This window comes from Notamacropus eugenii, chromosome 2, assembly GCF_028372415.1.
Source record: "Notamacropus eugenii isolate mMacEug1 chromosome 2, mMacEug1.pri_v2, whole genome shotgun sequence".
NCBI lineage: Eukaryota > Metazoa > Chordata > Mammalia > Diprotodontia > Macropodidae > Notamacropus > Notamacropus eugenii.
Genome location: NC_092873.1, coordinates 22408052 through 22480140, shown reverse-complemented (window position 1 = coordinate 22480140; position 72089 = coordinate 22408052). Strand labels below are relative to the sequence as shown.

General features: G+C 42.4%; 2 protein-coding genes across 13 annotated transcripts in view; both read right to left on the bottom strand.

The window, feature by feature from the left end:
- Nucleotides 1-25533: 25533 nt before the first annotated feature.
- On the bottom strand, nucleotides 25534-50578 carry FADD (Fas associated via death domain). Of its 5 annotated transcripts, XM_072639409.1 has the most exons (5): nucleotides 50437-50578; nucleotides 36374-36707; nucleotides 35068-35349; nucleotides 33829-33867; nucleotides 25534-30572 (listed from the first exon to the last, which is right to left on the bottom strand). In XM_072639409.1, exons 2-3 carry the CDS (start codon nucleotides 36675-36677, stop codon nucleotides 35072-35074), a joined length of 582 nt encoding a protein of 193 aa, XP_072495510.1. In that variant the 5' UTR covers nucleotides 36678-36707; nucleotides 50437-50578; the 3' UTR covers nucleotides 25534-30572; nucleotides 33829-33867; nucleotides 35068-35071. The 5 variants fall into 5 exon arrangements, with proteins under 5 accessions (XP_072495510.1, XP_072495508.1, XP_072495509.1 ...); XM_072639407.1 differs by adding an exon at nucleotides 41235-41322 and having other exon boundaries at nucleotides 25534-35349; XM_072639408.1 differs by having other exon boundaries at nucleotides 25534-33867.
- Nucleotides 50579-70114: 19536 nt separating this feature from the next.
- The window catches only part of ANO1 (anoctamin 1), a 187579-nt gene continuing 185604 nt past the window's right edge, over nucleotides 70115-72089 (bottom strand). For all 8 annotated transcript variants that reach the window (XM_072639405.1, XM_072639403.1, XM_072639404.1 and 5 more), the window contains one exon: nucleotides 70115-71470. In XM_072639405.1, the coding sequence (XP_072495506.1) occupies nucleotides 71210-71470 (261 nt within the window). In that variant the 3' untranslated portion in view covers nucleotides 70115-71209. The remainder of the gene's footprint in view (nucleotides 71471-72089) is intronic.

Here is a 72089-nt window from a genome sequence, read left to right as displayed (position 1 = left end):
TAGCTCTACCCCATTGGAAGGGCCATCGTTGAATCTCATAGACCCAGCATTGAGATTAAGTGAGACTGAACATAGTGGAATGTGATAAAGACATGAGCCAAATCTAAACTAAGTAATTTTTAATTTAAACAACTACTTAAATAAATCAATTTTAACTCTAGAAGTTGACTGAATATAATGAGAAATAGAAAATACAGGATATAATCTAACAACAATTGGGTCCAAAGGACTAGCATACTGTGTCCTCTCCCTCTGCACTAAGAGGTCTCTCTGCTCTGGACCACGAAGAGACCAGGTTCAGTCTCGGCGGCCCTTGACCACTGAAAAGAAAACTCAATATATCTGATTAATCCACTAGGGGACAGATATTTTTTTTCTTGTACAGAAAAGAAATGCTTGATATAAAAAGTTCTCACTAGCTGATATGGACAAGATTTCAGCAGTTAGCAATTTAAAATTTATAACTAGTGTTAAATTTTACTTTGAGGCTCAGTCTTAAAACCATAAAAACATCAAACATTTGCCGTTATTGCTGAATCAATGCCTGACCTTTCACTGTTTCCCGGTTAAGTCTGTGTTCTCTAGCCAGCCAGGTCAAGCTCATTCTCGTTCAATGTTGGGGGCCATTTTCCCTTGCCACCACTGGTCATCACCAGCTGATGGACCCAAGATCTCCCTCTTCTCAATTTTTTAATGCCTAAAAAAGACACATAATGATCTCTATTCACTGAAATACAGAGCAAAAGAGGCAGAGAGGCTGAGCCTCAGGCCATATTAGTTGGGTCCTCTACTCTAGCAGTCATGTGGCACTGGTTGCCATGTGTCCAGGACAGGTGGAAGGACCAGACTAGAGCCTTCTCTTCAGGGATAGACTCAAGCAATCCTGAGAATCCACAGCTGGGAAGAGGGTTGAGATCAAAGGCAGGTCATTTTCTTTGAAAGATCCATTGCACCAGTGATCCATCAGAGATTGCTTCTTCCTCTCTAAAGTCCCAGAGTCCTTCAGTGCTGGCCAGAAGCATTGTCAGTATTCTATATCCATGTTCTCCCACCTCTGCCAAGAAGGTACATTGTCTCCTCTCTTTTACAGAGCTCACACAGCACTCAGTTTGAGTTTTGATGTGTGGTGATCCTTTCCATCTACATTATTGCAGTCAATGTATATTGTTTTCCTGGCTCTGCTCCCTTCACTCTACATTATTTGACATTGACTATTTCCATCTTTTACCAATTTTCTAGGTAGGAGGTGAAACCTCCAAATTATTTGATTTACATTTTTCTTCTGATTAATGATTTGGAAAAATCTTTCATATGGTTGATAAAGGTTTATAATTCTTCTCAGAACAGTTTGTATCCCTTATCTATGAGGAATGGCTCTTGATCTTATCTATTTGTGTTAGTTTTCAGTATCTCTTGTATATCATAGATAATGGATGCAAATATTTTATTTCCCCCCCAAATGGTAGTAGTCTTGTGGCTACATTGTTCTCAATCATGTAAACACTTCTCAGTTTCACGTACTCAAAATTTTCTATTTTATTTTTTGTAATCTTCTCTATCCCTTGTTAAGAATCCTTCTCCTAACCCTAGTCATGATAAGTACCTGATCTGTTCTGTTGTGATTTTTTATATTCAGGTTCCATATCCATTTCAAGCCTATTGGGGTGGTATTAACACCCTTCATTATAGCTTGAATTGCTTCCTAACTTTACAATCCTATGTAAATGTAAGCTAGTATTATTGTTATTATTTTCCAAATTCTTCCTTTGGGATAAGTACAATTGTGCAGGTCCTATTTCCCATCCTTGAGAACTTGAGATGAAATACAGATGGAGCTCTCTTCTCTCCCCTGAATCAAATCCTATTACAGTAACCACATGGCTGGGAATGTTAGGACTGCCCAGATTTCAGGAGAAGCCTGTCTGTTTTTAGAGAGTCTTTGCAGCAAAGATGTCTTTGGTCAGTCCAATATTCCCTGATCTCGGCCTCGGAGAATATGGTTTAATGAATTGACTCTCTCTTTCCAGCCATATTTTCCAGGGCAGTCAGATGATATTTTGGTCCCACGCATACCAAGTACCTTCAATTCAATCCAATAAGCTTATTAATAATGGCCCACTTTATGCCAAGTGCTATGTTGTAGGTATATGAAATACAAAGACAGTGGTCAAACAATTCCAGCTTTCTAGAGTCCTACCTTTGGAGGCAGGTATCGTGCTAGAACATTAGGTTTGGGATGAAGGGACCTGAGTTCAAACCCTAGCACTGCCTTTGGTGAAGCTGCTTGCCTTTCCTGGGCTTGTTTCTGCATGGATAAAATTAGGGGTTGCACTAATTGGCCATCCCAGCATGGTGCCTCCCTGCTCTAGATCAGGGATCCTTTATACCTTGACTGCCCTCTTGTTTAACCCATCCTACTGGGAGGCATGTAATGTGGAAACAGAGAAGCCAGTTGGTGATCATTCGAGGAGGTAGGAGACTGCATGGATAACACTGGGCATCCAGAGAGCCTACCTATAGGAGGTGGCCCTCAGGCTGTGCTTGGAAGGGTTCTGTGAGATGGAGGAGAGCAAGGAGGGCATTGAGGCATGCGCAGAGACAAAGACTTGGCAGGTGGCAAGTGACGAGTGGGGCAGCTAGACTGGACAAAAAAACTTGTGAAAGTGTAGGCAGAAATCAAAGTATGGAGGGTTTTATTTTAAATGCCTCACTAAGGATATTATGTATTTTTTACTTGAGACAATAGGAAGAGGAGTGAAACGGTCACAGTTGTGCCTGGAGAAGGTTCTTTTGGCAGCTGCATAAAGGACAGTTTGGAAAAGAAAGACTGGAAGCCAAGAGTCCACTGAGGAGTCTATGCCTCTAGCAGTGCGATAGTGAGAAAGTTTAATGAAACTAGGGAGGTGGCTCTATAGGTAAAGGGAGGGGAGAAGTTATGGAGGAAGAATTGATGGGACTTTCCCACCTCAGTGTCTTTGCTTCTATCCGCAGTTCCTAATATGTTGGTCATAAGAACAACAAGACAAGGGATCCTTGAAGCTACAGAGGAAACAAGTATTGTCATTTGCCCTTTATTTAGCTCCAACTCAATGCACAGCTCTCCACCGAGAGCTTGAACTGCTAGTTTATATGACTGTTGTTTCATCTGTGCCTAGGTCAGCTGGGTGGTACAGTGGACAGAATGGAGTCAGAAAGATCTGATTTCAAATCCAGTCTCAGACACTTACAAGCTGGGTGACCCTGGGTATGTTACTTCATCTCCCTCCACGTCAGTCTCCTCATCTGTGAAATGGGAGTCATGGCAGCATCAGCCTCCCAAGGTTGTCATAAGGCTCAAATGTGATAACATACATACGGCACTTTGCAAATCTTGCACAGTATAAAAATGCTAGCTTTTCTCAGTCTGAAAAATACAGGTGTAGGAGATGTCACTGAGGTCATCAAACCTTGTCAGTAATGTGTGTTTCCTCCTTGTGGGAGTATGATGAATATATTCAGTGGGTCCTTCTTTTCACAAAGGGTTGGGGTCCCCTTGTTCTCAGCATTTACCCTCCCTGGGAGCTTTCTCCTCTCCTTTCTGCCTGTGAAAATCCAACTCATCCTTCCAGAGCTAGGCCTGGACTTACCTCCTGCTGTTTGAAATCTGCCTTGGCCAAGCCAGGCTACACTGAGTTCTCCATCCTACCTCTTGTCTGAACCTCATCTTTGGTACCTCATTAATGATACAAGACAGGCATTGATATCATTCTCTAGGCACATGGGCATCTCCATAGCTAGCTGATAAGCCCCATGAGAGTTTCATCTTGATTCCAGAATATCAGATTTCTAAGAGATCTCAGAGGTCACCTTGCCTAACTCCTCTCCCCACCATACCTCATTGACAAGTGGACACACCAGCTGTCTGAGGAGGAGAGTCTCTGTATCCCAAGACAGGTTCCTGCTACTTTTCATACTGTTCAGTAGTTAGCAAAGTCCTTATTCTGATTTAAAATCAGTCTTCCTGAATTTTCCATGAGGAGTAGTATGGAGGCCTGTCCAGTGAATATTTTTGCCCAAAGGCCCCTTTTTAATTAATCAAAGTGCTGAACATGGAATGAGCTGCATCAAAATGCTGAAAGTTGAGGACTACATCCTGTCACAGTGTCTCTGAGAGCCACTGAGGCTTGTCTGGGGGCGGTTTCCAACCAATCCAGATAAGCCAACTCAGTTCTCTAGTTTTGACTCCTTCTGGCTCCTGCGCCATGCAAGGAAGAGCTGGTCCTGTGCTCTAGAACATGCAGATTCTCAGCTTCTACTTTGCTCCAAGACCAATGACATTCTTACCCATCTGAGTCAAGGCCTACAGGAGTCTGTGACAGAAGAACTTCCCTTCTAGAAAAAGAACCTCAAGGTACAAGATGGATATTGGCTAGAGAACAGCTGCATATTTCTTCTGCCTCAGGAAATACCTAAGACAAAAAAAGATTCAGAGGCACATATGAGGAAACACAGAAGGCATGAAATGCTCAATCAGCCCATTGTATCTACTGTGTTCCTCCTGGAAGGCAAAGGCCCTTTGGGGGACCAGCTGAGCAGGTATTTGGATTTCCTCTTCTGCTTTGCACCACCTGCCTAACTCACAAGTCCCAACTATTGGGCAGCCAGGACATGCCATGGGCTTTGTCTACTGTGGCATCCTCCGGACAGTGTGGTTCTCAGAAAGTCCCCTCCTCTGGGCAGCTAGGAGGGAGCTGACATTATGGAAATATCTGTTCCTCAGGATCACTGATCATTTGCTTATGCTCTGGGGGAAAAAAATGAGAGAGTAGCCCTTGTCAAGTCAAGGCAACAAGTATTCACTAAGCACCTACTGTGTGCCAAGTACTCAGACTCATCAAGGCAAGAATATGCACAATGCCCCTGGCCTCCTCACTGCCAGTGGCATAGGGGAGAGAGGTCCTTCCCCTCTCTTGCTAGAATTCCAAGGGGGAGAAAAAGCTAGAAAAGAGTTCCTGCACAGAAGGGCCTCCAAAGGGGAGTTGACAAAGAAGGTCTAGCGGCCATTGACTTGCATCCTGCTTGTTACTCATGGGCTCATAGGATTAGCATTGGCAGAAACCTGAGTAGTTGTCCACATTTTATAGATGGGGATATGGGAATCCAGAGAGACTTGGTGATTTGTGGGGATTCAAACCTAGATCAGAGATCATTAAGGCCAATACTGCATTTCACAGATGCAGACTAGAAAATTAACTTGCCTGGAGTCAACCAGCCGTTAAGCTTCTAAGGCAGGATCCATGTTCTCCAGAGCCTTACCCATTGGGCCATACTGGCTCTCAACTTTGACTCCAGAGCTAGGTTCACAGAGTTTTTTTTTTAATTATGATTTTGTGAAGTACAATTTTGCATGTGTCTTTCCGTGAATGCTGCAGTTGTGAGACCACTCAAAGGAAGCAAGCTTGGGGTCCCAGGGTGCTCCTCCTGGCACAAAGCAGGTGATTAAGCTTGTTCACAGAGAAGGGAAAGGAGGGAAGGGTTTCAGGAGGGAGACCCAGGAATTCTGATCTTGCAAACTTTCTGTTTCAACAGGGAAAGGCTTTCAGAGGGTCAGAGATTTAGAGCTGGAGAGACCCTTGAGGCCAACTCATTCCATAGCCTTATTTTACACAGGGAGAACCAAGGCCCACTGAGTGGAAGGAACTAGCCCAGGAGCGCATAGTGACAGACACAGGATTTGAACTCAGCTCCTCTAATTCCAATTCTTTCCACTGTCCTACCATTCTTCCTGGTGGTATTTATAAAGAAAACAACTTCCAAATGGCTTGGCCTGCTAGAACTAAAAGCTTCATAAATGCTCCCAGTGAGAAAAGAGACAGTTGAGAAGGTTAGCATTGAGTGGATTCTGTGCCGAGAGCAATAGACTGGCTCTAGTCTCCTTCTTTTTGTCTAGCTTGGTTTGGCACCACAGCTCATCCCCCAAGGCCTCATTTGGATTCTTAGCAACAGCAGCTCAGTCTTCTCTGATGTGCACTGGGCATCCCCTCAGGGCCCCAGGCTGCCTCCCCTTCTGTTCTGGGTGCATAGGGCCTGCTCAGAGCAGTCATTCCTCAGCAGGGCCCTCTTCTTTGCCCTTAGGAACCAACTGCCTGGCACTGAGCTCCCCCAATTGTGCTACTCAGAGAAGTGGACACAAGGGCTTTCTCGGAAGCTAATCTTGGCAAGGGATGAATTCATCTTGACCTATGGCAACCATTTGCCCATTAACACTTTGTGGGTGATTCATTTCAGGAGAAACATTTAGGTCCTTTTGACCCCTGACATCTGTTTCTGACTGACTGTCAGTGATGGCCTTGATCTTGTCTGGGGGCAGTGTGAAACACTGGAAAGAACCTGAGATCTGGTAGCTGAGGACTTGAGTTAGAATGCTGCCTCTTCCATCAGTGTGGCCTTGCCGTCCCCCTTTCTAAGTTTCAGTTTCCTTAGCTGAAAAATGAGAGCATCAGCTTGGCTGAGTTCTAAGGTCCCTATGAGTTCCAAATCTATGATCTGATGACCTGTGGAGCCTTGGTGCTGTCCTGGTAAACGATCTATACTGGCTACTGCAGCAGATATGTTTTCCTTACCCTAAACTGAGCTATAAAGAGATTTCACGTTGCACCTGCTCTCAGTCTCCAAGGGGCAATCTCGAATCCAATATAATCCAATCCAACAAACATTTATTAAACATTTGTTGGTGCCAGGCACAACACTGGGGATCCACAGGCACAAATTCCAAAGGCCCCGCCCTGCAGGAGCTCTGGGGGCGGGGAGCAACATGTATACAAGGAAGTAGATACGAAGTGGACAGGAGGAGATATATAGTCATTTCTTTGTCTTTTTTAATTTTGTTTTTTCCTTAATAGTATTTTTTCCAATTACATGTAAAGATAGTTTTCAGCATTCATTTTTGTAAGATTTTGAATTTCAAATTTTTTCTCCCTCCCTCCCTTCCTTCTCCCCTCCCCAGGACAGCAAGCAATCTGATATAGCTTATCGTACAATCAGATACACAGTCATTTCGAGAGGGAAATAGTGCCAATCACCAAGGGAATGGGAAAGGGTTGGAGTAGGAGGCAGCAGCATCTAAGCTGCCACTCCCAGGAAACCGGGAATGCTCCGAATTAAAAATCAGCAGAGTCTCTTCCAGTATGAGGAGGGTTGATCAGATCCTTAGAGCATACTCACACTGGCCATTCCTGGCAGGTTATACTGGCCATATTTGCTCATTCACCTATAGGGAGCTGAAGCTCGATGAGTCTGCTCCTGGCCGTGAGGGATTATGGGGCTGGTGCTATGTAGTGGCCCAGGAGGACTCTTCTGGTTGACTGGGGACCTGGAACACAGTTGGAACATTTCTAGCCTCAGAATCCCTCAGCTCCTCTTGAACTTTTTCTTCCCTTTAAAGATGGGGTGACCACTGGTGGGAGCTGCTGGGTGGGGGGTAGAGGCAGTGCTGACCTATGCCACCCCACCCTAGTCCTCAGGTATCCATGAGCATGGTGCCTCCCCCCCTCCCCCTTTATGGTTCCCTGATGTTAGGTATCTAATATCCTGGGTGGGGGGGGGTCATATCCAGTGGACCAGTGCAATTGGGAACTCTACCAAAGCCATCAGAGAGCCAAAAGCCATCAGAGAACCAATAGAGAAGCAAAGCAACCAAGTCTGATAGGGAACCAGCATAGCATTCATCCATACGCTTGATGTAGGCCAGTCATAGATTGACCTTCCATTGAGACATCCTGGCAAAGAATCAGCCCTGCTGAGCAGGGGGAGTGACTTGTCCATTACCCAGAAGCAAATTTGGTGGGGACTCTGTGAGGGGGAGAGGGACTCCCAGAGCCAGGAGTTATAAGAGTCTCTGGAGCCCATGTTTGCCTCACTTTATCCTCCAAGTTGAAGCCTACTTGCCCCCAGACAGATTGTGTGTGTGTGTGTGTGTGTGTGTGTGTGTGTGTGTGTGTGTGTGTGTGTAGAGAGAGTGGTGACCAGTTTAGGGGAATGTTTGGTACCAAACACTTTAAGCCGGTGAATGCAAGAGAAAAGGATTCCCCTGGCAGATGGGGTGCTTTTGTACCTATGTCTCTTATTCTGTCATCTCAGAAAAGGCCTTTGGGTTAGCATGCTGGTCTCAGAGTCAGGAAGACTCCAGTACAAATCCTGTCCCAGACATTTACCAGCTGTGTGAGCCTGGGCAAGTCATTTAACCTCTCTGGGTCTCAGTTTCCTCATTTATAAAATGAGAGAATTGGATTCAGTGGATTCTAAGGTTCATTTTAATCTCTCAATTGATGATTCTAAGATCTTGTGAAAGCTCATCGCAAATGCTGGCTGCTATACATGAATGTACAAGCTAGGGACTCGTGACTGCCAGTATTATAAGCTACAACGCTTCATGGCTACATAAGGAAAATAGCTAATAGTCCTGTTTGACTAAAATGGAAAGGAATAGGAAATTAAAACTGTGTTTAAGGGAACAAGATGCTCCCCCATTCAGTGGAACCACCACTTCCCTCTTTGTTCTAAGAAGTCATTGTTGTAAAGGAGAAAAGGAAAATGTTGACCTTGAAGATAGACATCTGTGTTTCTAATCTCCCCATTTCCCAACCGCAGGTTGTAATTGAGGCCTGCTTGGTTCTTCGGAGGGGAGGAGAAACCCCACCCAGACTCCTCCCTACACACCTGCCTGTGTGGCCTGAGCTTTGATGATTTTATGGTGTTTCTTTACACAGCTGTTCTTTCTGCAGTCCCTGCTCAAAGTTTCTGCATAACCTGTCAGAACCAGGTGCTTCTGAGATCACAGAGCCTTCTTTTCTAATGCATTCGTTGTAGAGTAGACTACCAGAAACCAATAAACAATAATAACAAATAAACATTTATACAACACTTTAAGGTTTGAGAAATACTTTACAAATGTTATTTTATTTAACCCTCACAACAAGCCTGGGAGATATTATGATCCCTGTCTTACATAAGAGGAAACTGAGGCAGACAGAGGCTAAGTGACTTGACTAGATCACAAAGCTGCCGGTGCATTGGATTGGGAGTCCAAGGCACTAGGTTTAAATCTTGCCTTCACTATTGTTCTAAGCTTAAGCAAGTCTCTTCCCATTTTGGGACCTTGGTTTTTCCTCTGTAAATGAGGAAAGGTTAGAGAAAGGGGAGAAAGTACGAGATGAAGGGTGGAGAGCAATGGAGTGGGGTCTTCAAGACCTGAATACTCCAATACTTTCTCATTCTGAATCATCTGTGAAATAGGGATATTAATATCCTTGGCATTTATCTCACAGAGTTAAGCAGAGGTCAGATAAAATAACGTGTCAAGTGCCTTACAAATCTTAAACAATTGTGATCATATCTGAGGTTCCTTCCAGTTTAGAGTCCATGCACCTGTAGACCTGTCCCCCACACACATACTCCAGATGCAGAGACAAAGGAGTCCTAAGGCCTGACTTCCTGGAACCAATTTACACCCCAGTTATTGGCCACCCGAGCTGTTCTTTTCCCTCTCATTTTTTTCTGTTCCATGATTCTGAGTGAGACTGTCTAATTGTCTGAGTGATCAAGTCGACTGAGAGTCCTTTATTAAATGTCCTTTACCAATGCAGTCATGTGAAACGTGCCTGACTTGCCTGCCTAAACCTATTCTGGGTTGGGATGGCTTGTTTCTCCTAAAAGAAATGGGTGTGGGGAACCGAGAACTTGGCTCTCTCCTCCATCCCGGCTTTCTCTGGCTCAGTCAGCACATGAGTCAATTTCAGCTACTTTACTAATACTTTCAAAAGAATGTTTTTGGGTTTTTAAAACACCCAACAGGTTTGTTGTTGATTTTGTTGTGTGTGACTGTGTGAGCTGCTTCTGGACTCTACCTGCTATTTTGTGAAATCCTATAATGAGATTCTGGTGACTTGTCCCTATGTCCCTGGAAATTCCCTGAAAGCAGGGGGTCTTTATCTAGACGTGTTTCAAGGGTTTGGGGACTTGGATGGGGAAAAATGACATCTTTATTTTCACTCAACTCTAGCTGAAGTTTAGGTTTTCCTTCACGTATTTTAAAATGTAATTGTGGGGAGTCTGAAGAATTTCCCAAACTGGCAAAGGGGTCTATGATCAAAAAAAAAAAATGGTTCAAGCCCTCACCTTAGAGGAAAGGGGTTCCTGGAGATGTAGCCACTCAATGCAATGGAAGCCTGAGATGGCCGAGAATCTGAATGTGAAGGAGCCAGAGGGGACGTCAGGGGTTGCCTCTTACTAATATTGGACACCTTCCTAAAGCCTTCCTGGGAGGTCCCCTGACCCCCAGGAATGGGCAAGTCACCATCTTTTGAGGCAGCCCTTTCCATAGTGGGATCGGTTCTTATGTTCAGGGATTTCTTACTTTTAGCTAAAATCTTCCTCTCTCTAATAGCTCCTTACAGTCTTTTAATTCTCCACTCTTGGGAGCAACCAGAATCCTTCTAATTCCTTCTTCACATTAGAATTTTTTGACTCTCTGACGTTGGTGATCATTTTTTTCCCTTCCATTTTTGCTTTTCTAAGCTAACCAGTTCTAGTTCCTTCAAATAATGCATGTGTGGTATAGTTTCAAAGCTTCTCGCTCTCCTGATTGCTCTGCCTGGGCATGGTCTAGTCTGTTTGTCCTTTCATGCTTAGATGCTTCCATGGCTCTATGCTCTGACTGATGACGCTGCCCTACTGCTCCAAGCTCATTCATGTCCTGCAGAATTTTGTCCAGGACCTTTTATCTGGCCTCCAAGGAGGGTCAGCCCAATCCTCTCATGTTCATCTCTAAGTTCTAAATATGTTGATTTTGGGACACCAACTGAGTCACCCAAAATTGCTATCTTTCTCTCTTGCTCCACAAATTGCACACTTTCTCTGCTGGCCCAATGCACCCCTGAAGGCATTGCTTAGTTTAGAACACCTGTTATAGGCAGGTTATTGTTGATGGTGTGCTATAACCTGGTTTTCCCTATCATTGCCCTTTAGTCTCTTACTTCAAAGAGCATGGTGTTTTATGATTCAAGGCAATATAGCATGCCTGGGACATACTGGTATTACAAAAGGAGGCTTTTTGCATTGAGGTGTAGCCTGCAGTTATTAAAAGAACTACACAATTTCCCAGGCACAACTTGACCTATTCTCCACCAACTTTGGTTTCAGGTCATTGTCCAAAAATCACTATACTAAAGGACTTACTCACTGGGCCACCCTGCCAATGGCTTCTCATCTCACTAATATTCACTCTTCATCTACTCAGATCTTCCTTTGAGGGTTGCAAAATTCCGGAGACAGTGCAGTGTAATGGTTACAGGGTTGAATTGTCTTTGGAATCTGAGAGCTTCCTTTGTCACATACTAGCTGTGTGGCCAAATAAGCCATTTTCAGTGACCCAAAAGATTACACAGAACTATAAAATAGGGATCAGTTTCTAATCTGTACCAGTGGAGAAAATGTCTGACTTTGGAGAAATCACAGGCCAAGACCAAAACAAAACAAAAAAAGGAACATTTATATATCACCTTAAGGTTTGCAAAAGCATTTTGCAATTCTTGTCTTATTTGATCCTTACAACAAGTATGGGAGATAAGCATTATTTTTATCCTCCTTGTTTTACATATGAGGAAACTGAGGCAGATAATCAGATTATTCATGTTTTCAAAACAATATTTTTTAAAAAATACTCAAAAGATTTTTTATTTTGGTTGTTCTGTTTTGTTTCATGTGGCCATGTGAGCTGATTCTGGACTTCCATGATACTATTTTGTAAAGTGAGGTTCTAGGTGATTGGTCCTGTGTTCCTGAAAATTTCCCTTAAAGTAGGGGGTTTTCACCTGGGACTCAGGTTCATGGACATGACCTGGAGTAATTAAGTGACTTTCACAGAGCTAGAGTAAGTGTACTAGGTAGAATTTGAACTCAAATCTTCCTGACTACTTCTGCCAAGATACTGCAGAGTTCTGAGGCATGATGCAATTACAGCTAGGTCCAGATTAGTGCCGATAATGAATCCTTTGAAGTGGTTGAATGTCTTTGAATCACAACTCTTGGAAGATGTAATTATGTAAAATATGGCTTTTGGTTCCAGCCCAACCGGACCAGATCAGGGGAAATTCATCACTTGCATTAATCGCAGTCTGGCTGTAGTGCAGTATTAGCTGCAAACAGCCATTTCCGGGAGGTTCTTATCATCTCGGAAGAATTCTTCTTGCACTTGGATTCTGTCTTAGACATCCTTCAGGACAGTTGAATGAACACATTGCAGCTCCCCACATTCCTGTGATCACTGGGGGAAGACTGAACAAAGTTATTTTATAGTAGCATCTATCAAAGAATCTTGCATGATTTTAACCTCTGTAGCAAAGACAACTTGCTGAAAGAGAAAGCCAAAGACTATTTTGCTCAACTAAGTGAAGTGCTTTTTAAAAAATAATAATAAATGAAAAAAGTCTAGTGGAAACTTGTATTTTCGGCCTCTGCCAGTGCTGAACTGGGTAAATCCTTTCTGCCAGTCTCTTTTCATATTTTCATCAAAGGCACTTCAATGTGTCTTTAATTTTCTTCTCATGAGAATTTCATGGAAGAGAAGTCAGCATAAATATTAAGAGCAGTCAATGTGTTCTTGGTTGCGTTATCTGGATTGTAGTGTTTGGAGGATTTCTTTTTCTATCCTTTGGAAATCTTGGTTTCTTTACCATACCATGAGAACTGGCTTCTGAGTGTTTTCAAAGGTACTCAACCTCTAGAACAAATGTCTCTAAGTATTTATTTGGTATGGTCCAGAAACTCTTCCCAATGGCATCTTCTGTAAAATGTGGGGTTGGACCAGATGTTTTGCCAATGAGTTTACTGTGTAAACTTCTGTAACCCTAGACTGAGTTGTGTCTCTGCTCAGCAAGGAAATCAAATGTTTGTTGGCTGAGGTGATTTCTGGTTCTTTTGGCCTCTTCATCATGGCTACCACCTCACATTTGATTACATTTCTTTAAGAAGTGATGAGACCCCGATTGTAGAATTGAGAGCTGGATGAGACCTTGGAGATTATCTAGTTTAACCCTTTGATTTTACAGATGAGGAAATTGAGGTCCAGCTAAGCTAAGTGATAAAGTCTGTGTCTTTGCTTTTATCCACTTCACATTTTTCAGAGTCAACAATTTGTTTAGAGAAGTTGGGGTGTGGCAGCCATAATTATACACAGTGTTTTTTCATCTTCAGTCTTTCTTTTGATTTCATGTTGATTTGGATCTTTGTCCTTGCTGTTTAATGTATCTGATTGCACAAGGGGAGCTGCTTCTGAAATGACTCTCATGTCTGTAACCCGTCATTTCCCGTCTATTAAGATAGAGTTAGTTTCTTTTCCTTTTGTTGCTGCATTTTGGGCTTGGCTGTGTCCACAGCCTCCCACTTCTCTTCTTAAGGAATGTGCTTGTCCTACCCAGGTAGGAGGCATGCAAGTAACCTATAAGTCATTGACTTCCTCTGTTTCTAAATCCTTCACTGTATTTTCCATCCTATTTTTCATAAGTCATCAAGTATCACAGAACATGCTGACTCAATCTGATAGATCCTAGAAAGTTTTTCTGGAAAAAAAAAAAGGTCTTATTAGTGTTTTTTGCTGTTGTTTTAAAAATCACTTTCACTTCCCATGATCTCTCTCTTGCCCCACAGAGAACCCTCCCTTTCAGGAAAGAAAAGTGGTTAGCCAACACAAAGTCTGTGGCTGGCAGGGTACACCACATTCAGCCCCTGTTGTCCTCTACCTCTCTACCAAAGGGAGGGAAGTGTGTTTTGTTATCAGTTCTCTGGGATCCAGATTGGTCATTACATTGATCTGAATTTTGACATCTTTAAGAAGTCCTTTTTTTACATTATTGTGGCCGCTGTGTAATATGGTTTTTCACTATGTTTTCGTCTCTTTGATTAGCTTAAGGAAGTCTTTATAAATTTTTTTTAATTACTTATATTCATCATTCTCTAGAGATAATTTTGTTCATCAGTCTTCTGATGACTCCTACCAAGCATAGGGATGAGAAAGAAGAGGACAGGAGTAAGCATTTATATAGTACCTACTGTGTACCATGCTATGCTCTTTACAAACATTTTTTGGGAGGTAGGTGCTACTATTAGCACCATTTTGCAGATAAGGAAACTGAGCAAACAGCAGTTAAGTGACTTGCCCAAGGTGACAAAGCTAGTAAGTGTCTCTGACAGAATTTGAACTCGGTCTTCCTGCCTCCAGACCCAGCACTCTATCTCTTGTACCATTTAGCTGTATGGGAGATGTCTGCTCACCAAACGTGTGCTCCCATTGCCATGGAGGATGTTCGGCATACATTCAGTTAGAAGAGAGATTCCCTGCAGCTGGCCAGGTCCTCCAGATGCTTCTGATGACAGAAGACCTTGTGCTGGTTGGGCCCTTCAGCTGTATGACTACAGAGACGCATACATGTATCTCTACATGTGCTTCTCTAGAGAGATATGCCAGGAATGGGTACTATGGCGGGAAGATGAGCTGGCTGGGACTGACCAAGAAGAAAAGGGACTGGACTTCTTTTCAGAAACTGCCTTTACTTTCCGTTACCTCTCAGTTTCTTTCTAAGAGTCTATATTTTGCTAGTGGTCCCATATAGCAGTGAATGACGAAACACCACAATTTCCAAAGCATTAAAATTCCAGGGGACCCCAAGGCCAATGGAGAATCATGTGGTGGGGTGTGTGCAGACTACAGTATATTACTAAGGAGGACCTGCACGTGTAAGAGGCCTCTTCAAACGCATAGCTCATTGCATCAGGTGATGGGCCAGTCATTTAAGAGCAAGGGATGAGAGATGAACAGGCTGGATGACTCAGGAAGTGTTCAAAGACCCAGAGAGGTGCTTTCTCACTTATTTTCGACTATAGTGTCTGGAGAAGCCTATGGACTCCTTCTCAGAGTCATGTTTTTAAATAATTGGAGGAATTCCAAATTTCAGTTAGAGGTCAGCAAAAAATATATGTATTTTTCCCATCTACCTTCATGGACCCCTTAACATTGCTTCATAGACCCCCTTGGGGGTTCATAGACCCTAGTTAAGAGCCCTTGACTTAGGAGAGAAGGCCTCTAGCATATTGACTAGATCTTTTGTGAAGTAGGACATAGCACCTTCAAGGGCAGGGGCCTTTTTTCGTATTGGCCCATTTTCATTTTACCCTTCTATTCATATACGTGAACAAATTAGGAGTTTGAAATGAATGCTTGTTGAATTAAAATGTTAGTTTGTAACTTACAGTATACTAATAGAATCACAGTGTTGAGCTAGGAAAGCAGCATTTGTGGTCTTCATTTGGCTCAGTGACCAATATTTTACCCCCACAATGAATATTTCCTTTCTTCCTTTATCCTGAAGTTCTTAACTGTTCTTTTCTCTCAGATTTAGGGCATCAGGGAACGTGTGTGTTTGTCCTTCGTTGCTGAAGAAGACCATGCCATCAGAGAAATGATGACACAACTTGCACTTGACTTTGTTTTTAAGTGAGGGAGGGCTGTGCAGGTCACCAGCATCACTTCTTCTCCAGAGCCATCTGAATCCAGTGACCAGATATTCATCAGGATGACTGGAGATGACCCAGGATGAGGCAATTGGGGTTAAGTAACTTGCCCAAGGTCACACAGTTAGTGAGTGTCAAGTGTCTGAGGTGAGATTTGAACTCAGGGCCTTCTGACTCCTGCACTGGTGCTCTATCCACTTCACTACCTAGCTGCCCCAGACATTATGTAATAGAACTGTAGAGACAACCATCAGTGGCAGTAGGGAATGGCCCTGAGGCATTAGGATCGGGCATTTGCCTCTTTCCCATCCTATGTTGGTTTGTCATTACCAGCTAAAAGGAGAGAGAAGAAGACCTTCTGGACTGAGGTTTGTTAGGCAGATCCATTCTACCCTTCTTGCAAAGCTTCTGTCAAGCTGAGGAGACCTCTTGGTGGCATGACAGGATGTCTGTGGTTTGTGGGTGCTACCTAGTTCCCCTGTGTTGTGTGGGTTTCCTGAAAAGTGTGGTGAGCTACCCCACAATTGGGGGCACAGAGAACACCAGACTGTTATCAATAAGTGCATGACCAGGTCAGCACCAGCTTTGTTCCTATTCCTATTCCCTTGAGTCTGTCTCCATCAGAGGGTAGAGGAAGCCTTCTGATGTGCCTATGAACATCAGCTTATAAGTCATGGAGCCCAAACTGGGTGGGGCCTGTGTGACATGAGAGGGGCCCACACGCATCAAGGCCTGTCATCATAAGGCTAGAATGGAGGTCACATAAATAGCCTTAGACTCTTCTCCAAGGAAAACTTTCATTCCCGCCAGGAGAGGCCGGAAGTTGAGGCAAGAGACCACTCTGCTCTCCTCAGGGAGAGGGGATCCTGGGATAGAACTCTATCTATCTGGTCCATTAAATATTATTAACCTAGGCAGTATGATTGAGTTCAATTAACTTCTAATTGCTCTCATTATTGTTAGTGGGAAAGGAGAAGGCCCCAAGCTCTATATCCAGGGTTTGACCCCTTTCCCACAAAATATCAGTTTCACGATGAATACACATAGTGAAAAGCAAAGAAAACCCATTTATCCAACTCAGTAGCAAAACAGAATTCAGAGGATTCTGGAAATTATGTAGGAAAATAGGTACCAGGCTATACAGAATAAAGCAGCTCTCCCATTGTGTATGAGATAACTCAGCTCAACCAAGACAGACCTAGTGTCTGGTCTATGTTCCCATCTTTCCCTGCCCCACTTCTCATGCAGGGCAGGGCAGGGCAGGGCATTCATCTCCACCAAAGAGGAGAGAGCTCCCAGCCACAGGACTTAGGGATAGGGGTTTTACTGTTGTTTTTTGGGGTTTTTTTTGCTGTTCCTGTGCTGTCTTCTAGTAATCAAGATGGTAAGCCAGGGAGGGAGGCTTCTGTGTCTTAATAACTGTCTCATGAATCATCCAGCCTTTTCTCAGAAATGCATACAGGCGTGCCTCAATTTGTGGAATGGATGCATTCCTGAAATCTCTTCCACCTTAACAGCCTATGCCTAAAGGTGAATTTCTGAAAATAAAATCTCATTTTTTTTTCATTGACTTCTCTTATTACAAAAGACCTGTTTAATCTAATGACACAAAAAGAGGGAAGCAAATTTGGGGGGGGGCGAGAGAGTCATTATATCGAAAACATTTAAAAAATGAATAGTCTAATACGTAAGCAGATCTGAGATCTCCTCAAGGTGCATACTTCCTCTAATGATACAGACGTCAGCCCATCTATACCTGCCCAACCTTGTCCACATCTGGCCATCGGTCTTTCCTCTTATTTTTTTGATATTGAATGGATAACAATGGCGCATGCCAGCTGTCCATTGATGATCTTTGCAGTTACCAAGTGACCACTTCCTCTTTTCTGAGCTCACATGGATCTCTGATTACATCTTTTTACACCTCTTCTCCTGGATAATTAGTTCCTCATGGGTAATGCACTGCAGCCTGTTCAGGCCTATCATGCACCTTTCCATTGCCCCCTTTAAGCTTTAATCCTTTGGAGACTGGTATTCCATGACTCTTGGTAATATACCATATTGAGAAAATGTTGATATTAAAAAGATGGGCTCTTGTACTGAGGAGAAGCTTGGGAATGATGGTGATCACAATTACAGCACACCTCAACAACCGCAGGATCTCCGGAAAGATGAAGTCCATTTCTAAAGCTTAGTAAAGTGCCTTCCTCCCAATATCCTTGTGAAACCAGTTGTTTCACAACTGTTCCCATTTCACAGATGAGGAAACTGAGGCCCTGATAGGCTAGGTGAATTGTCCAAGGTTCATGTAATATTTAAGGGGTGAATCACTTCACTTCCCCTGGCCTTGATTTCCTCATCTGTAAAATGAAAGGACTGGACTTGGATGACCCCTAGCTCTAGACCTAGGATCCTAAGAGGTGAGATTTGAACTTGGGTCTCCTCCTTCAAATGCTGTTAGGCTTCCTGGACATCCAGAACAATCCTCCAACATAACCCCAGATACAAATATCTGTCCTTCTGTAGGGCTGGAATCAAGCATGAAGTAGCTTTATTTCATGCTCCTTTTTAAAACTCAGATCTCTGTAGCTAAACATGTTGGCTGGGTAATCCAGCAGATCATCTTCCTCCTGCTTTGGTGAGTAACCAATGTACTTAAATCAGAGCTGTTTAGGGCTGACAGCTCACACTAAAGAATCATTTACATAATTTGTTATTTCCATAAATGCTAATTTCTGCATAATGGGCTTCCTTTTAACTGTACAATATAATGATTGCAAACTGTCTTGGCTGCTGCAACTGTCTTGGCTGCCAGTCTTGGGCAGGCCAGGCCAGGAAGTTTGTCTGAAATAAGGAAGCAAGGAAGGGAGGAGGACTCCGTAAAACAGACCCGAGACTTTCATTCAGTCTAAACTTGCATCATACATAGACAAATCATTCAGAGGGCTCCCCCCGCCCCATACCTCACTTACCTGAGGAGGAAATAGAGTTAGTGATCTAAACTCAGACTTCCTGGCTCTTCTAAAAAGGGTCAAGGAACCAGGAAGGTGTCAAGGGCCCCAGTGGGGATGGATCCCTCAAGAAGTTCAAGCAGTTGAATTGTTGACTTTTTCTTTATATCAGCAGGTTTCACTGGTTGAGGTCTCACTCATCTACCTGACATTTATAGTAGCAATCTTCAGTGTTTATGGGGAAAAGAGAGGCAGAGTGGATCAGTGGTTAAAAAGCCTGGGTTCAAGTCTCATGGTCAGGCTGTGTGACCCCCAGCAAATCACTTTACCTCTCTGTCCTCCAGACAAATCTCTAACACTAAATTTTGCTGCCAGCACTGACTTATCTTGGTAGTGCTAATGACAAAACCACTGGGGGTTAAAAAACAAAAGGCAAAGGGGAAACAGATGCCTGCTCATGGTCTTTTGAGGGGGTCATCTATTGATATCAGAATACATGGCTGAGGGTGCTGGATTGGGAACCAAAGGATCTGAGTTCAAATCCCAGGCAAGTCACTTAACCTCTGTCTACCTCAATTTCCTCATCTGTAAAAAGAAATGGAAATAACAGTACCTGCCTTCCAGGATTTTGGGGAGGATTAAATGAGATGATAGCCTACTGCCTGGCACATGATAGGTGCTAACTACTTCTTTCTGTCCATCAGAACAGGTGTGCTTTCCTCTTGGACCACAAGGCAAGCCCTTCCTTTTTTGGTAGTTCACATTCACCACTTTTTATCTGGAAGTGGTTAGTGATGTGTCACTACTTTTGTTCCCTTCCTGTGGCATCATTGCCCAGCCTGTCATAGGGAATTTTGATTGTCCAGAGATCTTGGTGTTTCAGGCTTTGAAGTCACGTGGCATGAAAGGGAGAAGGCTGGTGCTGAAAGATGCCTTTCTGGAACAGGAAGTTGTCTGGGAGTAGAGAGTAAACGTCTCCATTTCCCAAATGGGATTCAGCTGTCTCTCTCTTCTCCTTCTGCTCAATTTCAGGCGCAGTTCTTTCTCCCATTTTCAAGGCTTATTGAAAAGATAATTATATGGCTCCATCACTCTCTCTCTCCCTCCCCACACTCCTTAATTTCTCTATATCTACCACTACCATCTCTCTACCCATCCATTTACCACTCTTGGGCAATATCAGTCTATAGAGTCATAGATGATCTCTCTCCTTTCCTCTGCCTTCTGACTCACAGTTCCAGAATAGAGAGGACTGACTGCATGCTAATTCTATGGAGGAACTCGATCCTGAAGGCCCACTTTCCTGACTGGTGACTCCACTTGGACCTCCATCTCAGGAGGGGCCTTGGCCATGTTCATTTCACCCACTGTTGCATTATTCACTCTCTGTCTTGGCCCCATGCAGGTACTCTGCCCTCCTCTGAACTTTACCAGCTCTTATAGATGAATCTATTGTTAAGGGCAGGGACTATCTTGTCTCCTTATATTTGCATCCTCATTACTTATTCACAAGCCTGGCACATACTGCTTAACAAATACTCTATTTGTATTTTCTTTTTAAGCATAGAATAAATTCAACATGTAACTTTCAAAGCTGTCCTACTAGTCAGGTTTCATTCTAGCTTACCTTCTGTTCTCTATACATTAAAGAAAATATTTCAATGACCTTTCTTTTTTTTTTTTTTTATGGAGAACCAATTGTTTTTTTCCTGCCTTGTCTTTTCTACCTCCCCGCTTTCCGACTTGAAAAGAAATACAACTCTTGTAACAAATGTGCTAGTCAAGGAAAGCATATTCAACGTGTCTTAAAATGTCTGTCTCTTTCTGTACCTTGAGTCCCTCCTCTCTGCCAGCAGTAAACCGTTTCATCATTGTTCCTCTGAAATTGTCATTGGTCATTACATTGATCAGAGTCCTTGTCTTTCAAAATCATTTTTCTTTTAAATTTTGACTTTTGGATAAAAGTGGTTTCCCTCATTCTGTTCATTCTACATCCATTCATACAAGTTTTCAAAGGTTTCTCTGAAACTTTTCCTTTGGAATATTTTTATAGCGCAACAGTATTCTATTATATTCGCACCCCATAATTTGTTCAACATTTCCCAGTGGATGGGCATTCCCTTGGTTTCCAATTCTTTGCCACCACAAAAAAAAAAACTGCTATAAACATTTTTGTCTCCAGATATCCGTTTTCCTCTTTCTTTGATCTCTTTGGGGTACAGATCTAATTGGGATATCTCTCAATTAAGGTATATGCAAAGGGGACATAGTTCCAAATTGCTTTCCAGAATGGCTGGATCACTTCATAGCTCTACCTGGGGTGCACCTACGTAACCTTGTTATAGCCCATTTTGATTGTAGAAGGCATGTCAGTTTGGATGGGATCCTATAATTCCTAAATAATTATTTCCCCAATGGATGTTGTAGCAGGATCCTTCCCAGACTGAACGCTATGCACCTGGTCATCCCTCTTGGGATAGAAGTGATATATGGCTCCAGAGAGTACATTGGCAAGGTTAAGGTGAGAGGCAAAAGTTAACAGGGGAATGGGAGGGAGTGGGGGCAGTGAATAGCTGTAGATTGAAGCCATCAAGGGTCCTCTTTGCTTTTTTCCTCAGGAGATGTGGAAGACAGATTGAGCCAGAGAGAAGGGTGCCTGAAATTCTCAGCTGCTTCTCTTTCGGAAGATGACAGTGCTGCAGCAAAGAAATTGTGGAATTCCTGAGTCAAGTCCATGACACCCGAGGTGGCAGTTGGTCACCTGATTCCCTAGCATGTGCTATGAGTGACTGGCATAATCCCTTGAGCCTAATCTGGGTGGAGCCAGGCAGTCCATGCCACTCTAGGGAACTTTTGCCTTTCCCCTATTGCCGGGGAGTGTTAGGACAGGAGAGGAGAGATAGGACTCAGAACCTTCTGCCCCTGGAGGGCTGAGAGGGAATGAGTAGCGACTTGTTTGCTTTGAGAAAGCCAGTATGGTGCTGCAGAGTTTCCAAGATAAAGCCCAATGCTGGCTCATTTAAGGAAATTGCTTATGTTTTCTGCTATCAATGTGTAGTCCAGGTAATTTGTTCTTTTAGAAATCTATGCATCTACCAAAAATTCAGTCATTTCAAAATAGTGATGAGTGGGAGCAATATTTTGACATATTTGCAACAACTATGATGAGATTCAAAAATATCTATGACTTCTCTTGATGACAAAGTCACAGGCACCGCTAATACAACTGTGATTTGTTATCTGCTTTTGTCCAATCTTTCAGAATGGAAGGAAATACTAAATTACAACTAGAAGTTAGTGGAAATAAAAATGTCATTTCACCCATATACATTCACAGACCCCTTGAAATCTCCTTACAGATCCCTAAGGATGAGGGTTCAGATTACGATTTAAAAAGTCTTCACTCTGGGTATTATCATCTCCCTATTAATGGGGAGATGTAGACCATCAGGCTGAGGATCCTCAAAGAGGTGAAGTGATTTGTCCCTGGTGCCGCATCTAGGAAGAGCCAGAGGTGGGATTGGAACCTAATTCTCTAATGATTCAAGTGTAGGAGGCTTTCCCACTGGGTTCTCTGGGGCCATACTGCCTCTCATGTTTCCCAGTTCTTAGACTAGGCAGCTTCCCAGGAACACACTGTCTCTAAATATGGGTGGATCTTTCCACTGCTATTGGGGGAGAGGGGCCAGGTTCCTGCAGAGCAGTTTAGAAAATAGTATTAGATGACTCCCCAATGCCAGGAATCATGCTGGCATTGGGGAAACAAAGATACAATAAACTTGATTTTCTCTATACACAATAGAGTACTAGATGGGGAATCACGAAGAGGTGGGTATTTGTTGTCCGTGTGACCAGAGGGAGGTCATTTACATCTCTAAGCCTCATTAGTAAAATGGGGAGAATATTACTTATACCTGCTTCATTTCGAGGCTCAAACGAGTGGATGTATCTAGGTGCTTTGCAAAATCGGTAGTTATCATAGGAACGATAGAAGGCAAAGGGCGGCAAAAAGGGAAACTGGGAGCCCTAGGGAAGAACGGAGAAAGGCGCCCGGGAGTTGAGGAGCCTTGCGCAAGGAAAGCTTGGGAGGGGAGAGGCAGCAGCCATCTGAGTTGGCACTTGAAGGGAGGGAGCGAGGAAAGGTGAGGGAGAGTGTGAGAAGAGAAAAAGAAGGAGATTTGGGGGCAGATAGTGATTCTAGGGCAGTGAGGTCTAGGAGGGACAGATCGGAGAGGCGACGTGACGCGGAATGGAGGAGGTCACTGAGCTACCCCAATCAGGCTCCCATTCATTCGTCTAGGCTCCCTTCTTACTGCCCCTTTCCAGGACTTAGCCTTTCAGTCAAAATGCCGAGGTGGCTGTTCCCTGTGCGTGCCCTTCCAGCCACGTTTTGCGTGTGTTCGGGCTGGACAGGTCCTCCCTTCTCAGCAGTCCCCATCAAGGCGCAAGTGGCCTTTTCCTTTCTACGGGAGACCTTGCCTTAGTCCCCCTCCCCCGAGGTGTTGGCATTTATAGAACAGTTTCAGGTTTGCGAAGCGCCTTGAGAATATTCTCATTTGATCTTCACAACGACCTTGCCGCAATTATCTTCATTTTACAGGAGGGGAAAGAGAGGCTTAGAAAGGGGACTTGCCCAAGTTCACCTGGCTGCTCAGCATCTAGGGCCAGACTCTAGGTGCGATTCTGTGCCCTGTGCCACCCCCTGGCGGCTCCAAATGTTAGTGCGCCTTCCCTCTTGAAATTCCTTTGGATTTACTTTTCTGGGTGTATACTTTCTTTCTAATAACAGACAGGCCCTTTGAGGGCTAGGCTGTTTGTTTCGCTTATGTCATTGTCTCAATTAGCCCAGGGTCCTAGTCGGTCCCTAATAAATACAGGGTGTCCCAAAAGCCTTAGGGAGTTGGGACGCTTTGCTATTTGCTGAATGGAAACTAGCTCCCAGAATGCCTCCGTGACCATGGATGCCTTACTTACTATCAAACACTGAAGTTTCCAGGAGCCTTCAATGGGATTAGAGTTGCTTCTTTTTTCTGGTCGCTAATCTGTTGGAGGAACGTTTAGGAGATGGTGGATAACATCCAGCAGTTCAAACTTGGAAGAGAGAAAATCTGACTTTGTTCAGGGTCACTGGCAACCTTGAGGTTGAAACCTATTCCCTGCTATGTATTTTAGGAAACTGACTCAGTGGTCCTAGGTCACTGCCAGCAGCATGTGTGTTCCATGCCAGGCTGGAGAGATTTGGTGCTGAGGAATCAGGGCTTGGCTGGAAGCTTGGAGGGGACTTTCTTTCAAAAGTAACATCAGCCTACAAATCCCAGTCCTTTGCAGCCTGTCCACTGCCTAGTCAGCAACCCTGGAGCAGGGGTGGATTCTAGGAGTTTCTGGAATTTTGCAGTTGTGATCCATAGGATTTATATGGATATGTCACTGTCTTGTGGAAGGGTAGGTGTCTGTGGCTCCAAATGTATTTTAAACTTTTTCCAAGAAATAGGGAAAATGGCAAATAGATGAGTAACAGAAGACAATGTAGCATTTGGGGTGAGATCCTCCTATGCAGCCCCCAGAAAATTACTTCTAAAAACTATTTTGAAAAAAAAAAAACAAAACTATTTTGAAGTACTCTATGGATTGGCACCTACTCAAAACCAGTGTTCATGAGCTCCCACCAATATATTTACTTTTCCCAGTCAGTCAGAGGGCACATTAATTCAAGACCAAAAAAATTCAATGTAAAAGCAATGCAAATAAAATGGTAAGAAAAGATTTCCCCATAGCTTTCCATCCCACCAATGGAGATTTCATGGAGAAATTGCATATGACACAGGGGATTTACATGTACTTCCAGGAGAGGGATTCTTATGCTTTACTGGTAGATCCTGGATGCCTGTGATGGTCTGCTGAATGGCCCATGCTCAAAATGTTTTTAAATTCATAAAATAAAATATATAGGATTATTAAGGAAATCAGTTATATTAAAATGCAGTTATCAATATTTTTTTAAATTCATGGACTTCAGATTAAGAACCTTGGATCAATGGTCAGGGGTAACTCATATCTTACATGATGGGCAGTTGTTGAGATGTTGTGGCAGTAAGTGCCACCCTGCTGTGTCTTCCCCACTCTCTCTCATGGCCAAGGGGTTCTCTGCTACCATCTATGGGTCTTCAGCTCTTTGCTCCCACCTAGGAAGGCGCAGTGATTAGAAAGCCTCTCTCCGACCTCAAGACACTGTGAGACCATAGCTTGGGAGGCCACTAACAGGAAAGAGCAGAGCCCAACTGGTCCAGGGAGAGCAGCCTGCTGGAAGAAGCAAGATTATTTGGTACCTTCTTATTTCCACTAACTATTCTTGCTACTATTGTGCAAAGCTTAGTTGTTTTTACCTTAGCTGAAGGAGTGCAATTAATGTCCTTTAAATTTTGGCAACTTGAGCAAAACCCCATTTACTCTACTCTACTTACATCTCTAGTATATACAATAATCTCAGTAATTTGAATCCCATCTAAGACAATTCCAAAAGACTCATGATGGAAAATGGCATCCACATCCAGAGAAAGAACTATGGAGTCTGAATACAGATTTGAAGCAGATTTTCTCACTCTCTTTTGTTTTCTGTTTCTTCTTCCTTGTAGTTTTTCCCTTTGGTTTTAATTCTTCTTTACCATGTGACTAATGTGGAAATATGTTTAATATGATGGTACATGTATAGCCTATATCAGATTGCAGGCTGTCCTGGGGAGGGGGAGAAAATGTAAAACTCAAAATCTTATAGAAGTAAATGTTGAAAACTAAAAACAAAATAAAAAATAAGGTGGATTCTAACTGTAAAAATAATAATTTGATTCCTGCTGTCTAAAAATTTTAAATTCAAGATTCAAAGAAGATTTGGAGCAAATTGACCACTAATGGAAGGAAAAAACATCTTTAAAGTGAACTGATACTGTAAACACAATTTTTCAGGGGAATGTTTAAACTATCTTATGGTACAAACTATCTCTGAGTGTTTGATAAATATTTATTTAGATGCAAACAATTGGTGTATTAATTAGAAATATTTTATTTATTGAAGTAGACCTCTTAACACTGACAATATTTTATTGCTCATTTGAATTACTTTGTAGGCTTTAGAGTAACAAAGTTCTATCATTTACAAAATAGTCCAGACTTTTCAAGCATCTAGATGGCTAGATTCTGTAGTGTGGGTTTATTACATGTAAATGCTTTGCCAAAATGAGAAGTCAGTAACAATTACAGTCATCACTTTGTGCCCAGAATTTGGTACAATCAAGCTTAACGTTTAAAATATTTTGTTGCAGAGATGGAAAACCCATGAAAAAAGTTAGTGAAACAAGAGCTAGTCTATTGAAGTTTTACAAATTAGGAAAATCTATTACTCAGAATGTCGATATAGCTATAGAACAAGGATAATAAATTTGTAACAAGGAAAACAAGCCAGACGTAAAGTATCTTCTGAATCATCAAGGAAAGATGAAATTAAAATTTGTATAGTTTATATTTTGTCGTGATCTACTTGTTTGAAAATTGAAAAAAAAGAGCCTCTCTCTGCTATAAACCTTTTAGAACATATAGGTTCTTTTGCTTTTTCCCTAATCATCTTTGGAAATAGACCTAGTGGTTGTTGTCTTTGTTCCTGAAGAGAATCAAAGTGACATCACTATGCTAGAGTTGAGTTTCAGTGTGTCTGATTGTAGAGGATCAGATATGAGCTTGGAATGCTCTACCATAAGTTGGGCACAAATTGTCCCTGTGAACATTTGAGGTGGTTACTCCAAATTTGTGCCTCCTGCATTTTCTGTGAAGTGTCTCAATTCTGCTTTGCCCATAGAGCACAACACCCTTTCTGATGTGGGCACGCCATGCTGAGAAGTCCTGTGCCAGTGTCTCTCATGTTGCACAATCAATTCCAAAGTTCTTGAGACCTTGAGAGTATCCCTGTATAGCTTCTCCTGACCTCCATTTGAGTGCTTGCCCTGTGTAAGTTCTCCATGAAATAGTCTTTTTGGCAAGCATACATTTTGCATTGGAACAACATGGCTAGTCCATCGGAGTTGTCTCTCTGAAGCCTAGTTTGAGTGCTTGGCAGTTCAGCTGGAGCAAGGACCTTAGTGTCTGGTATTTTATCTTGCCAGGTGATCCTCAGAATCTTCCTAAGACAGTTCACATGGAAGCGATTCAGTTTCCTGGCATGGCACTGGTAGACTGTCCATGTTTCACAAGCATATAACAATGAGGTCAGCGCAGTAGCTCTGTAGACCTTCAGTTTGGTAGTCAGTCTAATACCTCTTCTCTCCCAAACTTTTCTTGGGAGACTCCCAAACACTGAGCTAGTTCTGGCAATGTGTGTATCAACATCATTGTCAATGTGTACATCCCTGGAAAGTACATTACCAAGGTAAGTGAACTTATCCATAGCATTCACAACTCCATTTGCTGTAACCAATGATTCCACATATGGATGGTTGGTGGTGGCTGATGGAGCATCTGTTTTCATGGTGTTAATTATTAGGCCAAAATTAGTGCAGGCAGCAAGGAATTGATCCATACTTTGTTGCATCTCAACTTCAGAGGCAGCATTGAGGGCAGAAGCATCTGCAAACGGAAAATCATGTACCAACACTCCTTCCACTTTGGTCTTGGCTTGTAGACTTTTCAAGTTGAAGAATTTACCATCAGTGCAGTAGCTGACCTTGATAGTGGTACTGACCTAGTAGTGGTATTACTGGGTCAAAAGGTATAGGAAGTTTAGTAATTCTTTGGGCATAATTCCAGATTGCTCTCCAAAATGATTGGATCAGTTCACAATTCCACCAACAATGAATTAGTGTCCCAGTTTTTCTACATTCTCTCCAATATTTGTCGCTTTCCCCTTCAATCATTTTAGCCAATCTGATAGACTATTATAAATATCCAAATTAACTATAAAGGGATATGAAGAATGATGGCATCTGCATCCAGAGAAAGAACTGATAAAGAGAAGTAGTCATGGAATAATTTTACATATAACACATAAACATACATACATGCACACACACCTATTTGTGTCTAATGTTAACTGGGTAACTGGCTCTGGGGTGGAAGGGGGAGATAAAAAGATTTACATGATAACCTTATTACATATTTAAAAGAAATAGCAAGTTGTACATAATACAGTTTCATGTGCAGTCATCTTTTGTCTTATACTATGTCATGGAAATGTTTTATTCCATAAATTAAAAATAAATTAAAAAGACAAGAAAGCCACTCTTTGATGAGGGCAGAGTCACTAAGTTTCTTTGTCTCTAAGTTGTAATAGTAATTGGTCATCAAAGATGCCCAAAACAACTCCACGGTGCTGAGGCAGTGAGCAGTATGTGTGATTGTGGCTGATCACACCAATATGAACCTGGAAGACTTTATCACAAGTTGGGCACAAATAATCCATATGGACATTTGGCCTGGAGATGTCCCTAAATTTGTGCATCTCACATTTTTTTTGAGCTTCTGCAATGCTGTTTCACTCCCAGAGCACAGCACCTTTTTTGATGTGGGCACGTCCCACTGCATGGTCTTGTGCCAGTGTCTCCCAGTCACTGCACCTAGTTGAAAACAACCAACCAAAGCCACACAGAATGCTCTAGGATACAATCCATTTTTTTCTTTTTACTACCTGTGTCCTAGACAACTCTCTGACTTCCAGTTTGAAAATTCCTTATAATTTCTTTTTAATGGCTGATAGAAGTCCTATCCTCCCAAGTTACATTTTGGGGTCTGACAACAGAAGCCCCCTGGACTAGGAAGCTCATCGCACACAGCAAACTCCTTCCTCTGGGCCTCAGGCACTCAGGATCTGAAGCCTCCCTCTAGTCATGACTAAGTGTGGCTGATTCTTCCTTAGAAAGGTCTTAGAGGTTATTCTTTTGAGGAGTCTCCATCCCCTGAAACTCAGGTATTTACAACTTTCATCTAATGGGTTTCCCCGTTCTTCTACTCACTCAACCTGCAGAGTAATCTTCCCAAACCACTAAATCTTTTAAAAATTACCATTATCTACTTTATTCAGAAAGTTTAAAGTCTTCAGGTAGTTTTCAACCAAACCAAGTAAGCATGGGTGCCATTTGGTAAAAACAATCTCTTGAAGTGATGACACTGAGGAACGGGGAATACATAGTTAGGGCTCAAAATATCACATGCACAGGTGGAACTTTGGAGAAGTCGTTTTCCACACGGCCATTATCTGTTCTCCAAGAAAGTGACTTCTGAGGTCAAGGGCAGCTTGGTGGAATCGACAGGGCCCCAGGCTAGAAGTCTGTTTTAGTTCTGCCACTAATTAGTTGGTAGCTTTAGGCGAGTCACTTAACAGAGGTAAGGGTCTCAGTTTTCTCATCTGTAAAATGTAACAGTTGTGGTCTCTAAGGTCCCTCCTAGGTCTTGGGTTCAAAAATTCACTAGTGTACACAAGAAGGCAAAAGTAATGTCATCTCTATTAACGTAGAATTTGAGAGATGGAAGGCACCTCGGTAACCAGTCCATGTTTGAAGGAATCCCTTTTCACTCCCCATGCCTGGAATGCATCTTCTCAGTCTCCTGGCTTCCTTCAAGCCCCAGCTAAGATCCCAGCACCTTCTCTAGGCATCTCCCTTGAGGCCAGGTCTTCCTTCTCCTAGAGGTGAGAACCCCCCACTTTATCCCCCTCACAGCCTGTTTGTCCACAGGGATTTGCAGGTTATTTCCCCCATGGGAAAGTGAACTTCTTCAGAATAGGGACTGTCTTCTACTTTTCTTTGCATACTTGTAGCGGAGGGCCTGCGTCCCTACACAGCTCGGTGATGTGATGAAGAAGAAAGACACAGGAGGGGAGAGAAGATAGACCAACTCCATTAATTGATCTGAGGGTCAGGGTATTTATAGACAGAAACTGCAAGTCTGCCTGACAGTCTGCTTGGCTCCTGCCCTAGTGATTTAATCGGTCTTATCTTAAAGACTGTGAGCCTAGAGGGCATCTATTTTACATATCCCTTGTGCCTTTCCGGATGATAATGAGCACAGTCTTATCTTGTCAACTGCACTCCACCCTGGTCCTCAACAATTCCCCCTTTCTTTTGTTGTAACTGGAGATAAGGTACTTGGGTTTGAAAAGTTTACCCATGAGAGAGAAGGCACCTATGAACAGGTGGCCATACAGAGAAACAAAAGGAGAGAGGTAATATATAGATATGAGCCAATGGAACGGGGAAGCAAAGGGATTTGTATTAGCAACATAATCCCAAATCACTTGCAGCTTCCTTGGGGTCAAAGATTTCCCTCGGAGGCTTCATCTATAAATTATGTGTAGTGGTATTATAATGGACGGGAGTAACACAAATAGAAATGAACCTATAATCACATCTTATGAACAATCTTGTTTCAAAAACATCGACTTTGTTTCCCACCACCACAATAGTTTCCCTTAAAGTATCCATTAAATTGTATGTAAGGATAAACCAATTGATAACAGAGGAAGCCAATGCTGCCACAAAGCTTACAATGCCTAAAACAATGCAACTTATACTTCTTTTCTGTCTTACTTTCAACATTAACTGATTAAAAGTTTGATCAGATACAGATACCAGCCTTTACTTTTGATAGGCATTAAAGCAAACCTAGGACACGTAATTACAGATATAATGCTAGTATTAGCTATATGAGAACCAATGCATTCAGTGATAGCACAATTAAAGCATGTTATTTCCCAGTCATAACAGCAAAAATTCTATCTATATCCATTTGTTTCCCAAAAACCTTAGACCCATATGCTACCATAATTACCTCCTCTATCTTCCCTCCCCATTTCACCACCTGTAACCCAAGGCTATCTTGGGTCCATCTACTTTCCTCTCAATCAGTTCCTTCTGCTGCCGTGGTCAGCTGGAGGGTGCCCAGAAGCAGAATGAATGTCTTCATTGTCCTGTCAGTCCGACGACGGGTTCATTGTGGTCTTGGCTTTTTTTCTTTCCTCTTTGCCTCGATCCTTATTTTCTCCAATGTATGGCAGAGGTCGAATGTTTCTTTCCAGTATCCAGATCGTTTCTTCACCATTTCCTGTGGAAATACAAGCATAACCTTGCCCCCACCTTAAGAGTTCAGAGGGTCCATGCCACAAGCCTGCTTTTGTGTCCCTCCAATTCACCTTCACTTTTTTCCAATCAGTGAGGTGTGTTTTGCCTTTTTGAAACTGTTTTTGAGTAGGCGTAAGCCCCTCTCTATCTGGTGTCAGAAAGTTTATGGTATACAACACCATGTCAACTCTTCTCCTTATTCTATTGCCTTCTTCTTCCCCTTTCTTTTGTTTTTGGAGGAGAGATTTTATGTGATGATTGTGACGTCCTACAATGGCTTGACCAGTAGGATTATATGTGTGTGGGATAAAAAGACCCTTAATCAAAATCTTAAATAAATAAGGAGGCTTCTCAATAAGAACAGAAAGAAAAGGATTTATTACAATTCTTGAGAAAGGGACGTCCTCCCACCAGGTTGGGGAACCTGGTGGAGGGAGGCAATTTACAGAAATTGAAGCACAATTTTTATACCCTAACACAGAGAATCCCACCTCCCCACTATCCCACCTCTCCATTGGCTGGGAGGTGGGTTCACAATCTAAGCGCAGAAAAACTAGGCAAACCCCGGGGAATCTTCACCTATTCCAATACAATTACCTCATCTAATATCTAACCTAACTGCCGATGTGGCTTTAGAAAAGAGGGGAGGGGGAGAAGTGGGAACTGGTAGTGTTGATGTGGCAACGGTACAACAAACAAAGGGGAGATTTGAGTAATGTCCAAGTTTCGGCTACAGCCCACAGCACTTTCACAAAGAAAGCTGGTAGCTGGTAAGGGGGGGGGGGAACCAACTGACCATCCACAAGCTCTGGATACCTGAAACTCAGGTATCCAGGGAGAGAGGCCTTATAGAAATTTTACTTAGAAAATCCATTATTCCCCATATTTTTATTATGAAAAGTCTTCACAATCTCCTCATCTCACTCATATGGGATGCCAGTTCTGTGCTATATTCTGTATGACAGACAGAACTTAATAAAGGCTTGACTAGTTTAAGCTGGACCATTATCTGTTTTTATAATTTATGAAATAACTAGAGTTATAAAACACCTAAACAGATGATTGATAACAAATTTTGTTGATTCCCCAGTCAGTGGGGTGGCAATAGTATAACCTGAATATGTGTCTACAGTCATATGAAGGTATTTATTCCTTCCAAATTCTGGGACATGTGTGACATCCATTTGCCATATTTCAAGAGGATTGCATCCTTGAGGATTGATGGATGTATGATGGAGCTGACAAAAACGGAATGCTTGCTCTCTAGTAATATGAAATTGCCTGTAAAGTGTGGAAGTTGACTGATGAAATTGGTTGTAGGAATGCTGTGCTTCTAAAACTGTCAGTGTGAGCAAGCTGTCTGCTTGGCTATTGCCCTCTAAAATACGCCCTGGCAGTTGTGTATGGGATGGGACCCAAGATCTTTTGGGGTAAGGGATGAAGGTCTCAGCTTCTGAAATAGCTTCCTGCTGAGATTGGACATAGAGCTGTCCCTGCCTCGATGGGTCCTATTCAAGGGATACATAGCCTGAGCAATTATCTGGAAGTTGATGGCTTGCACTCTGGAAAAGACAAACCTGGAGGTTAGACAAAGACCAAACAGGCACAAAAGGAATATAAATAAAAGACAATTTCCCTGGCATAACAGGCAAGGAAGGCCAGTCTAGGCCAAGAGCAACAGATTTGAATATGAAAGGCCAGATAAAGTGGGAAGATTCAGGAAGATCTGGCTACAAATTTGAGTATGAAAAGCCAGGTTAAGTGGTAAGATTACCATAGACAAGACAGCTCTCAAGTTGAACACTCTTCCCTAGCATAACTGTATTGTCTTAAACAAAAGAGATTTCAAACTTGAGCCTTACAACTGAACAGATGTGCATCATTGTTTCACAGGCTAGTTTCTCCTCTGATTACATTTACTCTGGAAGAAAAACTTTTAGAAATTAAGTTGTTAATAAGTTCAAACACTAAACTTTTGCTTAGGCCATGGAATGACTACAAATTCAGATTAAAAGAGCAAGATCTTTTCCACTTTATAGATCATTACATATTAAATTATCAATACTGTTGACCTGAAAACTTGGTTAGAGAAAAGGCAACAGGCTAAATGCATACATTTTATGATTTAATTAATCAGTTCCCCATAAAGATAAGTTACATAGCGCTATGGAGCCAGGATCAGAACTGGCTCCCGCAGTACAGAAGGTGACTGTCTTTTACCAAGAGAAAGGAGCTCTCTTAGATAAACACTTTGTAAGTTCGATAAGCCAAGTAACAAAGTAGTGTCAATTGGGTTTTATGATCCCAAGTGTGGGAATCTCCTTTCCGTAGCATGTCTCTGTGACTTAAGATAAGGAGAACATCCCACCATTCTGATGACAGATATCCAGGCCTTTGAAGTTGTGGTATCTTAAGAGTTGACAAAGCTGAAGTTGCAACCCAAGATATCTGTGTTTTTCCTTATCGCTAAGATGCCAGAAGTAGGGTCTGGTAAGGAGATCCCATTTGTCTGCCTGACATCAAAAGGTGTCCTCTAAGTTAAACAAAGGGGACTATTAGGTCCAGGCTCTTCTTAATTCAGACTTTGGCCCTTATTAAAGTCTAAAATTTATATGAAATATTTCAATACATTGTCTTGAAAATGAAAATTTAGTAGGCTTTACAAAGAATTTTTAAAATATTTCTTCTAAAAGTGTTTTCTTTTAAGACAGTTTAAAGTTTGTCCTGATGTTAACAGTCACTAAACTTTTATAAAGAAAATAGTTGAACACCTTTAAAATGATATTTCTTTTTACTTTGAAACAAAAATAAACCTTTAAAATTAAAAGTCAGTAAACTTTTATAAAGAAAATAGTTGAAAACTTAAAATGATAGTTCTCTTTTTACTTTGAAACAAAAATAAACCCTTAAGATTAAAATCCATTAAAGCTTATTTGGTATGAAAACGTCCTTAAGTGATATATGAGTGCCCAAAGTATTACAACAAACCAAATTCTTAATTATCACAGAATTCCTAGATAACACTACATACTTTAGTCAAAAAGGTGCAATATATACTCTCACATTGATAACAGTAAGAGACTGATCACAGAAAAACACTACTGCTTATAAAATCCTTTTAAACAATGGGGACATCTTAGGTTGAGTCTTAAGTAGTTTACTTAGATTGCTGAACATGTTCCAATTTCAGATAAAAATAATATTAGATTTCCCAGGAAGATTACACAAAAAGGACTCACGTGTTTTGTTGGCCACGTACTATTGATCGTAGAAATTTGCTATAGAAAGAGAAGACAGGAGCATGGGACATAGCAAATATGACAGAATAAAACATCCTTGAGTTCATTTAATTCAGATAAAAGTAAATTCTCCAATTATGTAGTATCTGTTTCATAACCAGACTCAGGAATAGTCAGGTGGGAAATATTCCCTTTTAGTGGCTTGTGGTATTTCTCTCAGATTCTGATTGCAAACAACCACACTCAAATTCAAACTCAAAACAAAAATCTTTACGGTCTCAAATGTCTTCCGCCTTAAACAGCAAAATTCACCCATCAGCTCAGAGCCAGGTAGTCATTCCTATTCTCCTGGAGTTACAGTAAACAATAAATGAGCACAATCTCAAAGAACAGTTTCCCCAAAGGTCTATCCTGATCTTGTCAACTGCACTCCACGCTGGCCCTCAATACATACTTAGCATTGTACTGGCCACACAGTAGGCACTAACTAAATGCTCATTGACTTGAGAGACCCCCAAAAGGAGACCACCACCTTCCAAGGGAGCAGATTCCACAGCTGGGGGCTCTGCCTTTGGCTCATCAGAATAAAGTGAAACTTGCCTTCAGGAGGCCCAGTCACTCTGTTGGGAGCAACAAATCCTTGGGTCTTTGAGGGTTCCCACCAGGGATCTCATTAATGAAAAGAGATTCCAAGCCCTCAAGTGAAAGGACAGGGAGGGCCAAGTAGACTAAATGGGGTCCACAGAGGGGGACCTAGGGACTCTCAGTCAAAGTCTAAAAAATGGCTCTTTTGCTCTCCACCTATGCAGTCTCAGTTCCTCTGCAGAGGGGCATCATTAATCAAGCTTCCTCAGGGCCTCACAAGTGAGAATAAAAATGGAAAAAACCAAAAGCAAAGGAGCCTCTCCCCTTCCCTGCAGGAAGGCTTTATCTATTATATGGAGAATGTCTGAGGGGGTAAATAAGTCTATTGATCATAGGCTTTGGGAGACCACAGAGTGGATTCGTTCAGTGTTCTGAGGGATAGAGGTGGACTGGGGGTGAGGGCAAGGGCAGGAAGATGGGGGTAGCAGTGTGGTGGCTCTAGTTTGGCTCTGATTTGGTCTGGACAACTCTCAGGAGATCAAGGTCTCAGGGTCCAGTCCCCTCATTATACAGAAGAATCTCAGTGAGGAAAGTCAGCTCAGAAAAGAGGTTTGTTAGTGGTTGTCTCGGCTTCTGGTCACCATCCCTGGGTACCTTTTCAGAGCAGCATCCCATCCAGCTTTTCTTCTAAGATGTCTGCTGTTAGGTTCATGTTACAGTCCCGAAGTGCCTTTTGAATGGTGGACACATTGGCTTCTTTATTACTTGATTTTTTCCAGAGTAATAGTGACTGGGACAATTGTTCCTTCAGGTCACGAGGATATGCATAAGTAATTCTCTCAATGTCTGTCTGGGATATGCCGAGCTTCCGAGCCAGACTTCTCCAGTCCCGGCCCACATGGTCACACAGAGTATGGAATGCAATTTCCAGTTGGGCTGCAAAATAAAAGAGCCAGATCCATGTGGTGAGGGCTTCAGGAAAGGGAAGTCTATAAAGCCAGTGTTCACCATGTGGTCCCGATGGTTCTCAACATCATTGGACATCCACCGAGGCTCTGCCCTCCATGCATTCCCTCTTCACCTTAACACCTTAGAATCCTTCTCTCCCTTCCTTTTTCTTTCCTTTTTCCCTCCTTTCCTTCCTCCATCTCTCCATTCCTCCCTCTTTTCCTTCCTCCCCCTCCCATTTCCCTCTTTTCCTCTCTCATTCATCCTTCCTCTCTCTCTCCCATCCTTCTCTTCTTTTTCCCTCCCCTCCCTCCTTCCTGCTTTCCATCTCTACTGCCGGCATCATTGTTCTTCCAGTCAGTCTCACTGTTCTTGATTCCTTAGTCTCTCTCTGGCCCCACATACAGTCAGTTGCCAGGTCTTGTTAATTCTATCCAAATATTTCTTCCAGTTGCCCCTTGTCTGGCAGGACAAAGCTTGTTTCTATGTCTTCTCAAGGAGTCACCATTTCTAAGACCCCAAATAATGCCCATATATCTATCTTCTGACCTGGGTGACATCTGTCCTGATCATTTTAGGGATTTTTCTTTCTTGGGCATGTGGGAGAGAGTGCGGCAGATGGTCACTGAGTCTTGGGTCTGGCCATGGGAGATTCCTAAGCATCCACAGGCATGGACACATTCTGCAGGGAGGGAGGGAACCAGATGCCCATGGATCTGGGAACCAGACAAGGACTTAGGATATATAAAATTGTAGAATGTCTAAACTGGTAGAAATCCCCAAACTCAGCTGCCTGATGTCCTCCTTCAGATGAGAGGACTCAGAGAGGAGGGGATTTGAACTAAGAGCTTCTGACTCTACACCCAGAGGTCTTTCCACCTCAGGATGCTGCCTCTTGGAAGTTTGCATCCTGATGCTACAAGGGGTTGGTGCTGCCTGGTTACGTGTTCCCCCTCCTTTTGTCCCCCAAATGCCATGAGGCCAACCCCAAAGTTGGTGGCAGACACCCTACCTTCCACCTTTGGATCCAGTCGCTCCCCAGGACTAGAACTGTTTTCCACACGATTGGACAGCTCTTGTATCAGATCGTCTCTCTTTAGGCTTTTGAGCATAGAGATCAGGAAATCGGTATTGTTCACAGAAAGCAAATTCTGCTGCATCAGGCAGGAGAAGAGTTCAATCCCTTGTTCAATCTCATTTAACTTCCTCTTCCCAATTTTCATTTTGCAAAGGAATTTCATGTCTTCCAGTTCCTTCTTGGACAGGTTGGAGGAGATTTGCTGAAGGCCTACGAGGAACAGGTCTCCTTTCTCCATGGCCCTTGGAGTGAAGGAGTGAGCCAGTAGCTGGAAAAAAGGTTCCCAGAAGTTCAGAGTTGGAAGGGATCTCCAGGCCAAGCCAGACCTTAACAAATGTCTACTCCACAACACTGCCAACTAGTGGTTGTCCTCTCTGCCTGCAGCCCTCCAGCCAGAGGGGGTCCTGGGGCCTTCCAAAGCTGTCCACACCCTTTGAGGATTCTCTGATCATTAGGAAGTGTTTCCTGATGACCAGCCTCAACTGGCCTCTTTGCAACTCCCTCTCCCAGCTTCTGGTTCTGTCTCTGGGGCCCAAGAGAATAAAGCAAAGCCTTTTTTTCAACCCTTTAGATACCAAAGACCAAAATCACATCCCTTTAATCAATGCCATGATATAATCACACTCTCTCAACTCCATGACTGGTCCTTATCAGAGCAATTATGAACCATTTCTTAGTCCCCCAAATCAGTGTCCCCTTCTCCAGCTTCCATTCTCCCGGACCTCTCTGCAGCCTTTGACACTAGTGATCCCTCTCTCCTCTCTCTAGGTTTTAGAGACCCCTACCCCCATTCTTTTCCTCTCTGACTTCTCCTTCTCTGCCCCCTTTGCTGGATCCTCCTCCAGATCACACCCTCTACCTGTACATGTCCCTCAGGGCTCTGTCCTGGGTCCTTTGCTCTTCTCCCGTTACACTCTTACGGTAATCTCATCAGCTCCCATGGATTTAATGCCCTTTATTTCTACATTGATGATTCTCACATCTACTTCTCCTGCCCCAAACTCTCTGTTGACTTCCAGTTTCTCATCTCTGAATGACATTCAGACATCTTGATCTGAATGTCCAGTAGACAACGTAACTCAATATGTCCAAAATGGAACCTATCACCTTTCCCCTCCCCTACCTTCCCCAGAGGGTGCTATCATCTTCTCAGTCCCATCAGGCTTCCCAACATAAGAATCATCCTGGACTCCTCACTCTCTCTCACCTCCCACATCCCAAAAGGTGCAAAGACCCATTAATTTCCCCTCTGTAGCATGTCTCCCATCTGCCCCCTTCTCTGTTCTGACATTGCCCCCACCCTGATGCAGGCCCTCGTTACCTCACACCTAGAAGAGCTGCTAGAGGGGTCTGCCTGCCTCATCTCTCGCCTCTCCATTCAGCTACCAAAGTGATTCTGTAAAGCACAGGTCTGACCATGTCACTCCCCCTCCTCATTAAACTCAAAGGCTCCTACTGCCTCCAGGAGCAGATACAAAACGCTGTTTGCGATTCACAGGTATTTCTAACCTAGCCTCTTCCCCTACCCTTCAGTCTCTTTACATCTTATGCCCTGACATGCTCTTCTTGGCAGTGATACCAGCCTCCTGGCTGTTCCTCGAGCAAGGCCCTGGGGCTCTGGCCATTCTCCCTAGCTGTCCCCCATGCCTGGAATGCGCTACCTCCTCTGCTCTAGTAACTGACCTCCCTGGCTTCCTTTAAGTCCCAGCTAAAACCTCCTCCTTATCAGAAGTTTTCCCCACCCTCCTCATTCCTGTGCCTTCTCTCTTTTAATTATTTTCCATTCATCATGTCCAGAGCTTGCTCTGCCTATATTTATTGAAGGTTGTCTCCCACTTTAGTTTATAAGCTCCAAGAAGGTGGAGACTGTCTTTTAAATTTTTTATTTATTTTTAATTTATGAAATAAAAAGATCATTCCCATAACACAGTATAATAAAAAAATTTCACTTGAAACTACAAATCTGTTATGTACACCTTGCCATTCCTTTTAAATATATAATAAAGTTACCATGTAAATGTCTTTTTATTTCTTCCCTTCTCCCATCCCCCTCCCATGGCTACCATTAAATACAAATATGTATTTATATGTAAAACCACTGATACATACTTCTATTTCTCAGTTCTTTCTCTGGATGCAGATAGTATCTTCCCTCAGAGCTCCTTTGTAGTTAATTTTGGTATTTATAATAGTCAAAATAACTTATTCACTGGTTCTTAAAAACAATACTGATGTTACTGTATACAATGTTCTCTTGGGTCTGCTCATTTTCCTTTTTATTTCATAACTTTGGATTTGACTGTGCAACATGGGAGACACTGGCACAGGACTGCTCAGCATGGCGTGCCCTCATAAGAAAAGGTGCTATGCTCTTTGAGCAAAGCAGAATTGAGACAGAACAAAGTAAATGCAAGATGTGCAAATTTGGATATTCACCCCAAATATTCACAGGGACTATCTGTGCCCAACCTGTGGTAGAGCATCCTGAGCTCATATTCGTCTGATCAGCCACAGTTGGATACACTGAAATTTCACTTTCTCATGGTGATGTCACTTTGGTCCTCTTCGAAGATGAAGGACAACAACCACCACTTCGTGTTCTCTAAAATCATTGATCTCATCATTTTTTACAGCATAATCGTATTCCATCATAATCATATACTACAACTTGTTTGGCCATTCCCCTAATGATGGACAAACCTGCAATTTCCATTTCTTTACTACCACAAAGAGAGTTGCTATAAACACTTTAGAACATATCATTTCTTTTCCTTCTCTCCTAATCATCTTTGGAAATAGACCTAGCTGTATTATAACTTGACTCTGATGTAGGGATGTCATTTTGGTCCTCTCTGAAAATGAAGGACAACAACCAGCAGTGGTATTGCTAGGTCAGAGGACATAGGCAGTTTAATAACGTTTTGGGCATAATTCCAGATTGATTGCTCTCCAGAATGGGTGGATCAGTTTACAACTTCAGCAACAGTGAATCAGTGTCCCAATTTTTTCATATCCCCTCCAACATTTGTTGTTTTCCATTTCAATCATTTTTAGCTAATCTGATAGGTGTAAAATGCTATCTCAAGATTGTTTTAATTTGCATTTCTCTAATCAATAATGAATTAAAACATTTTTTATATGACTATAAATTGTTTTGGTTTCTTCATCAGAAAACTACCTGCTCATATCCTTTGACCATTTTGTCAATTGGGAAATAAATGATTTGTGTTCTTGTAGATTCTGGAGAGTTCACTTACACTTGAGATATGAGACATTTATCGTCTATAAAATTTTTCCCCAATTTTTTGCTTTCCTTCTGATCTTGGCTACTTTTGTTGTATTTGTACAAAACTCTTTTAATTTAATGTAATCAAGATTACCCATTTTACACCTTACTCTGTTCTCTACCTCTTGTTTATTCATAAATTGGTTACCTATCCATAAGTTTGATAAGTAATATGTTCCAGTTCAAATTTTCTTATAATCTCTCTCTATATCTAGATCATGTATCCAGTTTGATCTTAACTTGGTAAATGGTATAAGATATTGGTCTCTGCCCACTTCCTGCCATACTTCCAGTTTTCCCAACAATTTTTTCTATCAAATAATGAATTCTTATCCCCAAATCTTAAGTCTTTACACTTGTCAATACAAGTTTGCTATGTTTATTTCCTGCTGTAAATTGTATGTCTACTCTATTCAATTGGTCAACCTTTCTACTTTTTGGCCAGTAACAGGCAGTTTTGATAATTACTGCTTTATAATATAGTTTAAGATCTTCCTTTACATTTTTCCCCCTTAGTTCTTTTGACATTCCTGACTTTTTGTTCTTTCAAATGAATTTTGTTATTATTTTTCTACTTCAGTAAAATAATTTTTTGGAAATTTAATTGGGATGGCATTGAATATGTAACATAGGTAAAATTGTCATTTTTATTATGTTGGCCCTGCCTACTGAAGAACAAGTAATAATTCTCCAATTATTTACATCTGATTTCATTTTTATAATTTTATTTATACAGTTCCTGGGATTGTTTTGGCAGGTGTACTCTCAGGTATTTTATACTATCTAGAGTTATTTTAAATGAGCTATCTCTTACTATCTCTTCTTTTTTTTTTAATTTTATTTTTATTTTTTAATGTTTAACAATCACTGCCATACAATTGAGATTTTATCCCCCCCCACCTACCCCCCACTACCCCCCTCCCTCCCCGTGACTGCATACAATTCTGTATAGATTCTACATATACTTTCCTACTGAGTATATTTTCACTATAGTCATGCTATGTAGTCAGACTAAAATAAATGAAAGAAATCGTATAACAAATCAGAACATGATACACAAACACATACACATACACAAACATGATCTGCTACATTTTGTGAGTGACTTCCATATTTCTTTCTCTGAGTGTGGAAGGCATTTTGCCTTGAGAACCACCTTTGGGATTTTTTTTTTTTATAAGAAGTTTTTGCGTTATTACAAAAATCCAAGTCTACCAGAAAAAACTCTCACACACTGTGGTTGTTGCTGTGCACAAAGTTCTCCTGGTTCTGCTCCTTTCACTCAGCATCAGGTCATATAAGTCCTTCCAGGCCTCTCTGAATTCTTCTTGTTCATCATTTCTTATGGCACAATAGTACTCCATTACATTCATATACCATAATTTATTCAGCCATTCCCCAATTGATGGACATCCCCTTGACTTCCAGTTTTTGGCAACTATCTTACTATCTCTTCTTGCTGGTTTTGCTTATGGTATGTAAGAATGCTGATGATTTATGTGGACTTACTTTGTATTCTGCTACTTGGCTGAAACTATTGTTTCAACTAACTTTTCAGCTGAGTCTTTGGCATTTTCCAAGCATATCATTATATTGTCTGCAAAAAAGAGACAGTTTTATTACCTCATTTCCTATCCTGATTCAATGACTTTTTCTTCTTTTATTGTTATTGCTAGAATTTCCAATAAAATATTGAAAAATGTTGGTGACAGCTGGCAACCTTGCTTCAACCCTGATCTTACTGGGAAGCCTTCTAGCTTATCCTCATTACAAATAATGCTTGCTGATAGTTTTATATAAATGCTTTATATTAACTTTACGAAAAGTCCATCTATACCTATACTTTTGAGATTTTTTTAATAGAAAGAGTGTTATACTTTTTCTGTATCCATCAACATAATCATATGATCTTTTAAAACTTTTATTATTGTTATAATCAATTATGTTAACAGTTTTCCTTATGTTAAGCCATCCCTGTTTTCCTGGCATAAATCCTATTTGGTCACAAGGTATAATCTTTGTAATATATTGTTGCAATTTTCAAGCTAGCATTTTATTTAGGATTTTGGCATCCTAATGAAATTGATTTATAATTTTCTTTCCCTGTTTTCACTTTTCCTGGTTTAGGTATCAGTATTATATTTGCTTCATAAAAGGAGTTTGGTAGGATTCCTTCTTTGCCTATTATTCCAAATAATTATTGGAATTAGTTGATATTCAAATGTTTGATAGAATTCATCTGTACATCCACCTCGTCCTTTTTTCTTAGAAACCTAATTTGTGGTCTGTTCAATTTCTTTTTATAAAATAGGTCTATTTAGATTTTCTATTTCCTTTTCTGCTAATCTAGGATATTTATATTTTTGCAAATATTCTCTCAATTCACTTAAATTATTAACTTTATTGGCATATAATTTGGCAAAATAATTCCTCATAATTGCTTTAATTTCTTCTTCATTAGTGGCATATTCAGCCTTTTCATTTTTGATACTATTACTTTTATTTTTTTTAAAAATCAAACTAACCAATGATTTTATTGATTTCTTTCATAAAACCAACTCCTAGTTTTATTAATTCAATGGTTTTTTTTTTAACTCAATTATACTAATCTCATCTTTAATTTGCAGGCTTTCCAAGTTAGTGTTTAATTGGGGATTTTTAGTTTGTTCTTTTTCCAGTTTTTTTTAAATTGCATATGCAATTCATTGGTTTGCTCCATTTCTGTTTTATTGATGTAAGCATTTAGAGACATTTTTCCTTCTTATCACTGCTTTTGTTGTATCCCATAGGTTTTGATATGTTGTCTCGTTATTGTTATTCTCCTTAATGATATTACTGATTACTTGTATAATTTGTTTTTTAAAATTAGGTTGCTTAACCTCCAATTAGTTTTTAATCTATGTTTTTATATTAAATATGATTTTTATTATATTGTGATCTTAAAAAGACACTTTTTAATATTTCGGCTTTTAGCTGTAAAATTTTTATGCACTAATATATGGTCAATCTTTGTAAAGGAACTATAAACTGATGAGAAAAAAGATATATTTCTTTCTATTTCCATTCTATTCTCACAGGTTCAGGAACTTTCCCCTCAAAAACTTTCATCTGATGAACAGCAAACAGTTGAGCAGTGGAAGATTGAAGGACCCTTGCTGTTTTGGGATGTCAGGCTTAGCAGTACTGACCAGACACAATCCTGGGCTGTGGTTGTGGGCAAGGAGGAACACACCCTGTGGGGGTGGTACCACAAGGAGCAAGAACATTTTCAGGATAGTTTGGCTGGAGTCCCTAACTCTGGTTTAGGGGAACAGAGAACTGCTGGAGGTTGAGCCCCATGACAGGATTCAGAAAATAAAAATAAGGAGGAGATGAGGCTTTGGGGCAACATTGAGATTAAAACCTGATTATAATAATAAGCTGCTGAAAATACGATAAAGCAAAATAAAAACGAGTAAGTAAAGGAAAAAGAACATGACCACAGATAGCTACTATGATATAAAACAAGATTTGGGTTCATATTCAGAAGAAGATAGTGAGGTAAAAAAAGCTACTCCTACTCCAAAGAATAACATCAAATAACCAAAAAGAGTCCTTGGAAGAACTTAAAAAGGAATTAAAAGATTAAATAAGAGATGTCAAGAAAAAATTAGAAAAAAATAAAAGCAATCCAAGAAATTAGGAAAAGAAAGTTAATCAACTGGAAAAAGATGTCCAGAATCTTAAGGAAGAAAATAATTTCTTGAAAATCAGAATCAGGCAAGAGAAACTGAATGATGTCATAAGACACCAAGAAATAATAAAACTAGAAAAAATAGGAGAGAATCTAAAACATCTCATTAGAAAAACAATTGATCTGGGGAACAGATCAAGGAGACACAATATAAGAATGCTTGGACTACCTGAAAGTTATGATTAAAAAAATAATCTTGATACAATATTACAAGAAATTAATAAGGAAAAATGCCCTGACATTCTAGAACAAGAAGGTAAAGTAGAAATAGAAAAAAAAAAATCTACCATTCACTACCTGAAAGAGATCCCAAGAGGATAACTTACAGGAATGCCATAGCCAAGTTTCAAAATTCCCAGGTTAAGGAAAAATATAGCAAGCAATAAGAAAAAAAATAATTTAAATGATGTGGAGATACAGTCAGGATTTCACAAAACTTAGTTGCTTCTCCACTTAAAAACTATAGGTCTTTGTACTTTATATTTTGAAGAGCAAAAGAGCTGGGCTTGTGACCAAAAATAATTTACCCAACAAAGCTGAGTATAATCCTGAATGAAAAAAAAAAGATATTTGATAAACTGAAAGCCTTTCAGGTATTTGTAACAAAAAGATCAGAACTTAATGGAAAATTTGTTATAAAAGATCCAGAAGAAATAGGAGGAAAATATTAAAGTCTCATTATAAGGGACTCATTAAGGTCAAACGGTTTACTTTTTATGTATGAAAATATTATCAGTATTCTCAAAACTGTCATCATTACAAAGGCAGATTGAAAGAAAGGTTGAGGTCTGATGTACCACATCACATCTATCTGATTGGCTAACATGACAATTCAGGAAAATGATAAATGTTGGAGAAGATGTGGGAAAATTGGAATACTAATTCATTGTTGGTGGAACTGTGAGCTGAACCAACCATTCTGAAAAGCAATTTGAAACTATGCCCAAAGGGCTATAAAAATATGCCATACCCTTTGACCCAGCAATACTGTTTCTAAGACTGTATCTCAAAAATGTATTCCCATAGAAAATGGGAAAAAGACCCACATATACAAAAATATTTATAGCAGCTTTTTTTGTCATGGCCAAGAATTGAAAATTGAGGGGATGCCCATCAATTGGGGAATGGCAGAACAAATTATGATATATGAATGTAATGGAATACTATTATGCTTTTTGAAATGATGAACAAGTGAACTTCAGAAAATCCTAGAAAGACATATCAACTGATGCTGAGTGAAGTGAACAGAACCAGGAGAATATTGTTCACAGAAATAGCCACAGTTTGTGATGATTGATTTTGATAGACTTCTCAGCATGCAAGGACCTAAACCAATTCCAAAGGAATTATGATGGAAAATGCCATCCACATCCTGAGAAAGAACTATGGAGCCAGAATGCAGAATGAAGCTGACTATTTTCTTTTGTTTTATTTTTTTTCTTTTTCATGGTTTCTCTCATTCATTATCATTCTTCTATGCAACATGACTAATGTGAAAATGTTTTTAATAGGAATATATGTGTAGAGCACATATTAGATTGCATGCCATCTTGGAGAGGGAGGTAAGAGGGAGGGAGAGAAAACTTAAAACTTATGGAAGTGAATGTTGAAAACTAAAAATAAATAAACTGAAAACTGGAAAAAAAAAAAAGAAAGGTTGAGGCTGAGTTGTGCATGAAAAAGTGACTCTAAAAGAACAAAATTGGGCAGGAAAAGGTGAAAAGGAGCAATTATCTCATGAAAATAGGACATAAAAGGAGGAACTGATAAAAGGAAGCAGGTAGGGGTGGAGGATTGGTAATGTTGGAATCTTACTGCATTGGAGAGGAAACAATGTGTACAGCTAGAAGGGTGTAGAGAGAGGTCTTCTGGACTAGTAAGGTGAGAAAACTGGGGAACAGGTTTGAAGAGGGACTTTTAGAAGGGTATGTAGATTAAGATTTAGGAGGGTGGGGGCAGAAGATGAGGGAGGGCCTTGGGATGAGTAAAATAAGGCACAGGAGAGTAAGGGGATAAAATAAGGTAACAAGAATAGGGTAAAAAGAGAGACTGAGAAGGACAATAGTGAGTAAGAGTAAGATGGAGGGAAATCCACAAATACCAATTATAACTTTGAGTGTGAATAGGATGAACTCACCCATAAAATGCAAAGGGATAGCAGAGTGGATTAAAAGCCAGAATCCAACAACATGTTGTTTACAAGAAACACATTTAAGAATAAGAGATATATAGAATGAGAGTTAAAGTTGAGGATTGGAATAGAATTTATTATGCTTCAGCAGAGGCAAAAAAAGGCAGGGGTAGTAATTGTGATCCCAGACAAAGTTATGACTAAAATAGATTTAATTAAAAAAGATAAACAGGGTAACTACATTTTGATAAAAGGTACCATAGACAATGAAGCAATATCAATACTGAACCTATATGCAGCAAATACTATAGCATCCAAATTTTTAAAAGAAAAGTTAAATGAATTACAGGTGGAAATAGATAGTGGTACTGTAATAGTGGGGGACTTTAATCTTCCCCTCACAAAACTAGATACATCCAACCAAAAAAACAAATATTAAAGAAGTCAGGGACTATCTTTTGCCTCTTTTTTTCTCCTTAGAGCTTAGCACAGTGCCTGGCATAGAGTAGGCACTTAATAAATGCTTATTGATTGTTTGAGCCAGGTGTTGCAGTGGATAGAATGCTGGACCAGAGTTGAGAAGACCTGAATTCAAATCCAGGCTCAAACTCTTAGTTGTAGGACCATTGACCAGTCACTTAATCACTTTCTGCCTTACTTTCCACAATTGTAAAATGAGGGTAACAATATTTTCTATCTCTCAGGGTTATTGTGAGGATAAAATGATAGATTCTTTGTGAAAGGTTTAAAGCAGTGACTGTCACATAGAAGGCACTAAATAAATATTTGTTTCTGTCCTTCCGTATCTCCTACAGAGCAAGAATGAGATTTCTTTCTCTATCTCAATAGAAGGCATTTACTTTCAATAAGACCCACCCTATTTCCTTAAAATGATAAATAGTATCTATCTAAAACCATCAGCAAGTACGATCTGCAATGTGACTAACCTAGAATTCTTCCCAGTAAGATCAGGGGTAAAACAAAGGTGCCCATTATCACCATTATTATTTAGTATTGTACTAGAAACATTAGCTTAAGCAAAAAGAAATTTGAGGAATTAAACTAAGCAATGAGAAAACAAAGCTATCCCTGACCATAGTAATCTAGCTTTTGACAAACCCAAACTTCTGGGATAAGAACTCCCTAATTGATAAAAACTGCTGGGAAAATTGGAAAACAATATGGCAGAAACTAGGTATAGATTAACATCTTACACTGTTATACCAAGATAAGGTCAAAATGGATACATAAAGGGTGATACCATAATTAGGAGACAAAGGAGTAGCTTACCTATCAGATTTATGGAGAAGGGAAGATTTTTTGATCAAACAAGAGTGAGGGACTATTGTGAAATGTAAAATGGATCATTTTGATTATATTAAGTTTAAAAAGTATTTTCATACTTTTCAAAGTATTTTCAGTTCATGTAAATCCAGGTTTTTCTCAAATCATTCTGCTTAAACTGAAGCAAAGTGAAGTCAACAGAACCAGGAGAACATTGTACACAGTAACAGCAATATTGTATGATTAAGAACTGTGAATGATTCAGATGTTTCCAGCAATCCAATAATCCAAGACAAGGATGAAGCATACCAACAGCCTCCAGAGAGAGAACTGATATTGTTTGGATACAGACTGAAACATGCCATTTTTCACTTTCATTTTTTTAATTTGAATCTTCTTGTAAAAAATGAATAATACAGAAATGTTTTACATGATTGCATGTGTACAACCTTTTTTTGTTTGTTTGTTTGCTTACTATCTCAGGGGAGGGAGGGAAGGATGGAATTTGGAACTAAAAGCTTAAAAAAGTTAAAGAAAAATTGTTTTAACATGTAATTGAGGAAAAATAAAATATATTCAAGAGGGAGAAAAAGCAAAAAAAAAAAGTTTTTCCACAAACAAAACCAGTGCAACTAAGATGAGAAAGAAAGCAGAAAGATGGGAAATAATTTTTACAGCAAGTGTCTCTGATAAAGGACTTGTTTCTCAAATATACAGAGAGCTGAGTTAAATTTATAAGAATACAAATCAGTCCCCAATTGATAAATGGTCAAAGGATATAAACAGGCAGTTTTCAGATGAAGAAATCAAAGCTATCTAAAGTCATATAAAAAAATGCTCTACATCACTATTGATTAGAGAAATGCAAATTCAAACAACTCTGAGGTACCACCTCACACCTATTAGATTGGTTAATATTGGTTAATATGATCGAAATAGAAAATGATAAATGTTGGTAGGGATATAAGAAAATTGGGATACTAATGCATTGTTGGTGGAGTTGTGAACTGACCTAACCATTCTGGAGAACAACTTGTAACTATGGCCAAAGGGCTATAAAACTGTGTATACCTTTTGATCCAGAAATACCACCACAAAAGTATTCATAGTAGTTCTTTTTTGTAGTGGCAAAGAGCTGGAAATTGAGAGAATGCTCATTAACTGTTGTTGAACGAGTTGTGGCATATGAATATAATGAAACACTAATGTTCTATAAGAAATGATAAACTGGTGAATTTCAGAAAAACCTGGAAAGACTTACATGAACTAATGTTGAATGAAGTGAACATTGTACACAGTAACAGTAACATTGGGAGATGATCAACTATAATTGATTGATCTGTTCTCAGTGAAACCCTGACCCAAGACAATTCCAAAAAGATTCATTATGAAAAATGCTGTTCACATCCAGAGAAAGAACTATGGAGTCTGAATGCAGACTGAAGTATACTATTTTCACTCTATTTTTTTTTTTGTGGCTTTTTCCCTTTGCTCTGTTTCTTCTTTCACAACATAACTGATGTGGAAATGTTTATTTGACTGAACATGTATAAATTATACTAGATTGCTTGCCATCTTGGGGAGGGGGGATGGGAGAGAGAAAAAAATTGAAACTCAACTCATAAAAAATGAATGTTGAAAACTGACTTTACATGTAAGAAGGAAGGAAGGGAGGGAGGGAGGGAGGGAGGGAGGAGGGAGGGAGGGAGGGAGGAAGGGCTATTAGGCCAATGATGCCAAGAACCCTCTGAGGTTGACATCCATGAACTGCAGGTAGAGTTCCCATGGAAAAGGCTGGGATATCAACTTGATTTCTGAGGATGACATTTCTCCTTGAGTGGAAAGTATTCCACCCTTTAAGCCTGGCTTAATGCTATCTGCTATCTGCGTGACTCTTGCCTGAAATGACATGAAGTTAGGAAAGCATTATTTGCTATGTCCCTAATTCTCCTTTTATGGCAAATTTCTATAATCATGTCAGATGATCATTATGAACATAGTAATAGATCTTTATCTCAGAGGCTAATATTGGAGCACACCTGAGCTCCTATAACAAGATTCAAGAATAAGATTGAAGTTATTTGGCCTAAAATGTTAGTCCTTTCTATATTCTGAACAACTAAGTAGATGAATATGGGGTGTCGTCACCTGTCTTTTATTAGTTATATATACTTCTGTATAAAATAAGGTCCTTAAATGTTTCAAAATAATATAAGAATAATTGAGTATTGATCCAACAGTTTATGGGACCAGGCTGTATTCTATTAATTATTAAGACTAAATCTGAAGCATCTTCAGTTTTACTTGGAATAAAATATTTTTGGTACAAACAATTTGCTTTGAGGAGAGTAATTTATGGAATAGCTTGTGTTATCAAAATGGGATAATTTGGGTTTATCATCTAATTTGGAATTACCACTTCGGTATTGAGTATGTGCTGAAGTACAAACATGTTTTATTATAAACTACTTATTTGATAGTCACAGTTTTGAAATTGATTACTCAATATATTTTTGTTAAATTCAAATCAACCTGGCAACTTTTAAATGTATTCATTTTTTTATTAGAGCTCATTTTCTTATAAAAAGTGTTCTGGTATTAGTTCCTTAGGAGAATTTCATCCTCCTGAGGGGAGAATGAACAGGTAAAAAGAAAAAACACCTAGATTTTCGTTTTGGTGAAAATTTAATAGTAAGATCATATATGTGTATATATATACACACATTATATATATATATATGTATATATATAAATTGGGTTTAGAATTTTCTGATTTTTCAGTTTGTATTTCAATTTCCTAAATATATCAACATGACAATTTGTTAGCCCACATCACAGAGCAAATACAGGTGAAGTTCCTTCCCTTTTCTGGAACTTGAATCTGAGAATCTGATGGTAGAGTCTATGCCAATTTAATCATATTCATAACTAAAAGTGCTCATTCCACAAATCAGATCCTCCTGGTGTAGAAATTTCTAATTTGCTGTTCTTATCATAACTATAAGGTTTAAATGAACTCTCCCGACCTGTTTGCTTGCTGGGAACTGCCCCCACCAAGCTCGATCAACGTCTGCATCAATGCCTCTCCCCTCCCCGTACTATTGAATGTCATACTGGCTTCTCAGAATCAGAGGTGGGAATGACAAAATTGTTAATACCAAATGATACTTGCCACTCCATGATCTTAGAAATGTCAGAATTTCAGTAACATCTACATTCCTGCTCTTAAAAGTTTCACTGTTTTCTCAATTAAAGGCAATCTCTTCCTCAACTCATGGCGTTGATTTGTTTCAGGACTTGACACTGGATGAAATTTCCTTCCCAAGTTGATTTAATGCTATGCTTGGTCAAGGTATGAAGTTAATTAATGCTAGTTGACTGACTGATTGCTTTTTCCCTGACTAGCCTTTTCCTAGCTTTTTCCCTTAGGAGTCCCCTTCTCCTGGCCCACTTTGAAGGTTAGTTGAGTGCCTTGAGTGCCTCAGCTTGGTGTGTGGGGGTGAACCCAGGATCACGCCTCTTTCCCTTCCCTTCCCTGGCAGCAGACAGCCCCACTCACTCACCTCGACCAGTTGGTGCCAACTCCACAGGGGCCACTTGGAAGGAGAGGTCAAAGGTAAGGCAAAACTGGGGGACTCTGGCCCAGTTTGAAAGACCTTTCTCCAAGGAAGGCCACGGACTTCCTGGTTCCTGGTTCCTGGGCCGACTGGAGGACTTCCTGCTTGGTTTTGGGGCGGAGCCCTCCCACTTGGCGCCAAGATTGGGGTGAGACGACTTGGCTGAAGCCACCAGAGGGCACTCCAAGACCAGGCACGCATGTCCCTCCAACTACCAATGTGAGCTTATTTCTTATACCTGAAGCCCTGCCCAGGCCCATCCTCCTCCTAAGCACTGTGGCCACCTCCCTTTTCCCTCACAGTCCAATCTTCAAACTTCCAGCTTTGGACTGTGGGTCCTGCCTGCATCAGTCTGTGACCAAGCATTGATTAAGTGCTTCCTATATGCCAGGCACCGGGGATACAAGAAAAGACAAAAACTCAGAACCAAAGCCCTGCTTGTCCCCTGCTCATTAATTGTGAACATCCTGTTTCAAGTTTGCCAAGGGATATGATGATCCCAAAATCCCAAGACTTGAGAGTTGGAAAGGATCTTCTAGTTCAGCTCATGGCCCATAGACCCCTCCAGACTATGTCCCTGAGAATGGTCATCCAGTCTAGGCTTAAAGCTCTCCAAGGAGGGTCTCATCCATTCAACCCCAGTCCTATTACCCAATAGGACCTGAGACAGCGCAGCCCATTCTGGGATGGCTCTCATCAGCAGGAAGTTATTTCTGACTCCAGGATTAAATGGGCCTCCATGGTCCTGTCCATCCTTCAAATGCCATCTTTCGTATGAACTGAAATATATTCCTGAGGGCAGGACCTTGCCACACCACTACCAGACTCAAGAATCTTTCATATCTTCTTACTGGCATGTTCTGGTTACAAAAGGGACATAAGAACATTTATTCACCCAATAAGCAATTCTTAAATTATGTTTTATTTTATTTTCCAATTATATATAAAACAGCTTTTAACATTTGTTTTTTTTAATTTTGTGTTTCAAATTCTCTCCCTCCCTTCCTTCTCTTGACCCTCCTTGAGAAGGCAAGCAATTTGATATAGTTTATACATGTGCAATATTTCCATATTGGTCATGTTGTGAAAGAAAACACAGACCACAAAAGTAATAACTCAAGAAAAATAAAGTTTAGATAAGCCTGCTTCAGTCTCACTCCATCAGTGCTTTCTCTGCAGGTGAGTAGCACTTTGTATCATGAGTCCTTCAGGACAGTCTTGGATCATTGGACTGCTGAGAATGGCCAAGTCTTTCATCATCATACATCACAGTACGTCACAGTATGTCACAGTACATATCAACAAGCATTGATCAAGCACCTCTCATAAGGGAACGGCTTGACTCGGCTGGGTATGCAGAGACTCAAAGGATGCGATCATGGGCCCCAAGAAGCAGTATAGGTGTCGCTCTTCTCACCTCCTCCCATCCACTCAGTCCAAACAGACGCTGTTGTCAAGGCTTTGCAGCATCTCTTGATCACGCTCCCTTCTCCCCTCTGGCACTGCTCCCACTCCCACCTCCTCACACCTGGACTATGGCTATGGCCGCTGGAGGCCTGGCTCTAGCCTCTCCCCTCGCCATCTTCCAGTCAGTCATCGAAGGGATCATTCTAAAGCCCAGAGCTGACCTGGTGACCCCTATTCAATAACGTGCAGTGTTCCCTGTAGCCTCTAAGATCCAACACAAAGTGCTCTGTTTCATATTCAAAGCCCTTCACAGCCTTCCTAGGCTTCAGGTCTTCTTCTAGCGGCACCTGAAGATACAGGGACCCCACAAGTCTCTTCATGTCTCCCAGTTCTGGTTCTTGTCACTGACTGTCCCCCACCCTTGGAGCACTGTGCTCCTTATCACCACCCCTTGCCTTCCTTCAAGGCTCAGCTCAGATCTCCCTCTGCAATTCCCGGTGACTTCCCTTCCAGATCACCTCCCATCTACACTGGGCATATTGCATTTGTGTCTGGGAAGAACAAGCCCCAAACCTAAGGAAGGTTTCAGTTCTCCTCTCTGCCAAGTGTCCCTTTCATCATCCTTCTAAAACTTTGTCAGGGCTGCTTTGGTCTGGACAGATGTTTGTGCCTGACTTTCTGCCGGATGTCTCTCCAAGCATGGGGGTTGGGGCAGGGACTGTGTTTTTGCCTTTCTTTGGATCTTTCCATCTTTTTTTGGGGAGGGGGAGTCATGAAGATGGGCTACACTCATGTTTTTCTAGGACACTCTTCATCTCCAGCACCTGCTCATGTTTGTACTGTGTGTCTTGCCTTTGGTGGTCCCTCCAAAGTCAATGCCATGTTTCTCCTAAAGATGGGAGGGAGCTTTTGTTCCCTTCTATCCCTGTCATTTTACAAGCGATAAACATACTGGGGCCTGGGACAGCCTTCCCAGGACCATGGCAAGGCATGGGGGCTGGCACTTGTCACCTCTACAGGCTTAAGTAAGGCTGGTGGGAAACAAAATCCCCTCAGTACCCTCTCTCTCCCCATTTCAGTTTTCTCCAGAGGCTCCAAGGCCTTCTAGACACTGCCCTGCCCCATTCCATCTCCAATGCCACCATATTTTATTATTCCCATTTCTAGACAGTGAAGACTTTTCTCCTAGATCCCCGGGAGGGAGCTCCAGGCCTTTGAGAGGGACCTGCCAAGTTGTGGGGCCTGATTGATTTCCAACAGATGTTTCAAGGCTAAAAGCCTTGTGGACCAGAAGGATGACTGATGCATGTTTTATTTCATTCATACTACAGCAGAGTGGGAGGGATTTTTGAGCAAATAGACTCACAGGATCTCAGAGATGGAAGGGCCAGCTGGTAGCTGAACAAGAATCCCCTCTAAGATATCCCTGAGGAGCTGGCATCAACCTCGGCTGGAAGACCTTCTGAACCTGGAATACAGAGCTCCTTACCTCTCATTTCAGCCTGTTTACTCTGGGGAAGTTTCCCTTGCATCATGCTAGCCCCTAATTTGGTACATTGGAAACAAGAAGAACAAGTCTGATCACTGGCACTGGAAAGCAGGGAACTGAGGATATACTTACTTAGAGTCTGGGAGCCAAGGTCAGATTCCAGATTCACTATTCCTTACCTGTGTGACCCTGGGCACATCACTCCAGCCCTCTAGGCCTCAGGTTCCCATCTGTAAAGGAGGCCTTGGAGGGGGTGGGCTTCCCAGCTGAAGGTCTAGGATTCTATGACTTGACCCTAATTATTGAATTTCATCGAATTAGCACAAGTCTAAACTCTAGTCAATGGAGACTTAGAGCCCAGATCCCTCATTCCTAGTTCAGAGTCCTTACCTTGGGCTTATAGTCTATGTTCTAGTCTAAATTTCCTCCCCACTCTGACATTCCATGTTCCATGTTCTAAGATCCCTGGACATTCAATGTTCTAAAGTTATTTCCAGGTTGGAAATTCCATGTTCTAAGACCCTTCCTTACTCTGATTTTTAACATTTTCTTTTCTGGGGCCCCTTTCAACTCTGACGTTCTTTATCCTAGGTCATGGGGTCCTTCTCAGGGTTGATATTCTGTTTTTTTTACTAGTCACAGAATTTAAGAGTTGCCAAGGACCTCCTCTAGTCCAACCTGTACACCAAAGTTGTCCCCACTAAAATATACCTGACAGGTGATCATGCAGCCTGTATTTATAGATGCATTATGAGGAAGGGGAACTTCCTAGCTCTGAGGACAGCCCAGTACATTCTGGGATAGCTTGAATGGTGAGGAGATTGTTCCTAATGACAAGTCTCAGTTGACTTTTTTGTAGTTCAGAGTCAAAGAGAACAAGGTGATGTCTTCTCCATGAGAGAGCCCTTAGTTCCTGAAGACAGCTGTTCTGTCCCCTGCCCTCTCAGTCATCTTTTCTCTAAGACAAATGTGCCCTCTTCCTTAGCCTTCCTGGTCTGCCTTCCCAGGTCAGGCCCACAAGTCGACTCCTTATTTCACTTAAGAAGTCAAGGTTACAAGCATTTAGTAAGATCTTCCTAGGTCTGAGGATGCAAAGAAAAGGCAAGAATCCCATTCCTACTCTCATTCCAGTGTGAGAGACCACATGGACACAATGATGCACATCCAAAATACATATCTTGCAAGTGGATGGTAATCTCAGAAAGAAGACACTGGGAGTATGGGAGGGCCTAGGAAAGACTTTCAGTAGACAATAGAATTTGCTCTGGAAGACACTGGAGGTGAGGAGGTAGTGCCTTCCATAGTGGCATCAGGGATAGCCAGGGAAAGCTCAGCAAGGAGGCCAGTACACAATTAAGTGGACTGTAGACCAAATATGTGAAGGGAGGGATGCGGAAGGTAGGAGGGGGTCAGATGATGAAGAGTTTTGAAAGCTAAACAGCTAAACATTTGAGCCTAGAAGTAGTAGGGAGACAATGATGTTTATTGAGTAAAAGGGGCAGGGAGAGTAACAGTCAAGCTATATTTTAGGGAAATCACTTTGGAGGCTGAGTGAAGGGGGACTGGAAGGGAAGAGACTGGTGGCAGGCAGAACCCTCTCCCCCCCAGTAGCTATTCCAACAGTCCAGTTGTGAGGTGAGGAGGGCCTGTCCCAAAGTGGTGGCTGTGTCAGAGAAGAGAAGGAGGCTTCTATGAACTATTTTATGAGGGTGGAAACAATGGTGTTGATAATTGATGGGTTAGAGGGAATGGAGCTGAGGATGGGACCTAGGCTGCCAGCCTGGATGACTGGGAGGAGAGTGATGGCCTTAACAGGGATAGAGAAATTAGGAAGCGGGGGAAATAAAGAATTCTGTTTTGGACAGGTTGAGTTTAGGATGTCTCCTGGATGTCCAGTCTGAACTGTTGGAGATGAGAGATCAGAGGATAGCAGAGAGATTGGGGAAGGAAAGGCAGACATGAGAATCATCTTTGTAAAGATGAAAATGGAATTTTTGTGAGTTGATGAGATTGCCAAGTTAAATACTACAGAGGGAGAATACAGGACAGAGCTTTGGGGGACATCCATAGTTAGTGGATGTGCCCTACGGGAAGATCCAGCAAAGGGGACTGAGAAGAAGCCCTCAGACAGATAGGAGAAGAACCAAGAAACCAACACTGTCACCCTATGTTAGCTGTTTCTTCCAGCTTTGGATCTACTTGGGATTCTGCCATCTTCAAATCAGATAAAGATGTTCCTTAAACCTCTCTCCAAGTCACTGATAAAAATGGTAGATGGTGCCAGGTCAAGTACAGACGCTTGGGGCAGTCCACTGGAGACCTCCAGTCAAGTTGAAATGGAGTCATCCCCTTGAGTTTGACCATTCAACCATTCTAAGCACCCTGACTCTCTTATTATCTCCCTAATATCTCTGTATTTTCTGCAACCGCAACAAGAGATGTGAAACACTGCTAAAATCTGGGTGAGTTATGGGCAGCATTCCTCTGATTTATCACGTTAGAAACTCTGGCCAAAAAGGAAATGGAAGATTATTGAGTGGCCAATGGATGGATGGACTGTGGTGTGACTTGTTTTTGAAGCTCCCCTGCTGGTTTTCTCCACTGCTTTTTTGGAAGCTTACCAACCACTCTTCATGGGTCATTCTAGACGTTTCCAGGCATTGGAGTCCCATTCACTTTCATTCTCTTCCACTTTTTGAAAATGGCCCCCCAGGGCTCGGGCATTCTAGGTTCTGTCCTGGTCAAGGATTCCCCTCTGCCAGCTGCTGGCCACCTCTGGCTCTTACCTCATCCAGCCTCAGGCTGATGAGGAACAAAAGGGGCCATTTACAGCTTGCCTCTGAGGAACACTTCCCAGCTGCAGGAAGAAGATTCATCTCCCCAACTCTCTGACCTTTGACAAGGTGAAATCTGGCTTGGGCTGGGGAGAGGCGACACAGACCTCCAGGAGGTAGACAGGCTAGTGCAGAACTCTGCAGTGGATAGCATACTGAGCCTAGAAGTCAGGAAAACCTGAGTTTAAATCTGGCCTCAGACACTATGTGGCAAATCACTTAAATTTTGTTTGCCTCAGTTTCCTCTTCTGTAAAATAGGGATAATTACAACACCTACCTCAAAAGATTGTTATAGGCATCAAATAAGAAAATGTTTGCTTAAAAAAAGTGCTTACTTCACTCAGTGCCAAGCATATAATTGGCACTATATAAATGCTTACTCTCTTTCCCTGACTTCCCTTTCCCCTATACCTATTTGTTGGGCCACTCTAAGAGGGGCCCCCCAGGACCAACAATGTGCCAGGTGTGATGCAATTCCTCTCCTCAAGGAACTTACCTTCTCCTGAGTGAGAGAGAACAGCCCATACCAAGATGTTTATCATAAAAAGGCTTACTTCTCTGCAGGAGTGGGAATCGATGGGGAGGAAAATTAAATTCCAGCTTAAGACCCAGCAAGAGCCCAGAACTGCTGCTTAGTCTGGATTTCTTGAGAGTATTTGCTATCTAAGTAGGTTTAAGAAGAAAACACTTAGTGAAGAATGACTGAAGAAATTTGGCTCGTGAATGTGCTGCAGTACCACAGGGCCATATGAAATGAGGAAGGGTCTGGTTTCAGAGAAACCTGGGAAGACTTGTATGATCTGATGCAGGAGGAAGGGAGCAGAACCAGGAGAATTCATTACATTGCACCAATATTGTAAAAATGAACACTTCAGAAAGGCTTAAGGACCCTGACTGATGAAATAATCAGCCATGATTCTGGAAACCTCATGATAAAACATGCTCCCCATCTCCTGACAGATGAAAAGAGACAGATTTCTGGATCTGGCCAATGCAGAGATGTGTTTTACTGGGACCACATATATCTTACAAGAGTATTGTTTTTCTTTTCATTTGCTTTTAAAGGAGAACAGGGAGAGAGAGAAAGCAGGAAAAAAAGCGCTTGTAATTAAAACAAACCCCAAAAGATGAAATTATTAATTTTAACTTAATTGAAAAGTGCCCAGAAAGTGGCTGAGGACCCACCACTTCTTGCTCTGAATGGAGAGGTGGGGGACTACGGCTTCAGATCATGGCCTGAGTCATTGGGGGTGGCTGTGGCTTGGTTGGCTATGCTCATCAGCCTTGCTTTGTTATGGGGCAGGGTTCAAGGAAGTGAGATATTGAGACAGAAAACCATAGATAGCATTTCTTTAGTGCCTTAAGGCTTGTAAATGCTTTATAAACTTTAGCTCATTTGATTCTCACAACCACCTTGGGAGTTAGGGTTGATTCTTATTCATTTTATTTTATTTTTTAATTTTATTTATTTTCATGCTCCACAATCACTTCCGTATAACCTAGATTTTTTCCCTCCCTCCTCCCTCTTCCCCCCTCCATCCCCGCTCCCTCACCGAGACAGCATACAATTCTGTATAGGTTCTACACATACATTCCCACTAAATACACCCTCACCTTAGTCACGTTGCATAGAAGAATTAAAATGAATGGGAGAAAACATATAACAAACCAAAACATACAATCTGCGATCAAATTCCATAGTTCTTTCTCTGGATATGGCATTTTGTCTTAAGAGACCATTGGGAACTTTTTAAGCCCTTGCATTGCAATGAAGTCCTAAGTCTACCAGAAAAAATCCTTGCACACTGTGGTTGTTGCTGTGTACAAAGTTCTCCCGGTTCTACTCCTTTCTCTCTTTAGGTTCGATTCTTACCCCCATTTTATAGATGAGGAAATTGAGCCCTAGAGGTTCATTACTTACTCAGAGTCACACAGCTAGTAAGCCGGAGGCCACATTTGAACTCAGGTCTTCCAGACTCTGGGTCTAGCTCTTTGTCCACTTAGGTGCCTCTTTAATGGACATTAATTGGCAGACGTTGCTATAGCTTGCTTGGTGTGGCATAGTAGATTGGGAGCTGGCCCCAGAGTCCCAAAGATCTGGGTTCCAGTCCTGCATCTGAGCACAGTGGCTGAGTCCTCCTGGGCAAGTCCCTGCTCTCTTGGAGCCAGAGAATGAGTCTAAGACTAAATTTTAGAAGGCCTGCCCTTCATCTTTTCTCTCTTTCTGCCCCCTCTCCCCTCTCCCCACCCCCACTTTGGGGAAGGATGCCTGGAAGGAACTGAGGATGTTTCCTCTGGAGAAGAAAAGGCTGAGGAGAAACAATGCTGTCCTCTAAAGCTTGTGGAAACCGCAGAGCCAGGACCACTGGGGTGGGAGGGGGGAGTGGCAAAGTTAACTACCTAGGGCTGGATGGCAAGAAGCTGTTCCTGAAGATTAGGGTTGTCCCAGTGTGGTACAGGCAGTCCCAGGAGGTGGTGAGCTCCCCTTCCCTGGGGGTCTTCAGACAGAGGCTGGAAGCTTCCTTAGCAGGAGTGTTACTGAGGAGATTCTTGACACGCTGTCAGCCTCTGGGATGCTGGGGTTTGGAGACTGCCCATTCCACAACCAGCTCCGAGAGGCCTGATGGGGTTAAAGAAATGAATAATGGGTTGAGAATCTATCTCAGCCTGAAAGTACGCTTATTCACATTGAAGCAGTTCAAGTCAGTGAAAATATTTCCTCTCCTGTATCTTAGAAACACAAGAAAGTGGAAATCCAGAAGGCTGAGTCTGGTGGTGGAGACACTAGGGAGTGTCTGTGTGATTTCCACTACAGCCTGGAAGGGGACAGGCTGCCTCTGCCCTCCTTGGCGATGGCAGAGATGACCAGCCATGGGCCAGCAGAGGCCTGAAATACCCTCTGTCAGAAGGTTCCAAGTCTGAGCTCACCTGCACTGGGTGCCCAGCCCAGCCTGCAGAGAGGGCCCTGGGCCTCTCTTCTGCCTACATGGGAGGTTTCCTCTGCTCCCCTTCTAGCCACATGGCAATTACATTATGCCAGCCAGGCTAAAAGCAAAGGAAATGATGACTAGCGCCAGATGCTTCAGGGCCCTGCTCCTCTGCAGAGACCACAGGTGCTTTGGGCTAGTGCCTGGGGCTTGGCCAACTCAGTGGCCTGGAGGCGGAGGAAGGTGGGTGGGGAAGGGGTAGCAGGGAATCATTTTGTTAAATGTTTGTGGGCTCTCATAGCTCCCTTTATCCCACAACCCTGGTTGGGCCTTTAGGGGGTACTTCATTCTTCATTCCCGTTAGGGTGGAAGGCCTTCGATGCTACTCAGAGGCTCCTCAAGACAGAATAGGGGGGAGGTGGTGGTTGTTCTGCTGGATTCGGAGGGCTAAGAGATGGGAGGAACCTTCAAGATCATCAGATTTGCATTTATGTCCTTTTACCCCCAGTGCCCTGCTCTGGCTTGCACAAACTTGGACTCCTAACTACCCAGCTCCGCTGTAGATTCATCCTTGGTGCTCAGGTCTCGTGGTTCATAGCCCAAGCCTACAGTCACCTTGATTCTTTTCTCTTTCTCTCCTGCGTCCACACAGGTGCCAAGTCCTCAGATATCACTTCTATGAGAGTTCTCAAAATTGGCTCCTTTCCATCTACGTGACCACCACCCTGACTCTGGCTGCCCTTCATTCTCCTCTCCCAGGGAGCCTTGCACTGGTTTCCTAATAGGTCTCTCTGCCCACAGGCTCTCCCCACTCCAGTCTCTCCTCTCCACAGCTGCCAGAATAATCCTTCCATGGCACAGACCTGCCACCTCTGTCCCCTGCTCTAAAAGGGATCTCCCTAGTGCAAACTTTACATGCTGGTATTGACAGCCCTTCATAGACTGGCTCCTCTCTACCTGTTCAGACTTGCTCCACTAGGGCTCTGGATTCTGCTCTGACCTCTCTGGGCTTGTTTCTCCCCCACAACTCACCAGTCTTCTCACCCTGGCCCTATGGTGCCTTCCTCTGATGGGTCAGTCCCTCAAGAGCCTCCGTGTTAAGAAGGTGCCCAGGCCTCTCTGAACTCTGTGTCCTTTGAGGCTCGGATTTCTCCCTCCATTCCCTGCCTCCTCAGTTTATCAGTTCCTTTTTCTGAGGTGTCTTTCTGCATTGGAATGGAGGCTTCTTGAGGGCAGGAGCTGCCTTTCTTTTGACTTGTATTGTATCCCTAGGCCATAGCATGGTCCATCACATGTAGGAAGTGCTTAATAAACGTTTGTTAACCTATCGACTTGACTTCACATCCAGTCAATGGGATGGATATCTATTCTTTAAATTTGGTACTTCTTCTCCTGACTATGTGTCTTTTCAACTGCTTTCTCCATGCTTGGGAAAGCATTCCTTACTTCTCCCTCCCAGGAAACTGGTTTCCCTTCAAGGCTTAACTCACTATCTCCTCCAGGAAGCCTTCCCAAATGCCTCAGGGGTCAGTGCTCTCTTCCACCTCTAATTCATTCATTGTTTGTCGGTGTCCCATAATTAGCAAGAGGGCAGAGATCGGGTAACTTTTGTCATTGTATGCCTAACCCCTAGCTCAGGATCCAGTATACAGTAAGTGCATAATACATGTTCATTGATTGTCTGGAAAATGTCTGTTCAGCCTGTAATACACTTTTGTTTGCTGGAGTCTGGCTGATGAAACCCTGTTCAAGGTTCTAATTAAATAAGAATCTTTATGTTCTTTCAGGCAGAGAGGAGCTCATAGTTGGTCAGTGTGTGTGTGTGTTTCCATTTTGCAAATGAAAAATGAATGATCTATATATATCCATAGAACTCCTGAACTAGAAGAGACTACTCCCCTCTCCCTCATTTTGTAAATGAGGAGGCCCAAACAGGTAGACTAGACCCCGTATGAGGTTGTGACCCAGTTTAAGAAGCACTGGAAGGATCAGGAGTGAAGGAAGTGTCAGAAGCCCCGGACTAGATCATCTCTAGGGTTCCTTCCAAATGACCTTCTCTGTTCCATGTCTTAAGGCTGATTTCATTCACTCACTCACTCATTCATTCATTCATTCATTCATTCGTTCATTTGCTCGTTCATTCATTCACTCATTCATTTGTTCATCCATCCATCCATCCATCCACTCATTCATTCATTCATTCATTCATTCATTCATGCATGTATGCATGCATTCATCCAAGTGTTTCTTGGTCAGGTCACTATGTAGAGACACAAAGCTTAGTAAAAAACCTCATCTTATACTCAGGGAGCATATAAGTTGTTAAAATGAAGGCACATTCCATGAATTGAACTGAATGCAATGAACATTTATTAACTGCCTACTGTATTTAGATCATGGCTAGACATTGTATGTCCCTGCTTTCAAGCAGCTTATAGTCTAATAGAGGTATAAAGTCAGAATATAGATTAATGATATAACTTAAAGGTATCTGAAAGAGGTAAGTAATCAGGCAAGCCTCCTTGTACGTGTTTAGTATGTGTTGGGGTGGGGTAGGGGGAGATGTGGAGAAGGCAAAATCTAGGAAGGCTTCCTGGAGAAGGTGGCATTGGAAGTGACTTTTAAAGAATGGGTGAAAGTGTTAGGGAGGAAGCCTTATTTTCTCATTCTCCTCTCCCTCATCCCCTTGCTCTCTCCCCTTCCCCTGTGTTTAGCAAGTGTGTGTGTGTATGTGTGTGTTTGTGTGTGTGTGTGTGTGTGTGTGTGTGTGTGTGTGTGTGTGTGTGGCAGGGGAGAGGGGGAAAAGGTACTTCCTTTGGTCCCAACAGGCAGCCAAATCTCTCTTGTCAGGTTCAAACGACCAAACAACCAGATGGTTCTGGGTTACCATCTGTAGGGCCAGTCAGGTCAGGCTTGAGTCCCTGACTTTAGCTTTCTTTACCGTCCTGACCTCAAACCTCTCTCTGTCATTGGTTAAGAATCAGCCTGGAGCCTTCTTTGAGTCCAAGTGACTCATGCCTGTCCCAAGTCCAAGTTTTTGGGTAAAATGTGTCATTTGGTCCAAAGGTCACATCAGGAAAGAAATGGTGCATCCTTCCTCCTCAAAAGCTCCTGAGTGTGGCACTGAAGGCTGGCCAGGATTTTGTTTTCCTTTGATTTTTAAAGTTTAGCTAAGGCCTTTTACATTACATTAATTTCTGTTTATATGCCTCATCTCTCACCCCAAGGGGTTTTCCATGATGAGAAAGGAAAAGAAAAACCAATTATGCGAAACCAACCAGCTCATTGACCACAGCTGACAATGTAGCATTCCATTTCTACCTACACAACCTCTCTCCTATCTGACTCTTCTCTTTCCTTACCCGGTTGGCACCTTAATTCAAGCCCTTGTCACCTCTCACCTATGTAGGGGACAATAGCCTCCTTCCAAATCCCTCCCCTCCTCAGGGACCTTCTTCACTCTGCTCCTCATGATGATTCTGACCCTGGGTAACTGCCTCACTCAACTCCAATGGCTCCCTATTGATTTTTGCAAAAAATACAAAAGCCTCTGCTTAGCTTTTAAGGTCCCACTCAACTTGAACTCAGCCTCTCATTCCAGACTCAGGTATATCACTCCCTCCTCACTTCTGCCTACGAGAGACTCTCTCCTCCCTTCCTGTTAAGCTGAGACTACCTTCTACGTTAAGCCTTCCTGTAGCTAGCCCTCCCCAAAGCAAAAAAGTGTGCAAGTGGCAGGTGTAGATTTGCAGGTTCCTTACTCCGTGGTCAGATCCCCACAAGTACAGCAGACAGGATTCTTTATTTATGTATCATGCTAGGAGGTCCCTAAACTCCTTTCCAATTCTCCAATTCTATGATCTGACCAGGTCACCTCCTACTCAATAAATTCAATAAGATTCCACTTTCTACAAGAAATCTTTCCCAGTACCTCTTAATTCAAGTTCCTTCCTTCTGTGGATTATTTCCAACTTATCATTTGTAGATCTACCTATTTATCCATCCATCCATCCATCATCTATCTATCCATCCATCCATCTGTCTATCTATCTATCTGCCTCTGTCTGTCTATCTGTCTGTCTGTCTATCCATCCATCCATCCATCTATCTATCTATCCATCCATCCATCCATCCATCCATCCAACTATCTATCTATCTAGTTTGTGTGTTGTGAGCTCCCTAAGAGCAGCCACTGTCTTTTATATTCCTTTGTATCCTCAGAGCTTAGCATGATATCTGGCATAGAGTGGACACTTAATAAGTCTTTATTAATTGACCACTGAATGTGACCTTGATGGGCCCAGCATTTTTGTGGTAGTTTTTTAGTTCCCCAGGAACTAAGGTGAAATAGAGGACAGTGTGCCTTCAAGGTATTAGGGGGTAAATGTCTATACTTTTGTCCTTGCTTTGTCTTGGAGATACATATTCTTTTATAAAAAGTAGTTGATGTTACGTGATTCTGTGGAATTGGGGTACTAGTCCTTTCAGTGGCATTAGTGAGGGGGATACAATACCATTAGAGAAGAGACCCCCTCAAATCCTTCAGGGCACTTCCGGAACTCAAGGGGAGTTGTGGCAGTCTGGTGAGCCCAAGCATCTTCCTTGCAAATGTATAAAAATGCTCTTGCCTGCTTTCCTTGGCCTTCTGGTCTGGGTCCACATGAAGGAGTAAAATGGACAGGCATATGTGGGTAGGCCTCAGAGCCCTGGACAGCTTTTGGTCTTGGGCTCCCACCCAGATCCTTTACTGTTTCAAGGAGATTAAACCCAGGGTCATCCAACAGATGGGTTCCAAAGGCCCTTTCCTGAAATGTTTGGCTGGAGCAGGGAAGTTTGACAATTAGCAAAGCCATGTCCAAGCCCCCCAGACCCTGCTCTGTTCCCCAGGAGGTGGCCTGTTCTCAGCCTATAAACACCAGCTGAACTCAGATAACTTTCTCTTTGAAAAAGCAAAACCCACAGCAATCTGTTGGACTTAACACGACATTCCTAGGGATTTTTCTGTCAGACAATGACCCTGTCCTTAGCCCAGAGATAGAGGCTCAGAGGCTCCTGCTTTTGAAGAACTTGGAGATCCAGAAGGGGAGATGGGAAAATACACACAGAAAACCCCAGGACCGCAGGAAGGAGATAAACAGGGACATAATGAGAGGTGTACATAGTATGGCCAATGTCTCGGGGTCAGGCACCTGGATAGGCTGGGAGTCCTGCACTAGCTCCAGTTTAAGAACAAACAAATAGATTCTCCGTGGGCAATGCTTATCCCTACCTGAGCATCCATAAGGGGTCACTCAGCCTCTGCTGGAAGACCTTCTGTGATGGGGAACTCCCTCCCTCTGCAGACACATAGCCCGTCTCCTGCTAAGGCAGCTCTGAACGCTGGCAAGTTTTTCTTTTTAACTTCGAGTCTATACCTACCTCTTTGCCACCTCTTGTCCTGCTCTCTGGGGCCAGACAGAACCAATCTGATCCTTTGTCCATATGATAGTCCTGTCGAATCTGAAAGAATCTGTTGTTTTCCCTGCCTCTTTTCTGCTCTTGGCTAAACATTCCCAGTTCCCTGAACCAATCCTCATGTAACAAGTTTTGAGGGCCCCTCCCTTTTAGGGTTCTCCTCCTCTGCATAGCCACTCACCAGCCCATGATATGGCCCCACAGCTGGACAGAGTCCTCTGGTTGAGTGGGACTGGGGAAGGCCACTGTGGGCAAAGGATGGCCTCCCTCTCTACCTCTCCCACCCCAGATTTTATTTACAGCCCACAGTCGCATTGGCTCTTTTGGATTCGAGGTCAGAATGCTGACTTCTAAGAGCTTATAGACCACAGCACCCCCACTCCCATTTTTTTCACCTGAACTGCTGTCTAGCTATGATTGGTTGATTCCCATCTTATAACTGTGCTGTTGATTGTGTGGAGCCCAAATGTAAAATGTGACATTTATTCAATTCAATGAACATTTGTCAAGCACCAAGTATGGAGCTTGTTAGAGCCAGTCTCCGCTGTCAAAGTCTGTTTGGTCATCCACTCCATCAGCTGGAGAGCTGACAATGACAGACCTCAAGGGCTGAATGAAGAGTTCTTAGGGGGTTATTTCATCTGACTCTTACGGCCACCCTATAAAGCAGAGGCTGCAGGTACCAGCCCCATTTTTCAGGTGAGGAAATTAAGACTTAAAGAGATCCATTGATTTGCCCAGGCTCACCCAGCTAATATTAGAGGCAGGATTTGAACTCAGCTCTCCCTGACTTCACCTCCACCATTCCTGGATGATTCCTCCTAAATTCCTTTTCATACTAAGCTGACAAGCGTCTCACCTAACCATTTAGCCAAGTCACTGGGGACAAATGATGAGAGTTCTGGCTGAATATCATTGGAGGACGAACCAGGGGGACTGGAGCTCTGTGGCTGCTCTGTGATCTTGGCCAGTCTCCTAACTCTCCCTCCCCCCAAATTTAGTTTCCTTTTCTCTAAAACACAGGCAATGACCCTTCCTCCTCCAGTGCCACAGGAATGCTTTGAGGAGGAAGTGAAGTGGGTCAGGTAGTCTTTTGGGCATTTGGTGCCTCTACCACTCAGGACTCAGGACGGTGCCTCTTACTGAGGTGAGACATCCCCTTGGCCAGATGGATGCTTTGACAAGCTCTAAGTGCCCAATAGTGTCTTGGGCTGCCCCACTGATATGATTTTGAGGGTAACTGATTCACAGCCAGTTCACAGGCAAAGATACAGCTCAACCTTCATCTTTTATAGAGTACGAGACTAGAAAAGATGGGAGGCTGTGAGCAGAGAGAAGCTGGCAAGACATACACACACACACACACACACACACACATATGTATACATATGCAGAGAGAAAGAGGGGGGAGGGAGAGAATAGAGAGAGACAGAGTGGGGAGGGAAGGAGAGAGAGTGAGAGGGGGGAGGGGGGGAGGGAGGGAAGGAGGAGGGGAGAAGGAAGAGAAAGGGACAGACAGAGAGGGAGAGGGAGAGTTGTGGTCCTCTGGAGGTGAGCATGTGGTGTACATCTAGGCCTGTGACCCCCTCCAGCTGACCACAAGGTCCCAAGGAGGGCATTGGGTAAAGGCAGCCATGCTGTGACTGATGAATTATTGGACGATGTTGAGTTGCTGGACTGTGTACCAGCTGACAAACTGCCAGGCAAAGAGTCTCAAAGTGCATGAATAAACTCAGCAGGTGGGAAAGAGGTCTGCATTTGGAGTGTGCATACCTGGGTCCAAGTTCTAGTCCCCTGTCCTCTTCCCAGGCCACTTAAACTCTCTCACCTAAGTTGACTGATGTACCAAATGCAAAGATTGCTCTAGCTGACCTCTGAGTTCTCCTCTCACTATGAAATCTATCCTTTCACTGATACCATGATTCCTAGGGCCTGGGCAGGTCCAGGATTTGGTTTGTGGGGACTTGAGTGGGAGCTCTGGGATTTTTGTGCAAGACACAAACCTGTCCTTCCTATATTTTCTGTCTTGTTAGACTGAATGCTTGCATGGGAGCTGAGTGGAGAATTAGACCTGAGTCAAATTCTGACATTCCCACCAAACCCAATTTCTAGACTGTATTTTAGATTGGATATTCCTTGAGGGCAGGCATTGTCTTTTGCCTCTTTTGTAGCCCCAGGGCTTAGCACAATGCCTGGTACATGGCACTTACTAAGTATTTATTGATCGATTGTGTAAACCCAGATCTTGGTTCTGCACCGTGAAGGCTTTTCCAGGAATGTTAGGGGGTTTGGGGTCAAGCAAAGCAGACTCCTGGACTAGTGGACTTGCCACATTTGATAACATTGGATTGTTTGGGGCCACTGCTTTCTGTATTTTCAGTGATCAAGCTTAGACTGACTCTTATAAGAATAGGGCAGGCACCAGCTCCAAGGAGCACTGGACAATCATGCATCTGGGTGAGTGTAAACACCAGTTAGAGGAGATCTTGATTTTAGGGGCTCATACCAACTGTGAGGAGGATAACACTGAGAGGACTCAGCATGCTGGATTGACTCTTTGAAGGAGTGGGCAGCTAGGTGGGCCTGCAGTGGATAGAATACTGAGTTTGGAATCAGGAAGACTCATCTTCCAGAGTTCAAATCTGGCCCTAGACACACTTCCTGGTTGTGTGACCCTGGGCAAGTCACATAAAGCTGTTTGCCTCGGTTTCCTTCTCTGTAAAATGAGCTGGAGAAGGAATGACAAACCACTTCAGTATCTCTGCCAAGAAAGCCCCAAATGGGGTCATGAGAGGTTGGATACTGAACAACAAACATCGTTAAGTGTGTAATCTGTTAGAATCCTCAAGTCTTGTCACATAAACTATTTTTCTAAACTCTTCTCCTCACCCTGTGCAGTTGGATCTTGGTAGAGGATTTACATTTGTTCCTATCGAATTAGCATCATCTACTACAGTTGAGCATCCAGGGGAAGATCTCTGTACTATGAAGATAAACTAGGTACTTGTCAGTTATCTGTCCATCCATCCTCCCAGACTCCAAGCTATAATGAAACATCAATGAATTCTTTGGATGCTGCCATTAGCGTTCAGAAGGGACCAGAGATCTAGTCCATGGCTACATCTGAGACAGAGCCTGGAGCAGTTACTGAGGGACAGAGGAAGTATCCAGGAATATTTGTGGCTAGACTTTGAGGGATTAATTATAACACTTGTCTGGAAGGGGAGTTGGTCTGTGTTATGAGTTAGTACTCATAACATTCCAAGAATTCTGAACGAATGGGGATCAAGTGTGACCAGTGGAGAGCCCAGTAACTTCTGAGGCTCTTCGAGGTAGGTAAACTCCTGCCTGGGTGCTGGGAGTATGGAAAGAGGGCTCACTGGGGCTAGTAAAAGGTTTCTAAGTAGGAGTATTGGTATCTACCAAGGACCAACCTCAGCTTTGAGGAAGAAGTGAGGAAAGAGTCCTGGAGGATGCTGGCATCTCTTATGAGTAAAGAGAAGGGAGAAACCACTGGATACAGGTCCCGGTTATGAGTATAGGGTCAGTGTGATCTATACCACCATCTTTTAGATCCTTTCAAAGACTCTATTCTCTACATTAGCTGGCCCTCCCCATTATGTGTCATCTGCAGAGCTGGCTGAGCAGTGGTGAGTCAGAAGCTGGTATCCATCCCTCAGTGACAAGCTTGTCCAAATGCCCCTCCATCCGCCAGAGGAAAGGTCTTGACCCTCACCAGCCGTAGGGGTTTGCCTGACTGGCCTCTCTGCATGCTAGTAAGTTCCTGCCCCCTCTTTACTGTGCCACCTCCTTAGAATCCTTTCAAAACTTAGTTCAATTACTGCATCCTGTCGGCTCAGACTCTAGTTCCCCTCAACCTGGGAAACTGCTCATAGCATAAAATGCTCAAAGAAAATGCTCAAAGCATTCAGTAGGTGTGCATATACTTCCATGTGCCTCCTCTCATTAGGTTCTAAGTTCAAGGCCAGGGAATGCTTCTTTTCGGCCTTTTGTTTTCCCAGAGCCTAGCAGTGTGTGACACTCAGCAGATGCTTAATATTTGTTGATTCATTGATAGACTACAGGCTACAAAAGGGGGACCCCAGTGGGACCCTACACCCCAGCAGAATCCCCACAACTCAAACCTTTCATTATCTTGGATATCTTCTGCCCTCTGCTTTTTGAGAAAAAACTCAAAAGCTCCAAGGCCTAGGTTGCAGCATGGGCTCTGGTAGCATGTGTTCCAGATTCCTCCTATCTCCTAGGACTTGATCAATGATCCTGGTTGCCGGGTTGGAGCCTCCCACAGCAGAGAAAGTCCCCTTTGGTCTCTAGGCTCTCCTAAGGTGAAGTTTCCAGACAGATTTCCATCAACAGGGCTTCAGTCTACAGATCACCCTGCACATCCTACTGACCAGCTGAGGGCTGCCATGTTCACAGATGGGATTATTTCCAGTTTCTCCCATCAGTAACTTTTTTATGCGTAGTATTTGCATGTTGTCTCCATTATTACACTATGAAGTTCTCCAGAGCCAGCGACTGTTTTTGGCTTGTTGCCTTGACTAGGGCTAAAGGTTATTAGGGACTTTAAGAGGCTATTTAGAATTTTAGTATTCTAAGGTCCCTTCTCCTCAACCCCCAAATAAATGGACCAGGAGTGTGATTCCAGACACAGCTTTGTTCAGAAACATAGAAAGGGAAGCACAAAACCCTAGATTAGATGGAACCATCTAGGTTGCCTGGTCCAATTCAGGCTCAGACAAGAAACTCCTCTAAAAACCCCGTTAACTGTTTACCATCCTGTGACTGGAGACTTCCAAAGTCTACCTTTAAGACATCAAGCCAAATGCTCCATGTATCCAAAATCCAGAAGAAAGAAAGGAAGATACTTCCAACTTTGAACAATTAGGCGGCTGGACTGACTTTTTTCAGTCTTTCAGATCTACTGTAGACAAAGGGGCAATGGAAGATCTCCAACTTAAGAAAGAATTGTGTATTTAAATTTATTTTGAATAAATGCTCAGTCAAAATACTACATGTACATTTACTTTTTTTTAAAAAAAAACTGTTTCCATGAAATTTTTTTTTGGGGTAATCACCTAATTTTTAATACAATATTTATATACAAAACCCCATTTCAAACAACTTCCTGTACAAGAGAAAATAAAGCATCTATTTGTACAATTTCAGCAGATAACAAAAGTAGCAGAGCTCTTAGTGTTGGGAACAGAGACTGACTGCCGCTCACACAAATGTCAGGACATCACAAAGGGAACTGAGAAGATGAGTGATTACATTCATCCTTCTCTCGGAGAGGGTCCTCTGGCCTTTGGAAATCTCAGACCAGTGGGCTTTGGTGTACATGGAGAAGACTCCTGTCACTTAGGAGAAGTGTGTGTGTGTGTGTGTGTGTGTGAGTGTGTGTGTGTGTGTGTGCGTGTGTGTGCAACAAGCCTTGTAAATGACTGTTGTCCAATAGTGAAATTCCTGTAAGTAAAGATAGAAGAGCATGTTACCAAAATATAAGCCCTTTATTAATAAAAATCTTTGGTAGGAACAATCTTTTAAATTCCTTGCAGAGATATTTGGTTAATATAAACTCCGTTCACCTCTGGTACATTTTAGGCCAACTGCAGGAAAAAAAAATCAATCTTACCCCATAATTAATTTTTGAAACCAATAAATACCGGGAAGCTGAGACTGTTTCCTCTGGAGTGAGTCGGTCTGACATCTATTTAAAACTTGAAAAAGCCTCTAAAAATACCCCTCAGGATGCCTTGTTTCTAATAATCCTTTGTTAATGTGGTTTCATTTAAACCAAAGGGTTTGACAAAGGATTGGGGTGGGTAGATAGGGGAAGGAAAGGGAGAGGGTACATTGGGGTTGGCTTCTGTGGTCTGGAGTCCCTTCCCCCCATGGCAGGTCATAGGCAGCTCCTCCCAGCATGCACTGCATGGTCAGACTCCAATTCCCAGCTTCCTGGGCTGGTTGGGACAGGGCTTTCTCGGGTGGAAGCTTGGAAGACCCCCCACTCTGAAGAACATGTCTGGGTACAAAGGGATTCCCCTCCCCTGCTCTGGCATCTTCTGAAAATTCACCTCCAAATCTAGCTTGTGACTCAGCAACTCCCTCTGCTGCTCGGAGCTCAGGCCGCATGTCTAGGAAAATTGCTTTGTCTACATGTTAAGGCATCAAAAAAGTTAAAAGGGTTTTTTCCTCTAGTGACCCTTGCTCATCTTTCAGCAGAAAAGTCTTCAGAGAACTGTTTCTAGTAAGTATCTGCACTGACCCTATGGACATCACCAGCAACTTTTTTTTTTTTATTAACCTTGAATTGAGAGAGAGAGAGAGAGAGAGAGAGAGAGAGAGAGAGAGAGAGAGAGAGAGAGAGAGAGTCCCTGCCTTACAGTTTGTGCAAAAAGAAAAAAAAAGGAAAAAAGTGTCCCATCAGGACGTGGTCCTCCATTAATTTTTGCCCGGCGCAGGCACCACCAGGCTTTGGCTCGCTCTGGTCCCTGTGCCAGGCTGTGCAGGAGTCAGGCTGCATTGCAGGCAGAGTGGCTCTCACTGGTACCCGAGGACTCTGGATGTCTGGACCTCCCTCCTGCTAAACTGCAACGTGATAGGAGCGTCTGGATGCTGTGCTGTCTCGCTGGGTCCTGGGGAACGGGGGACTGTGATTATTACAGTTGTCACCCTGCAGGTTATCTTTCTCCTTCAAGGTCTCTAGCATCTGCTGCTTGCCCTGCTCCTCCTTCATGAAGAGTTCCACCAGGAGGGCCTTCTCCTTGTGAACCTGCTGGCTGATGTCTTTGGGAATGTCAGGGATGATCCAGTCTACGAAGTCACTCATGAACATGACCAGATTCTGGGGGGAAGAGAGAGGAAGGGTGGAGGGGAAATCACCATCATGAGAACTCAACCTTATTTCTAGCCATGCCCAGTGACCCTTTGCTGGGCTCCTGAGTGGTCCTGTGGCCCCTCCACTGGGAGGGTCATCGAGGGGGATGGGTAAATGAGCAGAAAGTCATCTACTTAGTAGGATTTGTGCCTGGGACTCCATGAGTTCCAAGGGATGGAGGTTATAGGGGGAGAAGGGAGTTTTCCTTTTCTTTCTTTTCCTAGCAGTAGTGAGGGTGATTCAAACATGGATGATGATCCAACCTAAAGCTCCCCTACACAAGTAATTCATGTTTCTTCCATCACAGTGCCCCCATTTAATGGTACCTTTCTCTAAGGATTCAGAAGGCACTTCAGGATTTTGTAGGAATCGTCATTCTGAATCTTTGAGGTAGAAGAGACCTCAGAGGTCATTTAAGTCCAGTAAAAACCCATTCTCCCCGACATCCTCAGCAGGAGGCTGTCCAGCCTCCTCCTAGATCCCTTCAAGGAGGAGGAAGCCTACATCCTCCCAAAGCAGCCCCCTCAAAGCAGCTGAGACTGCTCCCAAGTCACTGTTCCTAGCTCTGCCTTTGGGGTTAAGCAGA

Excerpts from the sequence above, each read along its gene's own strand:
- FADD (XM_072639407.1), bottom strand. The coding sequence starts at position 36,677 with ATGGAGAAAGGAGACCTGTTCCTCGTAGGCCTTCAGCAAATCTCCTCC. Across the intron at positions 35,350-36,373 it reads ACTGGATCCAAAGGTGGAAG|CCCAACTGGAAATTGCATTC; the intron begins GTAGGGTGTCTG and ends TTTATTTTGCAG.